Source organism: Oncorhynchus gorbuscha, linkage group LG22 (assembly GCF_021184085.1).
Source record: "Oncorhynchus gorbuscha isolate QuinsamMale2020 ecotype Even-year linkage group LG22, OgorEven_v1.0, whole genome shotgun sequence".
Taxonomy (NCBI): domain Eukaryota; kingdom Metazoa; phylum Chordata; class Actinopteri; order Salmoniformes; family Salmonidae; genus Oncorhynchus; species Oncorhynchus gorbuscha.
The window spans coordinates 1,530,883-1,602,971 of NC_060194.1; the positions used below are offsets into that span (position 1 = coordinate 1,530,883).

At 43.3% G+C, this 72,089-nt stretch overlaps 3 protein-coding genes across 4 annotated transcripts; 2 read left to right on the top strand and 1 right to left on the bottom strand.

The window, feature by feature from the left end:
- The first annotated feature begins 8,821 nt into the window (after positions 1 to 8,821).
- On the top strand, positions 8,822 to 9,884 carry sft2d3 (SFT2 domain containing 3). Of its 2 annotated transcripts, XM_046322067.1 has the most exons (2): positions 8,822 to 9,608; positions 9,773 to 9,884. In XM_046322067.1, exons 1-2 carry the CDS (start codon positions 8,954 to 8,956, stop codon positions 9,805 to 9,807), a joined length of 690 nt encoding a protein of 229 aa, XP_046178023.1. In that variant the 5' UTR covers positions 8,822 to 8,953; the 3' UTR covers positions 9,808 to 9,884. The 2 variants fall into 2 exon arrangements, with proteins under 2 accessions (XP_046178023.1, XP_046178024.1); XM_046322068.1 differs by having other exon boundaries at positions 8,837 to 9,884.
- Positions 9,885 to 10,371: 487 nt separating this feature from the next.
- Positions 10,372 to 50,737, bottom strand: wdr33 (WD repeat domain 33). The gene is made up of 23 exons (XM_046322629.1): positions 50,544 to 50,737; positions 46,903 to 47,127; positions 44,968 to 45,036; positions 44,640 to 44,744; positions 40,974 to 41,069; positions 40,609 to 40,760; positions 36,661 to 36,758; positions 30,383 to 30,509; positions 29,856 to 30,010; positions 29,450 to 29,518; positions 28,943 to 29,063; positions 25,686 to 25,780; positions 23,833 to 23,919; positions 23,479 to 23,618; positions 23,229 to 23,339; positions 20,836 to 21,585; positions 20,467 to 20,527; positions 16,688 to 17,012; positions 16,005 to 16,097; positions 15,190 to 15,350; positions 14,930 to 15,034; positions 14,378 to 14,578; positions 10,372 to 11,953 (listed from the first exon to the last, which is right to left on the bottom strand). Exons 2-23 carry the CDS (start codon positions 47,104 to 47,106, stop codon positions 11,841 to 11,843), a joined length of 3,438 nt encoding a protein of 1,145 aa, XP_046178585.1. The 5' UTR covers positions 47,107 to 47,127; positions 50,544 to 50,737; the 3' UTR covers positions 10,372 to 11,840.
- Positions 50,738 to 56,791: 6,054 nt separating this feature from the next.
- On the top strand, positions 56,792 to 68,011 carry dusp28 (dual specificity phosphatase 28). The gene is made up of 2 exons (XM_046322144.1): positions 56,792 to 57,674; positions 67,010 to 68,011. Exons 1-2 carry the CDS (start codon positions 57,315 to 57,317, stop codon positions 67,124 to 67,126), a joined length of 477 nt encoding a protein of 158 aa, XP_046178100.1. The 5' UTR covers positions 56,792 to 57,314; the 3' UTR covers positions 67,127 to 68,011.
- The last annotated feature ends 4,078 nt before the right edge of the window (positions 68,012 to 72,089 follow it).

The following is a 72,089-nucleotide window of genomic DNA, read 5'->3' on the forward strand; positions in this document are numbered from 1 at the left end:
GGTACATCCCGCACCATGGGGTTTATCACCCACAAAAGCCTGGGAAGATACGCGTCGTCTTTGACTGCTCAGCTAAGTTTCGAGAGACGTCCTTGAATGACCATCTCCTTACCGGGCCAGAGTTGACAAATACATTGCTGGGTGTCCTTTGTCGTTTTGTAAGGGTCCAGTTGCAATCATGTGTGACGTAGAGCGCATGTTCCACCAGTTTCATGGGAAAGCAGAAGACCAAGATTATCTACAGTTCCTTTGGTGGGAGAACAGAGGTCTAGAGTCTCAACCCTCAGTGTATCGTATGAAGGTCCACATGTTCGGCACAGCTTCATTTCCTGGTTGCGCCAACTATGGTCTCAAACATCTTGCTGCCGAAGGACGAGGAGGCTTCAGCGAGAAGTCTATCCAGCTCATAGAAAGGAACTTTTATGTTGATGATGGGTTGACGAGCGTATCGTCTGAAGCTGAAGCGGCCCAGCTGGTGAAAGAAGCAAGAGAGCTTTGCAGCATCGGCAAACTTCGGTTGCACAAGTTTATCTCTAACAGCAAGGAAGTTATAGCCACAATTCCCAAGGAAGAATGTGCCGAGGGTGCCAAAGACCTGGACATGGCTCTGGGTGAACCACACATGGAGAGAGCGCTTGGTGTACTGTGGTGTGTCGCATCAGACGAGTTTCAGTTTAGAGTAGTTGTCAAGGAACGCCCACTCACAAGAAGAGGAGTGTTGTCTACAGTAGCCTCTGTATATGATCCGCTTGGGTTTGTGGCACCCTTTGTCCTGGCAGGGAAGCAGATCTTGCAGTGGATGTGTCGTGACAAAATTGACTGGGATGACCCCCTTCCAGATGACCTACGCTCCCAGTGGGAATTCTGGCTCCAAGGTCTACAAAACTTGTCTGAAGTAAGGATCCAACGAGGCTACTTGCCATCAAGTTTCAAGGAGGTGCAGAGTTATGAGCTCCATTACTTCTCCGACGCTAGTACCTCATGTTATTGAGAGTGCTCATACCTCAGAACAATCAACACGGACAGAAATGGAATAAAGACAGAAGAAACGCAAGGATTAATGAAATTGTCATCTTGCAAGATGATACTGCATCCCGCAACCAGTGGAAATTGGCAAAGGTTACAGAAGTGTACCTGGGACAGGATGAGAGAGGTAAACGCATCACCAAACCCACCTATCTGGAGAGGCCCATCCATAAGACAGTCACCCTCCTGGAAGCCGATCAAGAAACCTGCAGACCCCTTTTACAGAAATCACCGGTGATTGGTGGGAGTGTAACTGACAATTAGACTTACAGGTTATGTCGTTGTCTTTTGTTTGAATTGTTTATGTGTCCGCTGTGCGGGGGAAATGATAATACAAGCGGAACTACGTAGCTAATACTGTTGTAACGGGGATCCTTATTGTAGCAACACACCTTTGGAGGGAAGGCAATCCTGCGCTGCGTTAGCTAAGTTTTCATGTCATCGGGTGTAGTTCATAAAGGTTGAAGGGTGTATGTTAGGAAGTGTGAATTCATGCCAGGAATAATAAGTGTGAAGTTTGATTTCCTCCCTTCTGTAATAAGCAGCCAATGAGGAATTTTTTCCTTTATTCATGTGTTTAATCTGAACCCATTATAACGCCGGTTAAACTGTTATGTATGTAAGCACTTCAGAGTTATACCAAGCTAATAAGTTACTCGTAAGATAAGGTTGTAAGAGTGTGCTTAACTGTATTTTTCATTTACTTTATAGTTCTCACGGAAGGTGATAATTCTGACTAAAACTACAGAATAAAACCACCAGTTAAAAAAAATCAAGGAACGGTTGCGCTCGTTGTTACTGAAGGGAGCTACATCTTGATGTATTTATCATTGTAAAAAACAAACTCCAAATGCATTTGTAGGTAGCAATGATAGGAGCCCCAACTGTCAAAGGGTAGCCTATTCTGGTAGTTTTGTGTAATATCAGTCCCTAGAAGTGATAATAGTAACATAATTCCCAATGCTGTCTAATTTAAATATAATGTTTTCTGTCCTCAGATACCAAGAGCTGTGAAAGCCTGTCTGCACATGAAGAGGTCCCAATGAAGAGTGATGGTTCTCAGTCCTGGTCCTGGGGACTCAAAGGGGTGCACATTTTTATTTTTGCCTTAGCACTACAAATCAAATTGTATTTGTCACATGCGCCGAATCCAACAGTTGTAGATCTTACAGTGAAATGATTACTTACAAGCCCTTAAGCAATAATGCTTTAAGAAGTTTTAAGAAAGAAAATGTAAATGTGTTAGAACTTCTTCACAATCGGTGGGTCCCCCACGGAACGGTTGAGCTAACGTAGGCAAATGCGATTAACATGAGGTTGTAAGTAACAAGAACATTTCCCAGGACATAGACATGTCTGTAATGGGCAGAAAGCTTAAATTCTTGTTAATCTAACTGCACTGTCCAATTTACAGTAGTTATTACAGTGAAATAATACCATGCTATTGTTTGAAAAGAGTCCACAGTTATGAACTTGAAAAGTTATTAATAAACCAATTAGGCACATTTGGGCAGTCCTGAAACAACATTTTGAACAGAAATGCAATGGTTCATTGGATCAGTCTAAAACGTTGCGCATACACTGCTGCCACACTGCTGCCATCTAGTGGCCAAAATCTAAATAGCAACTGGGCTGGAATAATACATTATGGCCTTTCGCTTGCATTTCAAAGATGATGGTACGATTTTTTATTTTTAAAAAGGTTGTTTTTTTCTCTCTATTTTTTTTTAAATACCAGATCTAAAGTGTTATATTCTCCTACATTAATTTCACATTTCCACAAACTTCAAACTGTTTCCTTTCAAATGGTATCAAGAGTATGCATATCCTTGCTCAATTCCTGAGCTACTGGCAGTGAGATTTGGGTATTTCATTCGAGGGAAAATTGAAAAAAAAGGGTGGATCTTTTTAAGTAAAAAATAGGATTTATTTTTATTTTTAAAGTAACAAATAATTAAACAGCAGCAGTAAAACAACAAGCGAGGCTATATTCTGGGGGTACCAGTACAGAGTCAATATGCGGAGGTACCGGTTAGTCGAGGTAATTGAGGTAATATGTACATGTAGGTAGAGTTAAAGTGACTATGCATAAATTATAAACAGAGAGTAGCAGCAGCGTAAAATAGGTGTCTGAGTGGCTATTTGATTAGTTGTTCAGGAGTCTTATGACTTGGGGGTAGAAGCTGTTAAGAAGCCTTTTGGACCTAGACTTAGCGCTCCGGTACCGCTTGCCGTGTGGTAGCAGAGAGAACAGTCTATGACTAGGGTGGCTGGGGTCTTTGACAATTTTTAGGGTCTTCCTCTGACACTCCCTGGAGGTCCTGGATGGCAGGACGTACTGGGCCATACGCACTACTGGGCCGTACAATGTACTGGGCCGTATGCACTACCCTCTGTAGTGCCTTGTGGTCGGAGGCCGAGCAGTTGCCATACCAGGCAGTGATGCAACAAGTCAGGATGCTCTCGATAGGGCAGCTGAAAATCCTTTTGAGGATCTGAGGACCCATGCCAAATCATTTCAGTCTCCTGAGGGTGAATAGGCTTTGTCGTGCACTCTTCATGACTGTCTTAGTGTGTTTGAACCATGATAGTTTGTTGGTGATGTGGACACCAAGGAACTTGAAGCTGTCAACCTGTTCCACTACAGCCCCGTCGATGAGAATGGGGGCGTGCTCGGTCCTCCTTTTCTACAATCATCTCCTTTGTCTTGATCACGTTGAGGGAGAGGTTGTTGTCCTTAAACCACACGGTCAGTTCAGCAAGCTGTACTGGACCATCAAGTCTACGTCCAAGAGGCTTCTAAACGGCTTCTACCCCCAAGCCATAAGACTCCTGAACAACGAATCAAATGGCTACTCAGACTATTTGCATTGAACCCCCCCTTTTACACCACTGCTGCTGTCTGTTGTTATCATCTATGCATAGTCACTTTATTAACTCTACCTACATATTACCTCAACTAACCGGTGTCCCCGCACATTGATCCTGTACCGGTACCCCCCTATATATAGTCTCGCTATTGTTATTTTACTGCTGCTCTTCAATTACTTGTTATTATTTCTTATCCATATATTTTTTTAACTGCATTGTTGGTTAGGGGCTCATAAGTAAACATTTCACTGTAAGATGTACAACTGTTGTATTCGGCGCATGTGACTAATACAATTTGATTTGATTTAAATGTGACCAATAAAAATTGATTTGAGAGAATTCCAAGAGTGTGCAAAGCTGTCATCAAGGCAAAGGGTGGCTACTTTCAAGAATCTCAAATACAAAAATATATATTTGATTTGTTAAACACTATATTGGTTACTAAATGATTCAATTTGTGTAATTTCATAGTTTTGATATCTTCACTATTATTCAACAATGTATAAAATTGTGAAGATAAAGAAAAACCCTGGAATGAGTATGTGTGTCTAAACCTTGGTACTGTTTATGTTTCAGAAATTGCCACGGCGGTGCAAAAAACCCGCAACTAGCGACCAATACATTTTCACCCCGACATCGTTTTCAAAGTTGCCCAATTTCAGGAAAGCTGCAGACAAGACAACCCTGAGTGTGGATTGAATTGGGACAATTGCGTAATATGTACCATACGGCAACGTGATTACGCAAAATGTGTGCACGCTGGGTCTCTCTGAGGGAAATTAATGGCGTTTTTGTATGTGTTTTGGATAAACACCGAAAATAAGTTGTGGTAATAACATGCTTAGAATATCTTACACGTTTTGTTCTATGACATCATATTCATCAGCTAACGTCACTTATTGTGAATATTTGACGTATGTATGTAATAATAAAATAAAACTAATCACAAAGGCTTCATAATTCATTAAGGTCATGTTAACTGACTTATGTCAGAAAATACGCATAGGATGTCCTAAGCCTGTGTTAACCTCAAACCTTATTTTCAGTGTGTATTGCAAAACCCTATTATTTCCCAAAGGGGATGATTGATGTATCACTAAAAAAATACTAAAATGTATCACTAAAACAATACAGAAATACACTACGGAAAAAGAAGGAACAGCATGTCAGAAATCAGCTCAATGCAATTGAAGAATCCATAGACTCTAACCACTTCTGGGAAAATTGGAAAACACTAAACAAACAACAACACGAAGAATTATCTATCCAAAATGGAGATGTATGGGTAAACCACTTCTCCAATCTTTTTGGTTCTATAACAAAGAACAAAGAGCAAAAACATATACATGATCAAATACAGATCTTAGAATCAACTATTAAAGACTACCAGAACCCACTGGATTCTGCAATTACATTGAATGAGTTACAGGACAAAATAAAAACCCTTCAACCCAAAAAGGCCTGTGGTGTCGATGGTATCCTCAATGAAATGATCAAATATACAGACAACAAATTCCAATTGGCTATACTAAAACTCTTTAACGTCATACTTAGCTCTGGCATCTTCCCCAATATTTGGAACCAAGGACTGATCACCCCAATCCACAAAAGTGGAGACAAATTTGACCCCAATAACTACCGTGGAATATGTGTCAACAGTAACCTTGGGAAAATCCTCTGCATTATTATTAACAGCAGACTCGTACATTTCCTCAATGAAAACAATGTACTGAGCAAATGTCAAATTGGCTTTTTACCAAATTACCGTACAACAGACCATGTATTCACCCTGCACACCCTAATTGACAACCAAACAAACCAAAACAAAGACAAAGTCTTCTCATGCTTTGTTGATTTCAAAAAAGCCTTCGACTCAATCTGGCATGAGGGTCTGCTATACAAACTGATGGAAAGTGGTGTTGGGGGTAAAACATACGACATTATAAAATCCATGTACACAAACAACAAGTGTGCGGTTAAAATTGGCAAAAAACACACACATTTCTTCACACAGGGTCGTGGGGTTAGACAGGGATGCAGCTTAAGCCCCACCCTCTTCAACATATATATCAACGAATTGGCGCGGGCACTAGAAAAGTCTGCAGCACCCGGCCTCCCCCTACTAGAATCCGAAGTCAAATGTCTGCTGTTTGCTGATGATCTGGTGCTTCTGTCACCAACCAAGGAGGGCCTACAGCAGCACCTAGATCTTATGCACAGATTCTGTCAGACCTGGGCCCTGACAGTAAATCTCAGTAAGACCAAAATAATGGTGTTCCAAAAAAGGTCCAGTCACCAGGACCACAAATACAAATTCCATCTAGACACTGTTGCCCTAGAGCACACAAAAAACTATACATACCTTGGCCTAAACATCAGCGCCACAGGTAACTTCCACAAAGCTGTGAACGATCTGAGAGACAAGGCAAGAAGGGCATTCTATGCCATCAAAAGAAACATAAATTTCAACATACCAATTAGGATTTGGCTAAAAATACTTGAATCAGTCATAGAGCCCATTGCCCTTTATGGTTGTGAGGTCTGGGGTCCGCTCACCAACCAAGACTTCACAAAATGGGACAAACACCAAATTGAGACTCTGCACGCAGAATTCTGCAAAAATATCCTCCGTGTACAAAGTAAAACACCAAATAATGCATGCAGAGCAGAATTAGGCCGATACCCACTAATGATCAAAATCCAGAAAAGAGCCGTTAAATTCTACAACCACCTAAAAGGAAGCGATTCCCAAACCTTCCATAACAAAGCCATCACCTACAGAGAGATGAACCTGGAGAAGAGTCCACAAAGCAAGCTGGTCCTGGGGCTCTGTTCACAAACACAAATGTTTTGTTATGGTCTAATGTATGTTGTTATGGTCTAATGTTCTAATGGTCTAATGTTGTTATGGTCTAATGTTCTAATGGTCTAATGTTGTTATGGTCTAATGGTCTAATGTTGTTATGGTCTAATGTTGTTATGGTCTAATGTTGTTATGGTCTTATGGTCTAATGCTGTTATGGTCTAATGGTCTAATGTTGTTATGGTCTAATGGTCTAATGCTGTTATGGTCTATGGTCTAATGTTCTAATGGATTAATGGTCTAATGTTCTAATGGATTATGGTCTAATGTTGTTAATGGATCTAATGCTGTTATGGTCTAACTGGTCTAATGTTCTAATGGATTAATGGTCTAATGTTCTAATGGATTAATGGTCTAATGTTCTAATGGATTAATGGTCTAATGTTCTAATGTTGTTATGCTCTAATGTTGTTATGGTCTAATGTTGTTATGTCTGTTATGATCTAATGTTGTTATGTCTAATGTTGTTATGGTCTAATGTTGTTATGATCTAATGTTGTTATGATCTAATGTTGTTATGATCTAATGTTGTTATGATCTAATGTTGTTATGATCTAATGTTGTTATGGTCTAATGTTGTTATGGTCTAATGTTGTTATGGTCTAATGTTGTTATGGTCTAATGTTGTTATGATCTAATGTTGTTATGGTCTAATGGTCTAATGTTGTTATGGTCTAATGTTGTTATGGTCTAATGTTGTTATGATCTAATGTTGTTATGGTCTAATGTTGTTATGGTCTAATGTTGTTATGATCTAATGTTGTTATGATCTAATGTTGTTATGATCTAATGTTGTTATGATCTAATGTTGTTATGATCTAATGGTCTAATGCTGTTATGATCTAATGTTGTTATGGTCTAATGTTGTTATGGTCTAATGGTCTAATGTTGTTATGGTCTAATGTTGTTATGGTCTAATGTTGTTATGATCTAATGTTGTTATGATCTAATGGTCTAATGTTGTTATGATCTAATGGTCTAATGTTGTTATGGTCTAATGTTGTTATGGTCTAATGGTCTAATGTTGTTATCGTAGAATGTATGCACACATGACTGTAAGTCGCTTTGGATAAAAGCGTCTGCTAAATGGCATATATTATTATTATATTACAAACACACCCTACAGAGCCCCAGGACAACAGCACAATTAGACCCAACCAAATCATGAGAAAACAAAAAGAAAATTACTTAACACATTGGAAAGAATTAACAAAAAAACAGAGCAAAATAGAATGCTATTTGGCCCTACACAGAGAGTACACAGCGGCAGAATACCTGACTACTGTGACTGACCCAAAATTAAGGAAAGCTTTGACTATGTACAGACTCAGTGAGCATAGCCTTGCTATTGAGAGAGGCCGCCGTAGGCAGACATGGCTCTCAAGAGAAGACAGGCTATGTGCTCACTGCCCACAAAATGAGGTGGAAACTGAGCTGCACTTCCTAACCTCCTGCCCAATGTATGACCATATTAGAGAGACATATTTCCCCCAGATTACACAGATCCACAAAGAATTCGAAAACAAATCCAATTTTGAAAAACTCCCATATCTTTTGGGTGAAATTCCAGTGTGCCATCACAGCAGCAAGATTTGTGACCTGTTGCCACGAGAAAAGGGCAACCAGTGAAGAACAAACACCATTGTAAATACAACCCATATTTATGCTTATTCATTTTATCTTGTGTCCTTTAACTATTTGTACATTGTATATATATATATAATATGACATTTGTAATGTCTTTACTGTTTTTAAACTTCTGTATGTGTAATGTTTACTGTTAATTTTGTTATTTTTCACTTTATATATTCACTTTGTATGTTGTCAACCTCACTTGCTTTGGCAATGTTAACACATGTTTCCCATGCCAATAAAGCCCTTGAATTGAATTGAATTGGTTGAACGAACCAGAGTGAACTCATTTCCGGGATTTAGGACTACAACTATATAGTGAAAAAAAATATATAGCGGTGAGTGGTTTCTGAAGCATAATTCTAATTGTTTCGTAAATTCCTTCTTGTGTTTGAATATAAGCACAATACAAATAGAAATGGATTAAAATGTAATAGTTATCCACAATGTAAACGTAAGGTCTCCTCGTCATACTAACGTGACGTCATCATTTGTGCTGCAGGCAGAATACTCAGTCGCGCATAAAGGAAATTTGTCAACATACAAAGTCGACGAGAAGTTATGGCGGAATTAAATCGAAGTCTTCAAGAATATCTGGCCCAGTCTAAAGGTGGTGCCAAGACGATATCTCAGTCCAGCTCAAGTACGACCATAGATATCGAATCCAGTTCGGTAGCTGGGAGCTGGTTCGGTAGCTGGTCGAGCCCGTTCTCTGGCTCCAGGAGTGGCGGCGGAGGTTCGACAGGCCAAGGGTTAGGCAGCGGCTATTCCTGGCCGTGGTCTACGGAGCCAGACCCATGTCTTCCGGGAATGAGTCGCTCGCAACGACTGGTCGCTTTCGGAGTGTGTATTGCGTTCTCGGCGTTGTGCTTTGGACTGTCCGCCCTGTACGCACCCTTGTTGCTGTTGTATGCGCGCAAATTTGCCCTTCTCTGGTCTCTCGGCTCTCTTTTCGCGATTCTGGGAGCAGCGATACTGCGGGGACCCAGCAAGCTTATAGCGAGGCCGACTCCCAGCGCGTTGGTGTATCTGTGCTCTATTGGAGGTACACTGTATGCAGCGCTCAGCCTTCACAGCACCATACTCACCGCCGTCGGAGCCATTGTCCAGGTTGCGGTAATCGTTGGGTACATCGTCTCTTTGCTGCCGGGCGGTAGCGCAGGAATTCGATTCATGGGAGGGATGGCAGTGTCTGCTATCAAAAGGACTGTCACGGGTAAAACGATGCCAATTTAACCACCACTTCCATTTAATCCGAACGGACTTTTGCCCTCTTGTGAATAGGACTGAATGACTAGTTTAGAGTGCACTAGCAAAACAATGTCATAATGTGGCCCATGACAATGCTGTTAATTCCTTTTCTCTTGTAATTTACTTCTGATGGACCAACATGCCCAGTAATATATCAGAATTAAGAGTCAAATGGAAACAGACCAGCAGAGAACTATGAAGCCTCATGTCTTTTTTTCAACTAATAAAATGTACAATCTTACCATGGAATGTATTTTCTATCCTGAACCAAGGGATAGAATATTGGCCTAGAGTGGATGAAATACTTGGTGCAGGACCAAGGGAATAGCACCAAAAGTACCAATTCTGCATGCCAGGCAAGCTAATAAATCAAGCGTATTTCTAAAACCGTAGGCTATTTGAAAGTCTGTATTCAGGTCTGGCTAGTTTCAAATGCATATTTCCTGTCTTTCCTTGAGGTTTTACTTATCCTAACTTCCTCCTTTAGGTAATCACTTATTTAGAGTATCCAAAAAGGCTATGTATGGTCTTAGGTTCTGATTCAATATAACCCTTCCTTTAGATTGGCAATATGCTTACCAGTCATGATAATGGTGTCTCAATTAACAGTTAATGTGATGACGTGGGCTCTACTAGCCTGGTTCCATATATTTATGGTCATTGTCACTCCACTCTCTCCACCCCCCCCCCCCCCCCATGTACAAAGAATGAAAGACCAGAAACCAGGGTGACATTTTGCACACATTTCTATTAGTCTCATACAAAAAAATGGACAAAAGCAATATGACAATCTCATGACAAACTGTACATTTAGAAAGAGAGGAAGGCCGCCTCGATATTCAGGGGAGCCCGGCGATGAGACAGTGATTCTTCTTCTCTCCATTATTGGACATTTAAAAATGAACTTAAATAAATGGAGCCGAGGACTTGGGGGGGGGGGGGGGGGGAATAACATATTCAACGCCCTGTTCTGTTTGTTAACTACCAGTGACAAACAGGACTTCTGAGCATCCCAGATAGCACCCTATTCCCTATATAGTGCGTTACTTTTGACTATACCCCTATGGGCCATGTTAAAAAGTAGTGCTCCATATAGAGAATAGGGTGCCATTTGGGATTCACCCATATAGCCAAGGACCAAATCCTCTCCTGGAATAATGAATCTTGAAACGTGGGCATTTTCAGTGTGGTGCCATATAGAGAATAGGGTGCCATTTGGGATGCACCCATATAGCCAAGGACCAAATCCTCTCCTGGAATAATGAATCTTGAAACGTGGGCATTTTCAGTGTGGCGCCATATAGAGAATAGGGTGCCATTTGGGATGCACCCTCTGAACATTTTCAGATATAAATGTAATGTACAAAGTGGACATGGTTCTCTATTCTTTCCAAAACAAACACAAGTTGTCTGATCTGTACATTGTATTCCTATCTGCAAAGTTCAAGATCCTGGACTCTTTCTATTATGTGTGATTGGTACAGTACATGTAGAAAAGATAAACTATGGGCAGTTCACATTATCACATGAAGTGTGTCCAGGGGTTTATTCAGGAGGGTGCAGCGTTACAAAACATTCAGACAATTCTTTCTAATGCAGAATGAGGAATCCTACCAATGCCTGTCTGCAATGTTGCACCCTCCTGAATAAATCCCAGGTTTCTTGCCTGTTACAATACTTTGTTCAAACCACACTGACAAAAAAACATTCTGGTATGTGGCCCATGTCTGAACTTGGAATAGAAACCTTGACCAATCAGTGATTGCTTCAGCTTGCAATATCCACCCTGCGACCAATCAGGATGAGTATGGCAAAGAGCCATAGGGCGGAATCTGTCGTCTAAAGGATCCAAATGTAAAGACAGCAACTCGTCCATCTCGTAGTGAGAGACCTGAGGCTTTCGACACATACAGCAATAAAGGCCCTTTCCCACTCCACGAGGCCCCTATACACACAGTAAACAATCCATCCTCCAGCCTTACAATCAGGCCTGAAGAGGTGTAGTCTGAGCCCAGAGATGATCCACTGATCTGGGGGACAGGAGGTGGCGGTAGTGGTTGTGTATCTCTTTTTGGTCCCTGTCCTCTTTGCGGGGAGGGGGGGGGTGAATAGGAGAGAAAAGGGGATGGGGAGGTAAGAGAATGGAGGTTTGGTGGGGAGCAGGTAGGTCGATTTGTAGCGAGTTGTTCCTTCAGTCCTACCGGCCACGCCCTCCTCCCCTGGGGGCCCCGCGGGGCGCCCCTCTCCAGCCCCCTCTGCCACCGCGGGTCGAGGGGCCGTAGCCGCCTTCCTCTCTCTGGGGCGGTCGGCCTGGAGAGAGCAGAGGGAGAAGAGACTGGGGTTGGACTCCGTTCCATTTCAAAATAGGACATAAAACCACTTAACCCTAATACCAACAAAGAATGACCTGCAAAGACAGATTATAAAAGTCTCAATACAGTGCCTTAGGAAAGTAATTCAGACACCTGGACCTTTACCACATTAGTCTTATTCTAAAATATATTTAAATAATAAAAACAATCTACACCCAATACACCATAATGATAAAGCAAAAACAGGTTATACATTTTTATAAAAACAAGTTCTCATTTACAACTGCGACCTGGCCAAGATAAAGCAAAGCAGTTTGACATGATTCAACAACACAGAGTTACACATGGAATAAACAAACATACAGCCAATAACACAATAGAAAAGTCTATATACAGTGTGTGCAAATTAAGTAAGATTAGGGAGGTAAAGGCGATAAATAGGCCACAGTGGTGAAATAATTACAATTTAGCAATTAAACACTGAAATTAATGTGCAGAAGATGAATGTGCAGAAGATGCATGTGCGTAACAACATGTGGAAAATGTCAGGGGGTCTGAATACTTTCCGAGAAATAAAGGCATGGTGGGCACTGTATACTGTCAGAGAAATAAAGGTATGGTGGGCACTGTATACTGTCAGAGAAATAAAGGTGGGCACTGTATACTGTCAGAGAGATGGTGGGCACTGTATACTGTCAGAGAAATAAAGGCATGGTGGGCACTGTATACTGTAGGGCATAAAGGCATGGTGGGCACTGTATACTGTCAGAGAGATAAAGGCATGGTGGGCACTGTATACTGTCAGAGAAATAAAGGCATGGTGGGCACTGTATACTGTCAGAGAAATAAAGGCATGGTGGGCACTGTATACTGTGGGCATGGTGGGCACTGTATACTGTCAGAGAAATAAAGGCATGGTGGGCACTGTATACTGTCAGAGAGATAAAGGCATGGTGGGCACTGTATACTGTCAGAGAGATAAAGGCATGGTGGGCACTGTATACTGTCAGAGAGATAAAGGCATGGTGGGCTGTATACTGTCAGAGAGATAAAGGCATGGTGGGCACTGTACTGTCAGAGAGATAAAGGCATGGTGGGCACTGTATACTGTCAGAGAAATAAAGGCATGGTGGGCACTGTATACTGTCAGAGAAATAAAGGCACTGTATACTGTCAGAGAGATAAAGGCATGGTGGGCACTGTATACTGTCAGAGAAATAAAGGCTGTCAGAGAAGATAAAGGCATGGTGGGCACTGTATACTGTCAGAGAAATAAAGGCATGGTGGGCACTGTATACTGTCAGAGAGATAAAGGCATGGTGGGCACTGTATACTGTCAGAGAAATAAAGGCATGGTGGGCACTGTATACTGTAAGAGAAATAAAGGCATGGTAAAGGGGCACTGTACTGTCAGAGAAATACATGGTCACTGAGAGATAAAGGCATGGTGGGCACTGTATACTGTCAGAGAAATAAAGGCATGGTGGGCACTGTATACTGTCAGAGAGATAAAGGCATGGTGGGCACTGTATACTGTCAGAGAAATAAAGGCATGGTGGGCACTGTATACTGTCAGAGAAATAAAGGCATGGTGGGCACTGTATACTGTCAGAGAAATAAAGGCATGGTGGGCACTGTATACTGTCAGAGAGATAAAGGCATGGTGGGCACTGTATACTGTCAGAGAAGATAAAGGCATGGATGGGCACTGAGTCAGAATAAAGGCATGGTGGGCACTGTATACTGTCAGAGAAATAAAGGCATGGTGGGCACTGTATGTCAGAGAGATAAACTGTCAGTCAGAGATAAAGGCATAAAGGGTGGGCACTGTATACTGTCAGAGAGATAAAGGCATGGTGGGCACTGTATACTGTCAGAGAGATAAAGGCATGGTGGGCACTGTATACTGTCAGAGAGATAAAGGCATGGTGGGCACTGTATACTGTCAGAGAGATAAAGGCATGGTGGGCACTGTATACTGTCAGAGAGATAAAGGCATGGTGGGCACTGTATACTGTCAGAGAAATAAAGGCATGGTGGGCACTGTATACTGTCAGAGAGATAAAGGCATGGTGAGCACTGTATACTGTCAGAGAAATAAAGGCATGGTGGGCACTGTATACTGTCAGAGAAATAAAGGCATGGTGGGCACTGTATACTGTCAGAGAAATAAAGGCATGGTGAGCACTGTATACTCTAAGAGAAATAAAGGCATGGTGAGCACTGTATACTCTAAGAGAAATAAAGGCATGGTGGGCACTGTATACTGTCAGAGAAATAAAGGCATGGTGGGCTAGGCTAGTAGTTGAAAGTCTCCATGACATGACAAGTAATGGATACATGAATCACAGCCTTAGCATCAGTCATTGTCACACAAACACGCACACACAAATACCCCCCCTAACCCCTCTCCCCTGTATACCTGTTGTCCTGTCCTCTACCCCTGCTCCCGGGGAGTCTTGGTCTCCGGTGCCCGGGCCGTCGTGCCACGGGCGTTTGCGTGGGGGCAGCGAGGCCATGTCCATGCCCTGCAGGGAGGAGGATCGCTCACGGCTGGCAGGGGACGGGCTGTCATGCAGCGGGCCGTGCTCGGAGCGCTGGCCTTCTCTGTATGCCTCGTGACCTGGGAGCACACAGGCAATTACATGAACACAGTCATTTCCCAACAGGGTCAAAATGGGGGAGATGTGGATAAAACGAACGTGTGGCACTATTTATTTCATAACCTGGCGCTGAGCTGTAAAAATGAACCCCTAAAAAATGAATTCCTTAGTAGTGTCGCACTAAAAATCCTCTGGGGCTGCCATTTACATTGATTAGTCCTTTCACTACCTTGAACGTTACGTGGAGTGAGACTGGCTGCTAGCCATGATTCCTGTAAGGGTTAGCCTACTATGCGATTATTTCCTTATGGCTAGCGTTGGGAGCTGTTGGCCTGCCACGCAACCCTGGTTCGATAAGACAGCCCCTTTACCTTGATCTTGCCCGCCCTCCCAGGCCTCCTGACCTCTGCCTCCCTCATAGTGTGGGGGGAACTCATCAGGGGTGGGGAGCAGGCCCTGGCGTCCACCACCACCTCCTGAGGTAACAACCGAGGGATGAATGAAAGATAGGACCCATAGATTGATGGACAGATACAGACAGACGAGAAAGAGGTAGAGAGAGAACTAGATAAGGACAGAGACAGATAGATCATAAAAGAGGGACAGACAACACAAACTCAGCTGGTCTCACCTCCTCCTCTGGGTGGGCCCCCTCCTCGTGGGGGTCTCCCCCTCCCTCCGTTGTCCCAACCGCCGGCCATCTCATTTGAGGTGTCAAAGTTCTCTTCCTGCCCACCAAACTCATCAGGGAACCCCCTCCCCCCAGGGCGACCCTGTCCACCCCCTCTGTACCTGCACAGAAAAGAGACGCCGTTTGAGTGGAGATACAGAAGGCCCGTTGAAACATCCATGCTCCACTGTCCATGCTTTACCCTTTCCTTCGACAAAGGAGAGGTTCACACTTCAGGACACTAAAGGCTATAAAACAAATCACATATGATTGTGCTTACTCTCAGCGGTGTGATATGTGATACTGCAACTGCTAGTCAAAATACATGATTCAAAACAGAACCTCAGCTGCTGTTTTTTTTAGAGGAAACATCCACTAAGATAACTTGGGCAAATAAAAAGCAGTGCAACTAGACAGCTGACAACGCACCTTTTAAATTCATTTTCCCATTCAGGGTGAACTATGCACATGTCGGCTCAAGAGTAAATGACCTTTAAACGTCTGTTATAATGCACTGCTCTATAATGCGAATTGGATTGAATCCTGGCCTTGGTATGCATAATGTCTGTGTTCTAGTTTATACAGTCTATTTTGACAGTACGTAGTTAGTAGGAAAGTTGGTCTGCGGGTTAGTCGACGAGTTTGTAGGAAGGCTAGGTTGCCAGTTAGGACAGTTTGTGAGTTAGAAGAAAAGCTGGTTGGCGAGTTAGTAGGAAAGCTAGGTGGTGAGTTGGTAGGTAAATTAGTCAGTGAGTTAGTAGGAAAGTTAGACCCACGTGTCGTCTGAGTCCTGGCCATGCCTTGGTGGAGGCAGTCTGTCTCTCTGCCTCTGGTCAAACTCCTCTCCTGGACTCCCATAACCACCAAACCTGACATGCACACACGCACATAAGCCCATAGTTTGAGCAACCCGAGGCAGAAGCAACCCATAGATCCACTAATATAGTAAGTTAAGGGTCAGAGCAAAGGTAGGTTTGAAAGAGGGGGTTCCCTGATGACGAAGGTTTGGGTTAAGATGAGAAAGATGAAAAAGTAGGTGAGAGGTGAGATTTAAGGTGTAGAGGTACAGGTAAACACTATGAGAGCTTAGGTGAGATTTAAGGTGTAGAGGTACAGGTAAACACTATGAGAGCTTAGGTGAGATTTAAGGTGTAGAAGTACATGTAAACACTATGAGAGCTTAGGTGAGATTTAAGGTGTAGAGGTACAGGTAAACACTATGAGAGCTTAGGTGAGATTTAAGGTGTAGAGGTACAGGTAAACACTATGAGAGCTTAGGTGAGATTTAAGGTGTAGAGGTACAGGTAAACACTGAGAGCTTAGGTGAGATTTAAGGTGTAGAGGTACAGGTAAACACTGAGCGCTTAGGTGAGATTTAACGTGTAGAGGTGGCGGCACGGACGTAAGTAAAGACAGACGCGAGGTTAAAGGTCACAACCGAAAAGCAAGGTCGGCTCACCTGTCGTCCCTGCGGCCTCGGAACTCTCCCCCATCACGGGGGAATCTTTCCTCAGAAGAGCCCCAGTTTCCCCCATTCCCCCCCCCTCCCCCTTGCCCCCCTCCTCTGTGGCCTCCCTGGTATTCCTGGCTGGACCCTCTCCTCCAGCTCTCCTCTCCCCGTCCGTGGAAGTCCTGGCCACCTTCATTGAAGTCGTTGGATCGGCGCCCCTGCTGAGAGTCTCCCCAGTAAGAACCAGAGCCCTGGTCAGGGCCCCCAGGGCCGCCCTGCCCCTGACCCCCAGGTGGAGGACCCATGTGGTGGTTGGGGGGCCCTCGGGTATCTCCTTGGGAGAATCGGAGACATCAAAATAGAGGGCATATACTGAAATATAAGTCAGACAAAACATATGGCTCTTTCAATGGAGAAACGCCATTGAGAATGCTTTTTAGTCCAGGACTAGGCTTAATCTGTGTCTGGGAAACCGTCCAAGTGTTTATGCCAGTAAGTACCAACTGTATTTTTTACTACCGCGTATGTTTTTGAAAAGTAATCTTCCTTGGTCACTTCAGTAATGTTTACATACCGTTTTACCCACTTTACATGTGCATACAGTATTCTAGTCATGCCTCATCCTCTATAACTACTGCTGTACACACCTTTACTATTCATATTACTGTCTTTACGCACCATTATATGTAAACTCTGCAAAAAAAAAAGAAACGTCCTCTCACTGTTATTTTCAGCAAACTTAACATGTGTAAATATGTGTATGAACATAACAAGATTCAACAACTGAGACATAAACTGAACAAGTTCCACAGACATGTGACTAACAGAAATGGAATAATGTGTCCCTGAACAAAGGGGGGGTTAAAATCAAATGTAACAGTCAGTATCTGGTGTGGCCAACAGCTGCATTAAGTACGGCAGTGCATCTCCTCCTCATGGACTGCACCAGATTAGACAGTTCTGGCTGTTAGATTAGACGGTGAGTTTGTCTGGCGGTGAGTTTGTGTTAGACGGTGAGTTTGTGCCCCGGTGAGTTTGTGCCCATAGGCGACGGTGAGTTTGTGCCCATAGGCGACGGTGAGTTTGTGCCCAGGCGACGGTGAGTTTGTGCCCATAGGCGACGGTGAGTTTGTGCCCATAGGCGACGGTGAGTTTGTGCCCCCATGAGTTTGTGCCCATAGGCGACGGTGAGTTTTGTAGGCCGGTGAGTTTGTGCCCATAGGCGACGGTGAGTTTGTGCCCATAGGCGACGGTGAGTTTGTGCCCATAGGCGACGGTGAGTTTGTGCCCATAGGCGACGGTGAGTTTGTGCCCATAGGCGACGGTGAGTTTGTGCCCATAGGCGACGGTGAGTTTGTGCCCATAGGCGACGGTGAGTTTGTGCCCATAGGCGACGGTGAGTTTGTGCCCATAGGCGACGGTGAGTTTGTGCCCATAGGCGACAGTGAGTTTGTGCCCATAGGCAACGGTGAGTTTGTGCCCATAGGCAACGGTGAGTTTGTGCCCATAGGCAACGGTGAGTTTGTGCCCATAGGCGACGGTGAGTTTGTGCCCATAGGCGACGGTGAGTTTGTGCCCATAGGCGACGGTGAGTTTGTGCCCATAGGCAACGGTGAGTTTGTGCCCATAGGCGACGTTGTTGCCGGTGATGGCTGGTGAGGACCCACCTTACAACAGGCCTACAAGCCCTCAGTCCAGCCTCTCTCAGCCTATTGCGGACAGTCTGAGCACTGATAGAGGGATTGTGTGTTCCTGGTGTAACTCGGGCAGTTGTTGTTGCCATCCTGTACCTGTCCCGCAGGTGTGATGTTCGGATGTACCGATCCTGTGCAGGTGTTGTTACACGTGGTCTGCCACTGCGAGGACGATCAGCTGTCCGTCCTGTCTCCCTGTAGCGCTGTCTTAGGCGTCTCACAGTACTGACATTGCAATTTATTGCCCTGGCCACATCTGCAGTCCTCATGCCTTCACACAGATGAGTAGGGACTCTGGGCATCTTTCTTTTGGTGTTTTTCAGAGTCAGTAGAAAGGCCTTTTTAGTGTCCTATGTTTTCATAACTGTGACCTTAATTGCATACCGTCTGTAAGCTGTTATTGTCTTAACGACCGTTCCACAGGTGCATGTTCATTAATTATTTATGGTTCATTGAACAAGCATGGGAAACCTGCCTAGAAGGCCAGTATCCTGGAGTTGCCTCTTCACTGTTGACATTGAGACTGGTGTTTTGCGGGTACTATTTAATGAAGCTGCCAGTTGAGGACTTGAGGTGTTTCTCAAACTAGACACTCCAATGTACTTGTCCTCTTGCTCTGTTGTGGACCGGGGCCTCCCACTCTTTCTATTCTGGTTAGAGCCAGTTTGCGCTGTTCTGTGAAGGGAGTAGTACACAGCGTTGTTTCCAGCTACAATAGTCATTTACAACATTAACAATGTCTACACTGTGTTTCTGATCAATTTGATGTTATTTTAAATGGACAAAAAAATATAAAATTACATTTCTAAGTGACCCCAAACTTTTGAACGGTGGTGTGTATATATACACACACACGCCACATACTTCTGCCTCTACTCTTCTGTGAAAGCTTTCCACTAGTTGTTGGAACATTGCTGCGGGGACGTGCTTCCATTCAAGACCATTAGACCATAAGTGAGGTTGGGCACTGATGTTGGGCGATTAGGCCTGGCTCGCAGTCAGCATTCCAATTCATCCCCAAAGGTGTTTGATGGAGTTGAGGTCAGGGCTCTGGTGCAGGCCATTCAAGTTCTTCCACACAGATCTCAACAAACCATTTCTGTATGGACCTCACTTTTTTCAATGGGGCATTGTCATGCTGAAACAGGAAAGGGCCTTCCCCAAACTGTCATTGCATGCTAATTTCCCTTCACTGGAACTAAGGGGCCGAGCTCGAACCATGAAAAAACACCCCCAGAACATTATTCCTCCTCCACCAAACTTTACAGTTGGAACTATGCATTGGGACAGGTAGCGTTCTCCTGATATCTGACAAACCCAGATTTGTCCGTGGGACCGCCAGATGGTGAAGCGTGATTTATCACTCCAGAGAATGCATTTCCACTGCTCCAGAGCCGACGCTTGTCATTGTGATCTTAGGCTTGGCCATGGAAACCCATTTCATGAAGCTCACAAAGAACAGTTCTTGTGCTGATGTTGCTTCCAGAGGCAGTTTGGAAATTGGTGTTGCAACTGAGGAGAGTCGATTTTTACACGCTACAGCACACAGTGTTCCTGTTTTGTCAGCTTGTGTGACTAGACCACTTCACGGCTGAGCCATTGTTGCGCCTAAACGTTTCCACTTCACAATAACAGCACTTACAGTTGACCCGGGCAGCTCTAGCAGGGCAGAAATTTGACAAACTGACTGGTGGCAAACTGGCGCTGCCCCGGTGAATGTCACTGAGCTCTTCGGTACGGGCCATTCTACTGCCAATGTTTGTCTATGGAGATTGCATGGCTGTGAACTCTATTTTATAAACCTGCCAGCAACGGGTGTGGCTGAAATAGCCGAATCCATTCATTTCAAGGGTTGTCCAAATACCTTTGGCCATGTAGTGTATTTTGTTCCGGTCTCTGACATTGCACGTTCTGATATTTCTTCATTTCAGATGTTTTTTCTGGATTATGTGTATATAGTTTATTTATTTTTTACTGCTAGGTATTACTACACTGTTGAAGATAGAAACACAAGACTGCGATAACATCTGCAAATCTGTGTAAGCGACCAAAAAAACGTTATCTTAAGACTCGTGGGAATTTGTGTTCACCTACCTTTGCCATTGGGTCCTTGCTGTCCCATCCCATGCATCATGGGGCCAGTGTTTTGTCCCACCTGTGTGAAGGGGTGTTTTTAGGAGTTGAGACTTTTTGTAAACAACACAGAGGCGTTTCAGAACCATCTTGGATCAATTCATGTTGCACACAAACAGCCCTACTGCTTAAATATTGAATTTGAACTCAATGTAGCTAGCAAGTTGGCTAACCAACAAGACAATGTTGCTACGATTTCCACCACTGAACTACCCAACCCAGATTAACCTCTTTAGATTCAACAAAAGCTCTTGCCACATTCTTATAAAATGAGCCTACCTTCATATTTCTGACATTTATTTTGTTTTACAGCTAGTTTGACAATCTCACCTGGTGCTGCATGTAGGATGGAGGCCCCTGCATGTTGCCCGGTGGGCCCTGCATGTTCCCTGGGGGTCCTTGCATGTTCCCGGGGGGTCCTTGCATGTTACCTGGTGGGGGCCCGTGCATCCCACCTGGGGGTGGCCCCTGCATGTTGCCCATCCCATGCATGCCCCCCATGCCTGGCATGTTGCCGTGTGTCCTGGGAGGGTTCTGCATGGGAGGCCCCATTCCCACCCCGCCCTGCATGGGTCCCTGTGGGCCCATCATATTCCCCTGAGGGGGCATCATGCCCCCCTGTGGTGGAGGCCCCTGGCCTCGAGGAGGGGGCCCCATCATTCCTCCCGGTGGGGGGCCCTGCATGTTTCCGGGGGGGCCCTGCATCCCTCTGGGTCCGGGAGGCATGCCGTGAGGCCCCTGGGGGCCCATGTTTCTGTGGGGGCCAGGGTGCCTCTGCATGCCTTGGGGCCCATGGAGGTCAGGGGGACCCATCATGCCCTGAGGAGGCCCCTGGTGGTGCTGGGACCCTGGAGGGGGTCCCATCTGTCCCGGACGCATGAACGGAGCCTGCATGACGCCAGGGCCCATGGGGGGCCCCATGTTGTGGGGCATCTGCTGAGGGGGCATGGACTGGGGGAAGCCCTGAGGAGGTGGGGGCATGGTTCCTCCCTGGCCAGGGAAAGGTGGCATGGGTCCTTGTGGACCTCCTGGGGGAGGCATGTTCCCGTCCATCTGATTCATACGGTCCATCTTCATTTGCTGGGGAAAATTATTCAGCCTATCATACCTGATTCAGCCTATCATACCTGATTCAGCCTATCATACCTGATTCAGCCTATCATACCTGATTCAGCCTATCATACCTGATTCAGCCTATCATACCTGATTCAGCCTATATACCTGATTCAGCCTATCATACCTGATTCAGCCTATCATACCTGATTCAGCCTATTATACCTGATTCAGCCTATTATACCCTATTATACCTGATTCAGCCTATTATACCTGATTCAGCCTATTATACCTGATTCAGCCTATTATACCTGATTCAGCCTATTATACCTGATTCAGCCTATCATACCTGATTCAGCCTATCATACCTGATTCAGCCTATCATACCTGATTCAGCCTATTATACCTGATTCAGCCTATTATACCTGATTCATACCTGATTCAGCCTATCATACCTGATTCAGCCTATTATACCTGATTCAGCCTATTATACCTGATTCAGCCTATTATACCTGATTCAGCCTATTATACCTGATTCAGCCTATTATACCTGATTCAGCCTATTATACCTGATTCAGCCTATTATACCTGATTCAGCCTATTATACCTGATTCATACCTGATTCAGCCTATACCTGATTCAGCCTATCATACCTGATTCAGCCTATCATACCTGATTCAGCCTATCATACCTGATTCAGCCTATCATACCTGATTCAGCCTATTATACCTGATTCAGCCTTTAACCTGATTCAGCCTATCATACCTGATTCAGCCTATCATACCTGATTCTATATCTGATTCAGTAAACCTGATTCACACTTACCTGATTCAGTTGTGTCTATACCTGATTCAGCCTATTATTGAAATAATACCTTAATAATCTGATTCTATTATTATTTCTAATATTATATTATTTTAGACCATGTTGAAATAATCCTTAATAATCTATTCTATTATTATTTCTAATAATATATTATTTTCGGTCAGATTTCATGAATGTAAACAGCCGAGCTGGAACGTCCTCAAAAACACTAGCGTCGATACTCGCAAGAACCTGTCCATGTTTTCTTTCCCACGAGAATGTTATTTTTGCAACGAAATTTTAAAAAATGTAATGCTCTGATACTTCCTATGTTTGCGGGTCAGTTTTGTTCACATCTGAAAAGCAATACGGGTCTAAGAGCCTGTCACAGAGGGATGACGTCATCCGTGGAAGATGCATACAGATGCTCTGTGCTGTGGCTACGTGAGGCCATAGTTCCAGTTCTGAGTAACCAAATTCCAGCAATTAATTCAGCAGTATGCACGTTTAAAAAAATCCCAGCCACCTCCAACTATCAGACTTAGTTTGAAGTATTTTTTGAGGGAGTTTCGGTTTGTAGTGCAGCTCTGCTAACATCGGTCCGGCCGTTTTCCGTTCATGAAATCTGACAATGGTAGCCTGAAGTAAATAATGGATTATTGTGGATTTTGTCACCATGGCCCTTCAGACACAACACAAGTTAAAGGCCCAAATATAGACTTTGCATGAACTATCCTTTTAATCCGAAACAAATGCCTGTAGCTGCACTGCAGGGCTAGGTTTGTTGACCTTTGACCTAAAATGCACATTTTTGTCACTGACACTTTTGTCACATTTTTTGTTGTTTGTTTCAGATGACCTCTCACCTCTAGCATCATCGGGTTGGTGTTTGTCTTCCCATCCATTTTCTTCTCATCCATCCTTTCTTTCTTCTCTCCTCCCGGTGGCACGAGAGGCACCTTATTGTCCGCCCAGGCCTTTAAGGAAGGAGGAGACAAAGGAAGGGAGAAAGAGTGAGAAATGTCACAGAGCAAATACTCAAATATACTGACAACAGACCCGCCTTGATTCTTTTTCTTGCTTCTTGCATACAAAAGTGAATCAAGACTAAGTTACCTGTTGGAATTGGGCAGGGATGGGTTTGGCGTAGGGGACCTTCTTCTGTGGCACCTTCTTCTGGTCTTTCTGTAAAATCTCCTCAATCCCCCAATCCAGACCTGGGATGCTCATCTCCTCCTCGGCTGCAGTCTCTTTATCTTGAGAAAACAACATTACCCATAGTCCACCAATCTACCACGCCAACCTTGCTGGAAATGTATAGACTGTGGAAATCACAGCCCATTGCTGCAACCTTATTAGAGCTAATTCCACTGCAAAAGTAAACCTTAACCCCCCCCAACCATCTCTTTGACTTAGATGAGACATAGATTTGTTTGAGAAGTGTTAATGTGTGTATGTGTGTGTCCTCACCGCTTGCCTCTTGTTCCATGGCAGCTTTGAGCTGATCGGGGATCCCCATGCCAGGAATGGCAGCTAAGCTGTTTGGCTCCATGTCATCTGGAAAACAAACAGACCCAGAACCACAAGTTCATATGAGCATTTTCACATATAGTGGGGCAAAAAAGTATTTAGTCAGACACCAACAAAAATCCAGGAAATCACATTGTAGAATGAATTTATTTGCAGGTATTTGCAATGTCATTTTCTGGATTTTTTTTCTCATTTTGTCTGTCATAGTTGAAGTGTACCTATGATGAAAATTACAGGCCTCTCTCATCTTTTTAAGTGGGAGAACTTGCACAATTGGTGGCTGACTAAATACTTTTTTGCCCCACTGTATCTGTGACCAATGGTTCTCCTCAGTTTCCCATTTTGTCCTTCTAGGTTCTGAACCATCAGGTAGAGTTTCATAACTTGGCAATCAACTTCTTTGGCGTAGCAGCTTCTTTCAGGATTGTTTCTATGCTAGATGCCTTCAGTTCATCCAGACTCTGTTGAAGCGATTGTACTTAAAGAAATCGGCCTTGGATAAGCCAACTCTTTCTTTCTTGTAATTGATTGAATGACAGTAGAGATCCATCATAGTATGTTGAAAAGTCATGATGCTACTTTGGTGCCAGGACTTAAAGGTGTTGTCATTAAACACTAGAGGTAAGGTCGGGTCATTCCAAATAGGGTTGCCTGGCGATATTGGTTCTTTTCACCTCATTAACTCTCCCAAACACAAATGGAATTGAATTGGATTGTCTGTTTCTTTCTTCCACGCCTTGGACCCGAAGTCGTGAATCTATTTTAGATCATAAGGTATAACATTTATGGCTTAGATAATCCTCCATGCACAAGGATAATCTGCTGTCCATTGCCTAGTGAACACAGTTGTGCAGCCCAGTAAATCGAGTACCACAGTTTGAGTCATAATACCCATAAAACCTAGCGGTCAAACAAGGAAATTGTTCCAATAATTTTTCTACCATACATTTTTCCATAGGGGATTTTAGAAACACTTAAAAACAAGGGCTGTGTTTCCTGTAGGCTTACCCTGGCGTGATGTTTTGATAACCAAGGGCTGTGTTTCCTGTAGGCTTACCCTGGCGTGATGTTTTGATAACCATGGGCTGTGTTTCTGTAGGCTTACCCTGGCGTGACGTTTTGATAACCGTGTAAATCTCTCTTGGACAAGGTGACTTTTATCAATATATTCGCCTGTATTTACCCCCAAAAAACAAACGCTAATTAGCTGCTAATGTGGCCATCAAAGAACTACAAATGCCATGATGATCTGGCATTTGACTGCCGAATCGAGACAAAGGTAAAAATGTCTGGATTAACTATCTAATGTTAGCGAAATTGTAATAAATAAACTGGTGAAATTTAATTAAATTGACAATTCTGTGAACGGTCTTATGCAAGTTTTAAATTGACACAACGGTTAGCAAAGATGTCTGCTAGAGATGACGGGCAGGAGCTTGCAGGGATTTGTAGTCTTGCATGTTGTCTACTTTGATGCTAATTAGCATTTTGGAATCAGAGTAAATAGAGCCGAACATATTGATAAAAGTCACCTTGTCCTATAGAGATTTACATGGTTATCAAAACATTATGCCAGGGCAAGCCTACACTAAACACATTCCTTATTTTAAGTGATTCTAACATCCCCTACAGGCAAAATTAAATTGTGGAAAAAAGATTGGAACCATTTCCCTGTTTGACCGCTAGGTTTTCTGGGTATTATAACACCTCCACTGTGGGGCTCTATACACAGACAAATTCAAACACACACACACACACTTACACCTCACACAAAATATTCCTACACATCATACCGTATTCCACTCCATCCTCTGACATCCCAGGTAACAAATTCAGATTGTATCTGTCCCTCATCTTGTCCCCTGGCCGATTCCTCGTCCAGAATTTACTGAAAGGGATATAAATCACGCAGGAAACACTTCAAAGCCACACCAGAACAGACATCCAAAATAACAATAATTTGTTCTATTTCACAGGTGTATATTATATACTCATGTGTGACTTGGAATTTTTTTTTTTTTTTTTTGCATATCCCAACTACCCTGAGACACCCTTGGAGAGTGGGGTCCGAGCAGGGTCTGCCATTACCAACGGTGACCCTGGAGCAATTAGGATTAAGTGCCTTGCACAAGGGCACAGACAATTTTTCACCTGGTCGGCTCGTGATTTCGAACTAGAGGCCTTTAGGTTAATGGCCCCACGCTATCTGCCCGCACCTCGCGACACATTCAGTATGCGGCCAATGTGGAAACCCAAAACCTACCAACAGAGCCATAAGCAAACACATGGGACAATGGAAATATGGGAGAAAGGTCTATCAATAGGGGTGTGCGAGACAAGATAATTCAAGAGCCATGCAGGCTCCGATATGATACAGGAACGATACGTTTTAGTTCAAAATTATTCGTTGAGATTCGATGCACTAACATTTGTTGCATTTAGACATGAGTTTTCCATTCTAAACGAAGGCCTCTCGCTGGACAGCGCGGGAAGCTGTGCACCGTGCGTAGAAATGTTACAACGGATAATGACAGCTATTGGGGTGGCTCGGCATGTGAGATGACTTGTAGATCCATTACTGTCATACACAGTTACACATGGGAGAGGGCGCCCCAGTTCAGTCAGAAAATACTTCAATCATTTTTGGAAGGGAAAAGGGAAGTAACGCGAGTAAAAAACATTAGTGAACCGGTGGTTCGTAAAGTTAATTGGTTTCCTGACCGGTACATGCCACATTCGGCATCCATTAGTGAACCGGTGGTTCGTAGTGTTAATTGGTTTCCTGACCGGTACATGCCACATTCGGCATCCATTAGTGAACCGGTGGTTCGTAGTGTTAATTGGTTTCCTGACCGGTACATGCCACATTCGGCATACATTAGTGAACCGGTGGTTCGTAGTGTTAATTGGTTTCCTGACCGGTACATGCCACATTCAGATCAGTTAAGAGTCCCACGGACCAACGTGCTCGTATCTTAAACCTTTGAACCGGATTCCGATTTAGATCAGTGAATTGTTACACCCCTCATCTTTCAACCTGATGAACAATTCCATTTATTTAGTCTTGCTTCCCTGTCTACACGGAACAAAAATATAAAACGCAACATAAGTGTTAGTCCCATGTTTCATGAGCTGAAAATTCCAGGGAAATGTTTCATAATTCACAAAAAGTTTATTTCTCTAACATGTTGTGCACAAATGTTTACATTCCTGTTAGTGAGCATTTCTCCTTAACAAGGATAATCCATCCACCTTACAGGTGTGGCATATCAAGAAGCTGATTAAACAGCATGATCATTACACAAGATAAACCATCCACCTGGACAGGTGTGGTATATCAAGAAGCTGATTAAACAGCATGATCATTACACAGGGGCACCTTGTGCTGGGGACAATAAAAGGCCACTAAAATGTGCAGTTTTGTCACAACACAATGCCACAGATGTCTCAAGTTTTGAGGGAGCGTTGCAATTGGCCTGCTGACTGTAGGAATGTCCACCGGAGCTGTTGCCAGATAATCGAATGTTCATTTCTCGACTATAAGCCACCTCCAATGTCGTTTTGAGAATTCTGCAGTATGTCCAACCAGAATCACAACCGCAGACCAAGTGTATGGCGTCATGTGGGTGAGTGGTTTTCTGATGTCAACGTTGTGGTGGCGGTGGGGTTACGGTATGGGCAGACATAAGCTACAGACAACGAAGAAAATTGCATTTTATCAATGGCAATTTGGACGCACAAAAATAACGTGACGAGATCCCGAGGCCATTGTAATGCCATTCATTTGCCGGCCTCACCTAATTTTTCAGCATGATAATGTACGATCCCATGATGCAAAGATCTGTACACAATTCCTGGAAGCTGAACATTTCCTAGTTACTCCATGGCTTCCAGACTCAGACATGTCAACCATTGAGAATGTTCTGGATCGACATGTACCACAGTGTGTTCCAGTTCTCGCCAATATCCAGCAACTTCGCACAGCCATTGAAGTAGAGTTGGACAACATTCCAAAAATCAACAGCCTGATCAACTGTACGCCAAGGCGATGTGTCGCGCCTCATGAGGCAAATGGTGGTCACACCATTTGTTGCGTTGATATTTTTGTTCCATATACACTGGTATGGGTGGAGATTGTGTACAACCATTGTTGTGATTCTCTATGTCTTGTGTATACAGTGCATTCGGAAAGTATTCAGACCCCTTGAGTTTTCCATACATTATTATGTTACAGCCTTACTCAAAAATGTATTACATTGCCCCCCCCCCAAAAAAAATAAGTTTAGAAATTTTATCAAATGTATTAAAAATAAAAAGCTGAAATATCACTTTAACGTAAGTATTCAGACCCTTTACTCAGTAATTTGTTGAAGCACCTTTGGCAACGATTACATGCTTGAATCTTCTTGGGTATGACACTACAAGCTTGGCACACCTGTATTTGGGGAGAATCTCCCATTTCTTCTCTGCAGATCCTATCAAACTTTGTCAGGTTGGATGGGGAGCATCGCTGCACAGATATTTTCAGGTCTCTCCAGAGATGTTCGATCGGGTTCAAGTCCGGGGTCTGGCCATTGTGTTCTTGGGGACCTTCAATGCTGCAGACATTTTTTGGTACCCTTCCTCAGATCTGTGCCTCGACACAATCCTGTCTCGGAGCTCTATGGACAATTCCTTCGACCTCATGGCTTGGTTTTTGTTCAGACATGCACTGTCAACTGTGGGACCGTATATAGACAGGTGTGTGCCTTTGCAAATCATATCCAATCAAACATCTCAAGGATGATTAATAGAAACAGGATGCATCTGAGCTCAAATTTCAAGAGACTGAATACTTATGTAAATAAGGTATCTATTTACTAATTTTAATACATTTGCAGAAATGTATAAAAAACTGCTTTCGCTTTGTCATTATGGGGTATTGAGTGCAGATTGAGGAAAATGTTGTATTTAATCAATTTTATAATAAGGCTCTAATGTAACAAAATGTGGAAAACGTCAACAGGACTGAATACTTTCCGAATGCACTGTATGCAACTTGTAAGCTTACCTGGTGTGGTCGTTGGATCCCGAGCAGAGGATGTGCCCGAGCGGGTGCCACGCCAGGCTCCAGATCATGCCCTCATGGGCCATCTCCATTCCGCCCACCTCCTTCTCCACACTGACAGAAAGTAGGTGATAATGATAAGAGCAGGAGGTCCTTTGTAACAAGTCTAATGTCATGACTATAGGTTGTGTAGGAATGATTCACTTTGGTAATGAACCCAGTCCTTTGTAACAAGTCTAATGTCATGACTATAGGTTGTGTAGGAATGATTCACTTTGGTAATGAACCCAGTCCTTTGTAACAAGTCTAATGTCATGACTATAGGTTGTGTAGGAATGATTCACTTTGGTATTGGTATCTAATGTCAGACTACATTTATGAGCATTGTGATTGGTCAGAGGTTGGAAATGAGATCCTTTGTGTCATGACTATAGGTTTGAGGCTTGAGCTAACAAGTCTAATGTCATGACTTGATTCACTTTGAGGTATCCAGACTACATTTATGAGCAGAAAAGAGGAGGGATCCATCCGAGCCTCCGCTGGCGAACAGGCCTTCGTGGACAGGGTGCCACGCTACAGCTGGAGACAGGAGACAAAGGGTTAACACACATATTTCACTAACATAAGTTTAATGTCTCAAACTCAGGATCACCACAAAAATAGTCTGGAGTCTGTCAACTCAAGGAGTTTCTCCTGCACCAGTAAAAACGATAGAGGACGTATTCACACCCTTGACAGAGCACAGCAGAAACAATCCATAGAGACACTCATGATATTCATCCACATACACACACATGCATACACAGGAGGGTAAATAAACTAAGCAACATTTGGCATAACATTCCTCTAACTACAGCAGAGGCCATTTGCTGAACTAGGTGCTAAATGGAATAGGCCAAGTCAAGCCAAAACATACCTGTGGCCTCTTTCTTGTGGCCTCGGAACACCTGCAGCTCCTCCTTGAGGTTGCGGATGTCAAAGAGCTTACACAGGTGGTCGCGGGACGCTGTCAGCAGCCAGTTACCGTTCAGGTTCCATTTCACCTCCATCACCGTGTTCTTATGGGCGTGACTGACGGAGAGAGGTAGGGTGAAAGATGAGAGTAAGGTACTGACACTTTTTACACACTACTAAGCAGAGCCGAGCTGTGCAGGCTTGGTTGTGCATCAGGTTGCTGCCTGAACCGTGTGGAAAGGACGAATATCAGAGCCAGCACATATCAGCTTGGCACGGTAGTGTAAAAAGGGTATAAGTTTCTATCCTCCAATTTTACAGCTGCTTTTACCAACAGTCATCTACTGAGAAACTACACAGTAACAACAATTTGAACAAGAAAGCACAAATTGTTACGGAGAAGTAACACATTTTGTTAGATAATTTCTCAGGCGGCTCTGGGTTTTGGGTGCTTCATGCCGCTTTCCGATGCCTTTGGGTAAAACTCACAGTGTGGCCAAACTCTGTCCGGTCTTGGGATCCCAGAATTTTATTGGCTGCTGGCTATCTTTGCTCCCTGAAACCACCAGACCTTTAGTGGGATGCCAGTCCACACACTTCACGTCAGCTCCATGACCTGTTGAGGAAGAACACCTTTAGTATCTGTAGGTGTGTGTCAGAGGCAAAAGGACAAGACAAATATACAATCGTTGACTTGTATGTAAGAGGTGATGCGGTCTACGGGTGTGTGTGACAAAGACGGTGTGTTTAGGGGGGGGCACTCAATTCCACCCTCACTCACTGTGGGGTGAGAAAACATAAAACTTGGGCAATATACTTGTACCACATACATTATTATAAAAATAGTAGATGTGGAGGCAGAGCAAATCCAAAGTAATTACACATACCGGAAGATTGCAAAGTGTGTGTGTGTGTGTGTGTGTGTGTGTGTGTGTGTGTGTGTGTGTGTGTGTGTGTGTGTGTGTGTGTGTGTGTGTGTGTGTGTGTGTGTGTGTGTGTGTGTGTGTGTGTGTGTGTGTGTGTGTGTGTGTGCCAAGAGAGAGCAAAAGAGGTGAACAAACGTAATTGAGACACCAACAAGGTTTAACAATGTGTACATGTGTGTGATAGGAGATACATGAGTGTACAAACCATTAGTGATAACATGACTGGTTGACCTTGTAATAATTTGGAACAAATTAACTAAGCCAATTCCTCTGGGTGTTAGGCACTCAACAATTTGACCTTTTAATTCTACAAGGAGTAAGTAAGTCCTTCTTCAGGTCTACATAAGCACTACATGACACCACATAAACGTTGCCTTTGTTTTACCTGACATTGCTATAAGCAGTTTAACATTCTACAAACAAATATGTTGGGATTTATGACAGTTCACATCAAGTGATTGTGAGCAGTGCATTCTTGCGTGTAACCCCATCGGCCTAAATATATTTACATGAAAGCACACACAGGGGTTCCATTTGAAGAATATGTGCACAGGTAGATATATGCTTGTGATAATGTACTTCCATGTAAAAACAAAACATGGTGTAGGAGAAGACATTCACTTTGTCTGGCTTTAAATGGGTGCAGATTGACTGTGTGTGTGTGTAAATCATCTACACACCAGAGATTGGATACCCTGCGATTCAGCATCCTCACAGTCTAAGACACATCTTAGATAATCATGGCTTGACACATTCCAACTAGCTTAGATCGATAGCTTTTAAAAACATGTTCAACTTAACTCAAAATTATACAAATACAAGGTACATTGAAAATAATGTCCTCAGTCTGCTGGGTCCTTCATACCGGTGTTAATGTTTGAATCAACTCCATCTCACATAACACAAATGCCTTGTGGTTCCCTTACTAAACCAGACAAGACCAGGGGGAGGGGAGGGGGGTACTTACTACATTAACTTAGTTAAAAGCTGATAATTTTGCCCTTTGACTATATAGTAAAATAGTACTAAATTCATTTTTACCTAGAAGTGGAGCAAGGCATTTCCGCTGTAAAAGCACATTATTTGAATATGAACACAAGACAAAATGGGTCAATTGATAGCTACATCACTAATCAATTTATTAAGTGGAAACAAAACTAAGGGAGTAGTGAAATAAACTCAGCAAAAAAAGAAACGTCCCCTTTTCAGAACCCTGTCTTTCGAAGATAATTCGTAAAATCCACATGACTTCACAGATCTTCATTGTAAAGGGTTTAAACACTGTTTCACAATGCTTGTTCAATGAACCGTAAACAATTAATGAACATACACCTGTGGAACGGTCATTAAGACACTTACAGCTTACAGACGGTATGCAATTAAGGTCACAGTTATGAAAACTTAGGACACTAAAGAGGCCTTTCTACTGACACTGAAAAATACCAAAAGAATACCAAAAGAAAGATGCCCAGGGCCCCTGCTCATCTGCGTGAACGTGCCTTAGGCATGCTGCAAGGAGACACGAGGACTGCAGATGTGGCCAGGGCAAAAAATTGCAATGTCTGTACTGTGAGACGCCTAAGACAGCGCTACAGGGAGACAGGATGGACAGCTGATCGTCCTTGCAGTGGCAGACCACGTGTAACAACACCTGCACAGGTTTGGTACATCTGAACATCACACCTGTGGGACAGGTACAGGATGGCGGCAACAACTGCCCGAGTTACACCAGGAACGCATAATCCCTCCATTTCAGTGTTCAGACTGTCCGCAATAGGCTGAGAGAGGCTGGACTGAGGGCTTGTAGGCCTGTTGTAAGGCAGGTCCTCACCAGACATCACGGGCAACAACGTCGCCTATGGGCACAAACCCACCCTCGCTGGACCAGACAGGACTGGTAAAAAGTGCTCTTCACTGTCGAGTTGTGGTTGTCTCATTAGGGGTGATGGTCGGATTCAAGTTTATCGTCTAAGGAATGAGCTGTACTTTGGAGCAGGATCAATATCGAGGTGGCGAGTCAGTCATGGTCTGGGGCGGTGTGACACAGCATCATCGGACTTGTCATTGCAGACAATCTCAACGCTGTGCATTACAGAGAAGACTTCCTCCTCCCTCAAGTGGCACCCTTCCTGCAGGCTCATCCTGACATGACCCTCCAGCATGACAATGCCACCAGCCATACTGCTCGTTCTGTGTGCGATTTCTGGCAAGACAGGAATGTCAGTGTTCTGCCATGGCCAGCGAAGAGCCCGGATCTCAATCCCAATGCGCACGTCTGGGACCTGTTGGATCGGAGGATGAGGGCTAGGGCCATTCCCCCCAGAAATGTCCGGGAACTTGCAGGTGCCTTGGTGGAAGAGTGGGGTAACATCTCACAGCAATAACTGGCAAATCTGGTGCAGTCCATGAGGAGGAGATGCACTGCAGTACTTAATGCAGCTGGTGGCCACACCAGATACTGACTGTTACTTTTGATTTTGACCACCCCTTTGTTCAGGGACACATTATTCCATTTCTGATAGTCACATGTCTGTGGAACTTGTTCAGTTTGTGTCTCAGTTGTTGAATCTTATGTTCATACAAATATTTACACATTTTAAGTTTGATGAAAATAAACGCAGTTGACAGAGAGGACGTTTCTTTTTTTGCTTAGTGTATATAAACTAAAAGTCAATTCACTCAAAATTTGCACAAATCTTTGAGTGTATCTCTGGATATGGTACACAAGGCTTCTCAATACCCACAAATCAAAACAACCGTTGTCAACCAACGGTAATGCATTAGGTTATATTAAACATTTCAGGGTGTCTAGAGGAAAAAGAAACGGCAAACTTGTTAAAAGTAAAACTCTGCATTTGCATTTATTCTTCAATGAGCACAGAAAAGTTTAGTTTATTGAAAGGCTAAAAAAAAATAAGCAAGACAAACTGTTTTCAAGTAGGCTAAGTGATCATTTATGCATTATTCTTCAATGAGCACAGTAAAAATGATTTTGTTACAAAATAAATAAAGCAAGCAGAAGGGCCTTAACCGAAGTCGGACGACAAGTAAACTTGCACACACGGTACAGAATCTGTGAATAAGCCAATTGCAGATTAGGCCTAAACTTTCTGCATGGCCTGTGAATAGTTAACGTACACAAATTGTCAGACCGCAACTGTGAACATATTAGCATAATACTAAAACAAGAGGTTTGCTTTATTCATACTTGGCTGAAAGCATTTTATTCAATTCGCACAAGGATGCAAACATGCACTACAATGAATTACCCCCAATCCCTTCGCTAGTCTGAGTATCTAACATTCCACTCACACCTTGTAGTCCGTGTCATGTGCCAAAGACAAACTACAGAGTGGAATGTAATAACTGAACAGAGACCGGCAACAAGGCCCTTCCCTTCCCAGCAATTATTCAAAGAAAGCAAAGCATGTTATCAAGGAGCAATGTTTTTTCCTGACTAGGGTGTTTATGCAACAAAGACTTGATGTGACTGTGAATCATGCTGAACCATCCTGATCCTGACACACGACAGAAAACACACCAAACCACGTACTCTTATGATGTACTACTAAGGAGGTGGGGCACTGAAACCAGTTCCTGTGGACATAGTATGCCATCACTAATGAATCCTGCTCAGCCTACAGTGCATCCGGAAAGTATTTTCCACGTTGTTATGATATTATATTATATTACATATATAATATTATATTATTATATTACATTAAATGTTTGTTTTTTTCCCCGCTCATCAATCTACACACAATAATGACGATGCAAAACACAGGCCTCAAGAAATGTTTGCAAATTTATACAAAATAAAAAACGGAAATATCACATTTACATAAGTATTCAGACGTTTTACTCAGTACTTTGTTGAATCACCTTTTGGCAGCGATTACAGCCTTGAATCTTCTGGGGCATGACTATACAAGCTTCTCCCATTTTTCTCTGCAGATCAGGTTGGATCGGGAGCGTCGCTGCACAGCTATATTTAGATCTCTCCAGAGATGTTCGATTGGGTTCAAGTCCGGGCCACTCAAGGACATTAAGACTCGTCCCGGAAGCCACTCCTGCGTTGTCTTGGCTGTGTGCTTACGGTCATTGTATAGTTAGAAGGTGAACCTTTGCCCCAGTCCGAGGTCCTGGGTGCTCTGGAGCAGGTTTTCATTAAGGATCTCTCTGTAGTTTGCTCTGTTCCACTTTCCCTCGATCCTGACTAGTCTCCCAGTCCATGCTGCTGAAAAACATCCCCACAACATGATACTGCCACCACCATGCTTCACCTTGGGGATAATGCCAGGTCTCCTCCAGAAGTGATGTTTGGCATTGATGCCAAAGAGTTCAATCTTGGTTTCATCAAACCAGAGAATCTTGTTTGGCAAACTCCAAGCCGGCTGTCATGTGCCTTTTACTGAGGAGTGGCTTCTGTCTAGCTACGCTACCATAAAGGACTAATTGTTGGAGTGCTGCAGAGATGGTTGTCCTTCTAGAAGTTTCTCCCAATCTCCACAGAGGAACTCAAGAGCTCTGTCGGAGTGACCATCGGGTTCTTGGTCACCTCCCTGACCAAGGAAGGTCATTCTCCCCAGATTGCGCAGTTTGGCCGGGCAGCCAGCTCTTGGAAGTCTTGGTGGTTCCAAACTTCTTCCATTTAATGAATGATGAAGGCCACTGTGTTCTTAGGGAACTTCAATGCTGGAGACATTTTTTGGTATCCTTCCACAGACCTGTGCCTCGACACAATCCTGTCTTGGATACATATGCGGTTCCCGGGTTTTTTTTCTTCAAATCACCTTAAAGTAACATCAAATTATTTGGCAATTCCATTTTTAACGGGTGTGACTTGCCCCATTACTCCCATTGATTTTTAGATGGCTGTGGCAAAGGTTAGCTCAAGTTTGTGGTAGCTGTTAAAAAATATATATAAATAAATGAACCATGGATTACGGTTTCTCCTGGCCCATAGACTACTTCAGGGGAAGAACCATTAAACAAAGAAATATTAAGGAAAACATTAAGAAACCATCATTAAACATTAAAGGTGCAAAATATGAACTTCCATTTTAAAACAGTGAATAATTTTGTCATTCTGATATTAAAAGGAGATGACCGCCCAACACAAGCAGTATTGAAAAGATGACCAGTTATGCTTTTCCCTAGATGACCACTACTGTACAACAAAATAAAAACAAAATCACTTTTTACGTAATATAGACATTAAGTCAGTAGTACGCTGCTTAAAACTGATCCGTGGCAAACTCAGGCATCCGTCTAACACTTCTAGCTAGCTAGATAAAAAGAAGCAGCTGTTATTTACTGCAGATAGTGGTGTGAACGGCAACTGCAGCTTCAAAAACCTAGCTATGGGTTATCTAACGTCATACGAATGGTGTACCAAAAATAATAAACAGGAAATAAACATGCTAATGATAGCATGCTGAGCGTCAATGCTTCTGTACTGCAGAGCCCAAAGTATTTCACTCATCCAATAACTATTGGAATAAGTGTTACTAACCAACTTCACCACGTAAAATACATTACGTACATCATATATGTTTGGAAATTGAACTAGCTTTAGCCTTTATAGCTATATTATATAAAATGCAAGTAATGCAATTAAAAAGTCAATGCTCATGCAACGTGCCTAGTTGGTGTTGGTCTAGGCCTACCTATACAATCACCAATGTTTGTGTTCATGGATGGTTCAGACTTATGATTACAGTAAAGGTACAAAAACACAGAAAAGTGTATGCAGGAGTATCTTTTTCGGAGGGGGGTGTCAGTGTTCAGTGACGTGTATCAATTAGGTACAGCTGTATGTGTATTCAACAGAAAACATACCTCTGAGAATTCTCTCCTCGTGACAGCGTAGAAAGTCCCAGATGCGTACGGTTCCGTCATCAGAGCAAGTGGCAAATTTATTATCCGTAGGTGAGAAACTGAAGACAGAGTGAGGCAGGAAGAGAATCAACAATGCAGGAAGACACAGTTGGGCTCCCAGGGTTTACAACAGGGTCAAATCCTAGTACAACTTAGTACAGTACAACCACTTAGGGGGGCATCTCCTGGGCACAACAGCAACCTCTCCCATCAAGCTGTGCAGTGGCATTTATCAAAATTCACAAAAGACAAATACTATTTCATTCAACAGTCTTTCCCCACAACTAACACGCTGAGTCAATGACACTAGAACGTATCTATCCAAAATGAAACACCTACACTATATATATATACACAAAAGTATGTGGACACCCCTTCAAAAGAGTGGATTTGGCTATTTCAGCCATTCCCGTGGCTGACCGGTGTATAAAATAGAGCACACAGCCATGCAATCTCCATAGACAAACATTGACAGTAGAATGGCCTTAATGAAGAGCTCAGTGACTCAACGTGGCACCGTCATAAGATTCCACCTTTCCAACAAGTCAGTTCATCAGATTTCTGCCCCACTAGAGCTGCCCTGGTCAACTGTAAGTGCTGTTATTGTGAAGTGGAAACGTCTAGGAGCAACAACGGATCAGCCGCGAAGTGGTAGACCACACAAGCTCACAGAACAGGAAAGCCAAGTGCTGAAGCGCGTAAAAATCTTCTGTCCTAGGTTGCAACACTCACTACAGACTTCCAAACGGCCTCTGGAACCAACGTATGCACAAGAACTGCTCGACGGGAACTTCATGAAACGGGTTTCCATGGCAGAGCAGCCGCACACAAGCCTAAGAGCACCATGTGCAATGCCAAGCTTTGGCTGGAGAGGTGTAAAACTAGCCGCTAATAGACTCTGGAGCAGTGGAAACGCCTTCTCTGGAGTGATGATCACGCTTCGCCATCTGGCAGTCCGACGGACGAATTTGGGTTTGGCAGATGCCAGGAGAACACTACCTTCCCCAATGCATAGTTGCAACTGTAAAGTTTGTTGGATGAAGAATAATGGTCTGGTGCTGTTTTTCATGGTTCAGGTTAGGCCACTTAGTTCCAGTGAAGGGAAATCTTAAAGCTACAGCATACAATGACATTCTAGACAATTCTGTGCTTCAAACTTTGTGGCAATAGTTTGGGGGATGGCCCTTTCCCGCTTCAGCATGACAATGCCCTCATGCACAAAGCAAGATCCATACAGAAATGGTTTGTTGAGATCGGTGTGGAAGAACTTGACTGGCCTGCACAGAGCCCTGACCTCAACCCCATTGAACACCTTTGGGATGAATTGGAACGCCGACTGAGAGCCAGTCCTAATCGCCCAACATCAGTGTCCGACCTCGCTAATGCTCTTGTGGCTGAATGGAAGCAAGTCCCCGCAGCAATGTTCCAACATCTCGTGGAAAGCCTTCCCAGAAGAGTGGAGGCTGTTACAGCAGCAAAGGGGGAACTCCATATTAATGCTGGATTTTGGAATGAGATGTTCGATGAGCAGGTGTCCACATACATATGTATAACAATAAAAATGAAAAAGCATAATCAGGTCTAAACTGTAACCCAAAAGCTTCACACTAGACGTAAACCCAAGTTCAATGAATCTTTCTCAGTTTGCACAAGCATTTCCATCTATACTCCACCACAAATTACCAATACCTACAATAAGTGCATTTTCTTGACCTTACACTAAAGCAACAGTAAGCAAGCCAGCTAAAAATCAAAGTTCTGTTGAAATTCAAAATTAAATCTAAACCTGCCCTTATCAACATGCACAATATCTGCAAGTGATTCATGATCTTCAACAACTCTTAGTCAGTCCCATTGCGGTCTTACCCACATCTATTCCTATTCCCTTCAGTGTTTACAGACAGAGGATAGCCAATATGGGGAAAGCTCCGCCTTGCCCTCCACTAGACCTTGTGAAAAGGCCATAATGCATGAACTAAATCAGATGTGTGCACACAAACGAGTAGAAGCTAGGGGAAAATGTAACTCGGATGTCTAGTGTGAGATTATAGAGCAGCAGTCTTTGACCAACTGAACTTCTGTAGAGATATGTCCCAGGTGGTCTGTTTTGTGGATCAAGCAATATACACTTTACAAAATGATGGAAATGATAAGCAGTGGCACCATATTATTTCCAGATTTGCTTAGGCCTAGGTCTGAAAACAGACAAACTGATTTATTTTTTACAGCGTCATGAGGTAGTGCATTCCTGTTAGTCAATCAGATAATATGGCTCCATCTGTAGCTGGAGCAACAGTTGTAACATGGTGATGAACTAACATACTAGAGCCCCCCTGACCACCCAGCCTATAGGCCCGAACTTGACTCATACCAACAGCAAAGACAGCCTACACCTGACATAACAGACACCTGAGGAACTTCTTGACTAGTTCCCTAATTGCAATCTTCAGTTTGAGCATAGCCATCAATGCTTGTATGATGGCAGTGCCCTTATCCTCCTGTTACAATGGCCACGGCCCCGAGACGCTTTATTTTCAATTGGTCCTGGAGATTCAATGCACGTTAAAAACATTAACAACAAGACAGTAAAAAGTGTCTCACAAACATTAACAGTCAAAGAAAATAAGTTGTGGCATTGAGAAATGATGTATTCAAAAAGGTGAATCTTTAAGTTGTTTTAGGTCAGAGATAAACCCAGCATAAAACCCTATTCATGATCTTTATTGAATATTTTCGTAAAGCTCCATGAAGGCAACCACCACCAAAGGTAGAAATATACACATTGGCAACCTTTTATTCAATAAATCCCTCTAACTCCACCGCCCCATTCAATGTAGATCTTAGAGCTGCAGTATGTAACTTTTTGGCTGACCCAACCAAATGCACAAAGAAAAGTGTGTCATAGATCAATCACTCATTGAAAGCAAGTCTAAGAAGCTGTAGATTTGTTCTATGGGCACTATTTCTATACTTCCCGGTCTTAAGTTTTGTTTTTGCATCTTTTACTTTCGGTTCTGTACACAAGCTTCAAACAGCTGAAAATACTATATTTCACAGCGGTTTACATGGTACAATGATTCTCTACACTATACTAGCTTGTTTTGTCACAACCTGACAATTAGGCGAACTGTTAGATTTTTAGCAACGAAAGAGCGATTTCTGCATAGTGCATCTTTAACTTTGAATATACCAGGGTTATTGGGGTGGTGGGAAGGCGGGTGGTCGAAGCGACCTTGTGGGTAGCATAGGAATTATAAGTGAAGGGTGATGGACAACTGCTTTAACCTCAGAGGAAATTTGGTTGTGTGTTCAACAGAAATAAAGTCTTTATTCAAGAAGCTATGGGGTCACTTGTGGATGTGGGTTTTGTTACTGGGATAAATTAAAATGGTTAACAACATGGGAGTGGCAATATTGGTGGATTCAAACGGTGGGAATTGTAGACATGCATTTGCCTACATCTCAAAACACTTCAAACCAACCATGGGACTGCGGTAAAGTGTGTGTAATGGAGAGACCCTATGTGTGTCCATAAGAGGGATAATACTGTCCCCTTGTGGAAGTGCGCCACATTCAAAACTACCTATGCAGCAACGTCAAGTGCAACCTCTCCACTTTATTCGGTATTAGTCTGTCCCCCCTGGGCTCATCTATGCCAATACCTTTTGAATATAGATCAACACTTTATTTAACAACACCGTGAAAATCAACCTTTTCTGTACATAGTAGTTATGTATAGAAAAAATCAAGATACACAACTCATCATGAGCCACAGGCAATGATGATGGCAATAAGAAAAGATCAGTGTTGCGACAGCACAGACGTACATTTATCATTTTCAGGGGAAACAGCAATAACAACAGTAATAGGCTGGGGTTAACTACAGAAAATGGTAGATTGTGTATAGACCTGGCCTCTCTAATCGCCTCCTTGTGAGCCTGGAACATCTTGACGTTGTTCATGTTGGACTGCCAGTACTTGACGTAGCCGCCGTGGTCAGCCGTCAGCATCCACATGTCGTTGTGAGACCAGGTCATGGCCCGCACAGGGCTGTCATGGGCCTGAGGGGAGTAGAGAGAGACGTAGTCAGAGAGAGCACTAGGACCAAAAACACAGGGCTGGAGACACATTTCTAGAAGACAGTGGATATACAGCTGACATTTCTTGTGTTTCGCTAACCTTAAACTTTGTTTTTTAAGAAAGTGTATTCAGCCAGTGGAGCCAAAGGTTAAATTAATTGTCAAGTGTTGTAGGAGGGAGGATTCAATGTTCACCTGTAAGATGGTCTCAAAGTTGAAGGTGAGTCCGTTCCACAAGGTGAACTCCCCACTGGAGGCTCCTGTGACAAGACGCCTCCCCTCAGGAGTCCACTATGAACGAGGGAGAGGGATGGAGGAATAGTCTGATCAATTAAACGGGTAATGAAGAAGGGAACAAAAAAAATAGGCAAGAAGAGTGAGACTGAACTTAGTAATCACATTCTGAAGTGCCCATTTATATTCTGCAGAAAACTCATTTCCTGGTGGGCCATGTGTGTGGCTTTTGGCTTATCCCTTGTACTTGATTGATCAATTAAGTGCAAGAGCTATGTTTCCATGAACTTATCCAATGATTTTCGTCGACATTTAAAAAGTTTGCATAGAAAATAGATGCAACAAATGGCTGCTACGTTGCATTTCCATTGAACTGTTGTGTTGATAAAAACAGCTAGACGTAATGACAAAAAAAGTCAGCTAAAACCTTGTGTCGCACAAAAATGTAGTGGTTGAAGTGTTTCCAAAATTGCACATTAGTGACTGCCCTCCCACCTAACTGTTTCATGTCTCAGGTAGCCCACAAAAGTCAGCAAGGATACAATGCAAGAATTGACTAAAATTTGCAATATTCTAATAATTCTCATGTGTCAATGTATCGCCATGGTCCGTGCCATGGTGTAACTTTGCCCTCCCCTGGGCACAACTGAGACAGACGACAAGTACATTACAGTGTCTAGTTTGAGAAACAAGACGCCTCACAAGTCCTCAACTAGCAGCTTCATTAAATAGTATCCGCAAAACACCAGGATCAATGTCAACAGTGAAGAGGCGACTCCGGGATGCTGACCTTCTAGGCAGAGTTTCTCTGTCCAGTCTCAATGTCAACAGTGAAGAGGCGACTCCGGGATGCTCACCTTCTAGGCAGAGTTTCTCTGTCCAGTCTCAACGTCAACAGTGAAGAGGGGACTCCGGGATGCTGACCTTCTAGGCAGAGTTTCTCTGTCCAGTCTCAACGTCAACAGTGAAGAGAGGACTCCAGGATGCTGACCTTCTAGGCAGAGTTTCTCTGTCCAGTCTCAACGTCAACAGTGAAGAGGGGACTCCGGGATGCTGACCTTCTAGGCAGAGTTTCTCTGTCCAGTGTCTGTGTTCTTTTGCCCATCTTTTTCTTTTCTTTTTATAGGCCAGTCTGAGATACGCCTCTTCACTGTTGACGTTCAGACTGGTGTTTTGCGGGTACTATTTAATGAAGCTTCCAGTTGATGACTTGTGAGGAGTCTGTTTCTAAAACTAGACATTCTAATGTACTTGTCCTCTTGCTTAGTTGTGCACCGGGGCCTCCCACTCCTCTTTCTATTCTGGTTAGAGACCGTTTGCTCAGTTCTGTGAAGGGAGTAGTACACAGCGTTGTACAAGATCCTCAGTTTCTTGGCAATTTCTCGCATGCAATATCCTTAATTTCTCAGAACAACAATAGACTGATGAGTTTCAGAAGAAAGATCCTTTGTTTCTGGCCATTTTGAGCCTGTAATCGAACCCACAAAATCTGATGCTCTGGATACTCAACTAGTCTAAAGAAGGACAGTTTTATTGCTTCTTTAATCAGAACAGTTTTCAGCTGTGCTAACACATTTGCAAAAGGTTTTTCTAATGATCAATCAGCCTTTCAAAATGATAAACTTGGATTAGCTAAAACAACGTGCCGTTGTAACACAGGAGTGATGGTTACTGATAATGGGCCTCTGTACGCCTATGTTGATATTCCATTAAAACACCTGCAGTTTCCAGCTACAAAAATAATTTACAACATTAACAATGTGCACATTGTATTTCTGAGCAATTTAATGTTATTTTAAATGGAAAAATGTTGCTTTTCTTGCAAAAACAAGGACATTTCTCAGTGACCCCCAACTTTGAACGGTGGTGTACGTTTAAGCACGATGTTCCAAATGCTTGTATCGCAAGAATCAAGGTTTAAGCACGATGTTCCAAATGCTTGTATCGCAAGAATCAAGGTATTTTTCTTCTCTCTTTTTAGTCTCGTATCCTTCGATCCACCTGTGCTGTGTGCACCTTCCCCCTCGCACAGACACCAAGCCCCTCCCCTGACACTCACAAAAAAAGGGAGGAAAGATCACTTCTTCCTCTCTGACAACAAGCCGTTTCAACTCGCTATTTGCATTTAAGGTATGTCCCAACATGTAATAAGAGGAGAACTTAACCTTTGTAACAATACCCTTAAACATAAAGGATTAGCTGGCTACTCACTAGCGGAAAGGCACACCTGTCTATATAAGATCCCACAGTTTTGACAGTGAATGTCAGAGTAAAAACCAGGTCAGGAGGAGGTCGGAGGAATTGTCCATAGCGCTCCGAGACAGGATTGTGTCGAGGCACAGATCTGGGGAAGGGTATCAAAAAATGTCTGCAGCATTGAAGGTCCCCAAGAACAAAGTGGCCTCAAATGGTGTTTCTCTGTGGAGATGGGAGAACCTTCCAGAAGGACCACCATCTCTGCAGCACTCCACCAATCAGGCCTTTATGGGAGAGTGGCCAGACAGAAGCCACTTCTCAGTGAAAGGCACATGGCAGCCTGCTTGGAGTTTGCCGAAAGGCAACAGAAGGACTCTCAGACCATGAAAAACAAGATTCTCTGGTCTGATGAAACCAAGATTGGTCTGAATGCCAAGTGTCGCGCCTGGAAGAAACCTAGCACCATCGCTACGGTGAAGCATGAAGCATTTTTTTAATTGGCAGGGACTGGGAGACTAGTCAAGATCGAGGAAAAGATGAACAGAGTGAAAACCTTCTGACTGGAGTGAAGGTTGACCTTCCCACAGGAAAATGACCCTACACAGGAGTGGCTTCGGCACAAGTCTTTGAATGTTCTTGAGTGGCCCAGCCAGAGCATGAACCCGATCGAACATCTCTGGAGAGACCTGAAAATAGCTGTGCAGAGACACTTCCCATCCAACCGGACAAAGCTTGAGAGGATCTGCAGAGAAGAGTTGGGAGAATCTCCCCAAATACAAGTGTGACAAGCTCTTAGCGTCATACCCAAGAAGATTCGAGGCTATAGTCATTGCCAAAGGTGCTTCAACACAGTACTGAGTAAAGAGTCTGAATACTTATGTAAACATGATATAATTTCTTTCTTTCTAAAAACCTGTTCTTGCTTAGTCATTATGGGTATTGTGTGTAGATAGAAAATTTATTTAGCAAGCAGTAGGCATTTAATTTAAAATGTGGACTGGAGCTATATAGGATACGCCTACCTTCAAATACCTTCAAAACTATTCCGACAATCATTGATTTTTTAAAACACATTTTCCATCATTTGTCGCAGTAAAAAAAGTTTAACAAAACAAAATCAAATCCATCCAGCAGAACTTTGTCCATCTTAGGTACATTTCTGCTATAGCTGCCTTTTCCATTACACACGTCACAATGTTTTTTGCGTCATTGCCGTCTATGGAAACCTGCCTAATGATTAGTTAGTAACTCCCTTCACCTGGTTGTCTCGGTCTTAATTGGACATAAAACGAACAGCAATAAAAACCAGATGACACACAGCCCTCCAGGAATTGAGTGACACCCCTGTAATATGGGCTTCACATGGTCTCAGAATAATACGAGTAGTCTGCCCTGAACAAGGGCGGAAAGTGTGAGGGAAAAGAAACTTACCCTTATGACAAAGACAGGGCACTTCACTTTGTTCGTGGAAGTTCGGACAAACTTTGTGGTAACTGCATTCATGGGGTTACTCAAGATGCCCACAGGAGGAACCAGCTACAAGAGCCAGAGGAATAAAGGGAGATGACTGAGAAAAACACACACATTTCAGCCTATTGTCTACAAATGGGTACAACATTTATCAGATCTAGCCAGGAACACGGACTTGCTAACACCCTGACACATTCATTGATAGCATATTTTCTTCTTAGATTACCAGAATGTCAAAATCACAGTTTTAACTGTAAATCATATAAGCCTAGTATCTGTCCATACTTACATCATTGTAGCATCCTGCATCTGGTTGGATGGCACGGAAATCTCTGTGGTCTCGCTGCCACAAACGATTCTGCAGTCAAGAAAAAGAGAGCATTTAAGGAACCATGAAAAAGAAAATGGACAAAGGTCTTTGCATTTAAACACATTTTAGCCAAATACATTCAGTTCAATCGGAAAGTATTCAGTCCCCTTTACTTATGTTATAGCCTTATTCTACAATGGATTAACTAAAACATTTTCCTCAATCTACACACCATAATGACAAAGCGAAAACAGGTTTAGACATTTTTGCAAATGCTTTAAAAATAGCAGAAATACTTTCCATAAGTATTCAGACCCTTTGCTATGAGACTGGAAATTGAGCTCAGGTGCATCCTGTTTCCATTGGTCGTCCTTGAGCTGTTTCTACAACTTGGAGTCCACCTGTGGTCAATTCAATTGATTGGACATGATTTGAGTGGTGCAAGCGGTTGACAGCAGTCTAAGGCACTGCATCTCAGTGCAAGAAGCTTCAGTACAATCCCTGGTTCGAATCCAGGCTGTATCGCAACTGGCCGTGATTGGGAGTCCCATAGGGCGGCGCACAATTGGCTCAGCATCGTCCGGATTTGGCCAGGGTAGGCCGTCATTGAAAATAAGACTTTGTTCCCATCTGACTTGCCTAGTTAAATAAAGGTTACATTTAAAACAGAGCCATGATGTCGAAGGTAGATCTCCGTGATATGATTGTGTCTAGGCACAGATCTGTAGAAGGAAAATGTCTGCAGCATTAATGATCCCCAAGAACACAGGGGCATCTACCATTCTTAAAAAGAAGAGGTTTGTAACCACCAAGACTGTAACCACCAAGACTGTCAGTGACCATCCGCCAGAGTTTCTCTGTGGAGATGGGAGAACCTTCCATAAGTTTTCCAAAAGGCACCTATAGGACTCTCGGATCATGAGAAATAAGATTCTCTGGTCTGATGAGACCAAGATTGAACACTTTGGCCTGAATGCCAAGCGACACGTCTAGAGGAAACCATGGCACCATCCCTACAGTGAAGCATGGTGGTGGCAGCATCATGCTGTGGGGATGTTTTTCAGTGGCAGAGACTGGGAGACTAGTCAGGTTTGAGGGAAAGATGAACAAAGCAAAGTACAGAGAGATCCTTGATGAAAACCTGCTGCAGAGCACTCAGGACAGCCTGGGGCGAAGGTTCACTATGCTAGGCTATGGACAGCGTGATCACTTAGTCCCCTGGAACAGGTGGTGCTCTCATGCATGGTTTCATGTTTGCCTCGAAGCGAGCATAGAAAGAATTCAGCTCGTCTGGTAGGGTCGCGTCACTGGGCAGCTTCTGGCTGGGTGTTTCCCTTTGTCATTTTTGATGGATGTGGCAGGGCTGGCACACTAACGAGCCAAAGAGCGTCAGAGACGTTGTAGGATTCGATCTTTCATAATATTGGTCAAACATCACCAGCGTTTAGCCTATATTTATGTAATTAAAAGTCTTATTAAAGTTAGGCTACATTTTCTGTCACCTCCCTCGCGTCAGCATCGGTTTGAACATGACGCTGTAAGCCAATATCACCTGCATATTACCTACTCTTTGACATGCAGGCTTTTTTTTATGTACGTAAAGGCCTACATGAAAAACAGATTTGAATATTATTCCAATGTTGGCCTTTGATCAGAATAAATAGTTTGATTTGTGTATTTATTTTATTTTTTGGATGATTTTTATTTTACTTGTCTTGGAAAATAGGACAAGTGTTAATGTTGAGCCCTGAGCTGCTATCCAATGCAGCGCCGTTACTCTGTGCACAAAGTCCAGTTTCTCTAGAAACACGCCTGTGCTTTGGTAGCTGAAAAAATGTTGTTCATCGAGTGGGTCACAAGAGAACTCAAAAGTTTGGTCACAAAATAACTGATGCTTCAGGTCACATCCATTACCTCCAGGTGTCTAATGACAGAGGGGTTGTAGTCGATGGTCTTGCGGTTGACAGCCTTACGCATGCGCTTGCCGTCGAAGGTGAGCTGCTGCATGGCCTGCTGCTGGGCGAAGTCGGGGCGCTTGTAGAAGAGCTGCCGTGGTGCCTGGTGCTGGAACCGCGGCATGTGGAAGAACCGTGGCGGGGAGCTGGTGTCCGTCGCCATGGTCAATCTGCTCCTTTAAACCTGGGAAGAGATGGAAGATTTTATTTTATTTATTTTACCTTTATTTAACCAGGCAAGTCAGTTAAGAACAAATTCTTATTTTCATTGACGGCCTAGGAACAGCGGGTTAACTGCCTGTTCAGGGGCAGAACGACAGATTTTGTACCTTGTCAGCTCGGGGATTTGAACTTGCAACCTTTCGGTTACTAGTCCAATGCTCTAACCACTAGGCTACCCTGCCGCCCCAAGATGGGGGCGGAGGGGAGAGGCATTTGATCGGTTGGTTGAAAGGTAATGCGTCATGAGTACAGAGAAAACGCTAAACAACACAATATTCTCACAAAACACTTAGGCAGTGCTTCTTCAAAATATAGCGTACTAAATCCATTTTGAAAGGGCATCAAAGCCATCTGATTGGGTCTAACAGGTTTGTGCAGCCTTTATTTAGGAGATTAATTATACTGTAACTACAGATGCCAAATTCGGCTTCAGCCCATGTAACTGATTGGGCATGGAATTTGCAACATTCCTCTACCAAGAAGCTTTATCACCACCAACATCCACAATTTTCAGAACAGTCAACTTATAAGTAGACGCTGTCTAATTGCAGAGTTCTGTCTTTTCAAGAAACAAGACATGACACCTCCCCTGACTGGACAGGCACAGCTGAAACTGCGAACATATACCACAGGTGGGAAGTGAGAGTTTTAGACCCATCTAGGATCAGCCGATCCAACCCCAAATTCTAACAACTTTAAAGTAGGCATATTTATTAGGGCCGGGATGATACCAATTAGTATCGTGGCAAGAAAACAAAGCACATATGAACTTATTTAGGAAATCAGGCCTGGAAACAAACATTATGTTGTCATCCAGTCACATTTATTTAATTTTCCAAGCTATAGCACAATATTTCACATACAGCAGGTTCTTAATTAAAGAATCAAAGAGTTTGGGTGTGCTTCGTGTTTTCACTTTTGTCATGGAAAAAAACAATGTTGCGATACTGGTACCTTCACAGGCGTACTATTCAGGTCAATAAAAACATCTGACCCTGGACTAGCAGTGACTGTACCTTCACAGGCCTACTATTCAGGTCAATAAAAACATCCAATCCTGGACTAGCAGTGACTGTACCTTCACAGGCCTACTATTCAGGTCAATAAAAACATCTGACCCTGGACTAGCAGTGACTGTACCTTCACAGGCCTACTATTCAGGTCAATAAAAACATCTGACCCAGACTAGCAGTGACTGTACCTTCACAGGCCTACTATTCAGGTCAATAAAAACATCTGACCCTGGACTAGCAGTGACTGTACCTTCACAGGCCTACTATTCAGGTCAATAATAACATCTGACCCTGGACTAAGTTGACTGTAAATCAGTTCAGATGAGTTCTAGTTTGGTGAGCTTGCAAATACGGGCAAGTCTAAATAAATGAGTGTCAAAAGGGGTGATGTTGCAACAGGTTTCCAGACTTTGTTGCCCGTTTCATAACAAGAGGGATTGGAAACAAACAAAAAAACATGGCTTCAGTCATACCATCTTGCAAGCATCAATTATAGGTTACATTTCAACGTTGTTCTGTCATACTATTGTAAACAAGCTTATTAATCTGTACATTGAACCTATGGTGAACCTGTGTACAGCAAGCCTGACATGGACACAATTCAAACTAAGAATGCAACAGTCAGTCTACGCTACTTCACTGTGACATTCATGTATGCCGCATGTAAGCAGTACCTAAGTGAGCATTGAGCACCCCACTGTCCACACAAACTCAATTTAGCCTATGTATAGGCCTACTAGAGCAACAACATTCAGTACTGTACACACATTTGCAGAAAACATCTCAATGACACCATAGAAAACACTCCCGACTGCCTTCTGCCTTTTATCCACAGCATAGGCATAAGGCTGGGTTTACATAAAGGAAAATGACCAGAAACATCTAAACACAAACATATCCTACAACTAGGAGCGATACTAACATGTTTATGATCTGAGTGGGACCACTTATAATAATTGGGCAATATTCCAACATGCTCTGGTCCCACTGTAGCCAACTCCTTTATCAATGTCATACCTGTTTAGCATGAAACGTGTTTGGCATGACAATGACTGAACACAGTTGCCTAAAGAACAAACAGAATGTATCACAAGGCTAATCAAAGTGCATTTCATTACACGTTCACATGTAAATAACTAAATGAACAGACATTTTACATAATGTGGTAATAAAAACAGAACCCACTGGCAGTAATACCCCCTTTTATCAAACGTTAAGCTCAGAAACTTCACAAAATGACTCATATCAAATAGGCGAGTTGACAAAATTGTCTCATGTCATTCTTTTCAATACATCAACATTTTCCCAACATGTGTCCATAATAAAATCCACTTTATTTTGTGCTTAAGGACAGTCCATTATAACCAGGACACTAGTGAGGAAATATGCAGTGATTCGGTGTGCATTTGTTCCTTGTTGGATTTGCATAATTGACAACTTCCACGTATGTCCAAAAGTAAGCGATAAAGCGGTTTAATTGACAAACATAAACTACTTTGTGAGGGCAACATATCCAACTATTCAAACAACTTTATTTGTACCCCTAGGTCCAAAATATAGCTTACTGCGATGTGTCCAAAGCCAGCATGGTTGGGAGGTAGCTAGCTAGCTAACGTCAACTGGAATCTGCTTCTAGGCTAATTGATTAGCTAACTAAAAATGACCCGAAAAGTTATTACGTCCAGAGTCAGATATGTAGCTAACTACCAGTAGTTAACTAAGGTTAGTTAGCTATCGGTTACTAAGACAGCTAGCTAAATGTATAAGCTAGCTGGCTACTGTTTCAGTTCTAAGAGTCTGAATTTCTTGCCGCGGTAACGTTGTCTAGCTAGCAGCACACGAGGTTTCTATGCTAGTTAGCTAACCAGCTAATGCTAGCAAGCGCACAGTAGATCCTTGGCAACCAGTGATCAGCTGAGTTAACGTGAAGTTACACTGGCTGGGTCGGTTGTTATCCCAAGTTGTTGACCAACTGCAACAGTCAAGACCCCAAATAGTATTTTTGGGGGGAACTAAGCCTAAAGTTAGCCAACTAGTTAAAATTGATGTCAATAACGTTACTAGTCTTGGAAATGGACGAGGTGGTGGCTAGCCAGCTAACGTTAACGCTTGCTAGCTAACACGCTAACGTAGGTCAATACGAATAACAAAGAAAAACGTTAGTTAGCTGCCAAACTATTAAGGGATTAGTTTACGATGTATGGATGTATAGTAAGCCATGTCAATGTTTGTGTCTAACACGAAAATAGACATCACAATCCGTTCCTCTTCAAATTGATGTTTTGTTCCTGACTTGACAACGTAATTAAATGGCGCCCGGTGGAAGTCGTCTTTTACAACAACAACGCGATGCTTAGAAACTCACCAACAATATCCAATGCCGAGTTATCTAGCTACGGATAACTAGATTCTTCTCAGATATATATATATACTCTTTTTGAGAATCATAAGCGCCTCAAAGTTTATTGAAAATGTATCGGTTTGTCACTTCTCGTGTTTAGCCACCTACGCCGGCCTCCATTTCGGCGCTTTCTCCTCGTTCAGCTTCTATTTTTTTTTTCAACGCGACTTGACGACATTACGCTTGCGGTGGGAGTTTCAAACGTCATCACGTAATCCTGCGGTGGGAGTTTCATACGTCGTCACGTAATCCTGCGGTGGGAGTTTCAAACGTCGTCACGTAATCCTGCGGTGGGAGTTTCAAACGTCATCACGTAATTAGGGTACTGGTACTACTACTACTAATACTACTACTAATAACAATAAGAGGATTCGATCATCTGGACCAGGCGCCCGGGTAGGCGTTTATTGCACCTTTACAAAAAAATTATTGCAGTTTTAAAATCTGCAGTAACTGCAGTCAACTGTGATATTTTGGACGCATTAATCGTAGAATGCAGTTGAACCGCAGTTATACTGCAAAATTACTGAAGTAGAGAAAATGTTATTTTGGACGCAGCACACTACAGTTATAATGCACTCTAACTGCAGTTATACTGCACTCTAACTGCAGTTATAATGCACTCTAACTGCAGTTATAATGCACTCTAACTGCAGTTATAATGCACTCTAACTGCAGTTATACTGCACTCTAACTGCAGTTATACTGCACTCTAACTGCAGTTATAATGCACTCTAACTGCAGTTATAATGCACTCTTAACTGCAGTTATACTGCACTCTAACTGCAGTTATACTGCACTCTAACTGCAGTTATAATGCACTCTAACTGCAGTTATACTGCACTTTAACTGCAGTTATACTGCACACTAACTGGAGTTATACTGCACTCTAACTGCAGTTATACTGCACACTAACTGCAGTTATACTGCACACTAACTGGAGTTATACTGCACTCTAACTGCAGTTATACTGCACACTAACTGGAGTTATACTGCACTCTAACTGCAGTTATAATGCACTCTAACTGCAGTTATAATGCACTTTAACTGGAGTTATACTGCACTCTAACTGCAGTTATAATGCACTCTAACTGCAGTTATAATGCACTCTAACTGCAGTTATACTGCACACTAACTGGAGTTATAATGCACTCTAACTGCAGTTATACTGCACACTAACTGGAGTTATAATGCACCCTAACTGGAGTTATACTGCACTCTAACTGCAGTTATAATGCACTCTAACTGCAGTTATACTGCACTCTAACTGCAGTTATACTGCACTCTAACTGCAGTTATAATGTAGAATCTCAATTCAACGGCTCAGACACAAGAGGCATGTGGCAGGGTCTACAGTCAATCACGGACTACAAGAAGAAATCCAGCCCAGTCACGGACCAGGATGTCTTGCTCCCAGGCAGACTAAATAACTTTTTTGCCCGCTTTGAGGACAATACAGTGCCACTGACACGGCCTGCAACGAAAACATGCGGTCTCTCCTTCACTGCAGCCGAGGTGAGTAAAGTCATTTAAACGTGTTAACCCTCGCAAGGCTGCAGGCCCAGACGACATCCCCAGCCGCGCCCTCAGAGCATGCGCAGACCAGCTGGCCGGTGTGTTTACGGACATATTCAATCAATCCCTATACCAGTCTGCTGTTCCCACATGCTTCAAGAGGGCCACCATTGTTCCTGTTCCCAAGAAAGCTAAGGTAACTGAGCTAAACGACTACCGCCCCGTAGCACTCACTTCCGTCATCATGAAGTGCTTTGAGAGACTAGTCAAGGACCATATCACCTCCACCCTACCTGACACCCTAGACCCACCTCAATTTGCTTACCGCCCAAATAGGTCCACAGACGATGCAATCTCAACCACACTGCACACTGCCCTAACCCATCTGGACAAGAGGAATACCTATGAGAGAATGCTGTTCATCGACTACAGCTCGGCATTCAACACCATAGGACCCTCCAAGCTCGTCATCAAGCTCGAGACCCTGGGTCTCGACCCCGCCCTGTGCAACTGGGTACTGGACTTCCTGACGGGCTGCCCCCAGGTGGTGAGGGTAGGCAACAACATCTCCTCCCCGCTGATCCTCAACACTGGGGCCCCACAAGGGTGCGTTCTGAGCCCTCTCCTGTACTCCCTGTTCACCCACGACTGCGTGGCCACGCACGCCTCCAACTCAATCATCAAGTTTGCGGACGACACAACAGTGGTAGGCTTGATTACCAACAACGACGAGATGGACTACAGGGAGGAGGTGAGGGCCCTCGGAGTGTGGTGTCAGGAAAATAACCTCACACTCAACATCAACAAAACTAAGGAGATGATCGTGGACTTCAGGAAACAGCAGAGGGAACACCCCCCTATCCACATTGATGGAACAGTAGTGGAGAGGGTAACAAGTTTTAAGTTCCTCGGCATACACATCACAGACAAACTGAATTGGTCCACTCACACAGACAGCATCGTGAAGAAGGCGCAGCAGCGCCTCTTCAACCTCAGGAGGCTGAAGAAATTTGGCTTGTCACCAAAAGCACTCACAAACTTCTACAGATGCACAATCGAGAGCATCCTGGCGGGCTGTATCACCGCCTGGTACGGCAACTGCTCCGCCCTCAACCGTAAGGCTCTCCAGAGGGTAGTGAGGTCTGCACAACGCATCACCGGGGGCAAACTACCTGCCCTCCAGGACACCTACACCACCCAATGTTACAGGAAGGCCATAAAGATCATCAAGGACATCAACCACCCGAGCCACTGCCTGTTCACCCCGCTATCATCCAAAAGGCGAGGTCAGTACAGGTGCATCAAAGCTGGGACCGAGAGACTGAAAAACAGCTTCTATCTCAAGGCCATCAGACTGTTAAACAGCCACCACTAACATTGAGTGGCTGCTGCCAACACACTGTCATTGACACTGACTCAACTCCAGCCACTTTAATAATGGGAATTGATGGGAAATTATGTAAATATATCTCTAGCCACTTTAAACAATGCTACCTTATATAATGTTACTTACCCTACATTATTCACCTCATTTGCATACGTATATACTGTACTCTATATCATCGACTGCATCCTTATGTAATACATGTATCACTAGCCACTTTAACTATGCCACTTTGTTTACATACTCATCTCATATGTATATACTGTACTCGATACCATCTACTGTATCTTGCCTATGCTACTCTGTACCATCACTCATTCATATATCCTTATGTACATATTCTTTATCCCCTTACACTGTGTATAAGACAGTAGTTTTGGAATTGTTAGTTAGGTTACTTGTTGGTTATTACTGCATTGTCGGAACTAGAAGCACAAGCATTTCGCTACACTCGCATTAACATCTGCTAACCATGTGTATGTGACAAATAAAATTTGATTTGATTTGATTAATATCTAACAATTCCACAACAAATACCTAATACTTAATACACACAAATCTAAGTAAAGGAATGGAATAAGAATATATACATATAAATATATGGATGAACAATGACAGAGCGGCATAGGCTAAGGTGCAATAGATTGTATGGAATACAGTATATACATATGAGTTGAGTAATGCAAGATAAACTCAGCAAAAAAGAAACGTCCTCTCACTGTCAAGTGCGTTTATTTTCAGCAGAATTAACATGTGTAAATATTTGTATGAACATAACAAGATTCAACCTCCAAATCGATCTCGCTCCAAAGTACAGGCATCGGTGTAACGCTCATTCCTTAGACGATAAAGGCGAATCCGACCATCACCCCTGGTGAGACAAAACCACGACTCGTCAGTGAAGAGCACTTTTTACCAGTCCTGTCTGGTCCAGCGAGGGTGGGTTTGTGCCCATAGGCGACGTAGTTGCCGGTAATGTCTGGTGAGGACCTGCCTTACAACAGGCCTACAAGCCCTCAGTCCAGCCTCTCTCAGCCTATTGCGGATAGTCTGAGCACTGATGGAGGGATTGTGCGTTCCTGGTGTAACTCGGGCAGTTGTTGTTGCCGTCCTGTATCTGTCCCACAGGTGTGATGTTCGGATGTACCGATCCTGTGCAGGTGTTGTTACACGTGGACTGCCACTGCGAGGACAATCAGCTGTCCGTCCTGTCTCCCTTTAGCGCTGTCTTAGGCGTATCACAGTACAGACATTGCAATTTATTGCCCTGGCCACATCTGCGGTCCTCATGCCTCCTTGCAGCATGCCTTTGGCACGTTCACGCAGATGAGCAGGGACCCTGAGCATCTTTCTTTTGGTGTTTTTCAGTCTTTAGTGTCCTAGGTTTTCATAACTGTGACCTTAATTCCCTACCTTCTGTAAGCTGTTAGTATCTTAACGATCGTTCCACAGGTGCATGTTCATTAATTGTTTACAGTTCATTGAACAAGCATGGGAAACAGTGTTTAAACCCTTTACAATGAAGGATACCTAGGATAGGATAAGTAATCCTTCTCACCCCCCCCCCTTTAAGATTTAGATGCACTATTGTAAAGTGACTGTTCCACTGGATGTCATAAGGTGAATGCACCAATTTGTAAGTCGCTCTGGATAAGAGTGTCTGCTAAATGACTTAAATGTAAATGTAAATGTAATGAAGATCTGTGAAGTTATTTGGATTTTTACTAATTATCTTTGAAAGGCAGGGTCCTGAAAAAGAGACGTTTCTTTTTTTTCTGAGTTTTATGTATGCGTTATTAAAGTGACTGGTGTTCCATTTATTAAAGTGGCCAGTGATTTGAGTCTGTATGTAGGCAGCAGCCTCTTTGTGCTAGTGATGGCTGTTTAACAGTCTGATGGCCTTGAAATAGAAGCTGTTTTCCAGTCTCTCTGTCCCAGCTTTGATGCACCTGTACTGTCTTCGCCTTCTGGATGATAGCGGGGTGAACAGGCAGTGGCTCGGGTGGTTGATGTCCTTGATGGTCTTTTTGGCATTCCTGTGACATCGGGTGCTGTAGGTGTCCTGGAGGGCAGGTAGTTTGTTCCCGATTAAGCGTTGGCAAGCCAAATCTCTTCAGCCTCATGAGGTTGAAGAGGCGCTGTTGCGCCTTCTTCACCACACTGTCACCACACTGTCTCTTTGAAGATAGAATTTTACAGTGCTTGGTTACTAGCCTCTTCATTCATCTCTTTCTCTCTCTCTCGCTCCCTCGCTCTCAGCTAAATATACCTACAGACAACTGAGATCAGTGCTTCTATTTTCCTCTCTCTCTCTCGCCACATGTGTTGTCCCATCAGACTCTTCGCGCATTTGGGTGGAAGTGTCTGGGAACTAAATTAAATCAAACACAACTGAGAACAAACATTAACTTCATAGAACAGTGAAAACACTTGTCTCTCACAGGAAACAGTTTTATGTGAAACTAAAACAACTGACGCACATACAGATATATAGAGGTTGAGATGTGTGTCCTAGTGAAAGGAGAGGAAGGTTATGTTTTTACGTGTAGGGCAGACTAAAACAACTGACGCACATACAGATATATAGAGGTTGAGATGTGCATGTCCGAGTGAAAGGAGAGGAAGGATATGTTTTTCGGGACGTTCTTCCTCAGAAGGAGCAGCAGGCTAGAGCCCTCACACACTAACCCCTTCAGAGAGGACAGAGGATACAACACAGTCCGCCTTCTCACTTCAGACAGACAGACAGAGAGAGAGAGAGAAAGAGAGAGAGAGAGAAAGAAAGAAAGAAAGCTATGGATGGGCTGGAGTAGGCATCAGGCAATTGCTGAGTCAGTCAGAGTTTCACCTCCAAAGTCTAGTGATGATGAAGCAGGAGGATAGGATGGTGGTGACACAGCAAACAGGACAGCTGCACATACTGGCACCAAGTCTGTGTGTGTCCATGTCTCTGAATCAATGTGATTCTGATTAGTTCATAGGATATCAGGGAATTTATGATTGTGGAATACTGGTGTGTTTATGGTCATAATGAATTGTATTACTCATGTGTTTTCCATCACACATAACCAGCTTCAAATGTGTGCTTTTTTTGTATAGTTCATATCCCCCACTGTGAATTTATACTCTTTTAATATATATAATTCGATCTCCTCTCTGATCTACTCTTCAGATGTGTGTGTGTTGTGCATATGTGTGGGTGCACACTGCATGACCACTACACTAAAAAAAAAGTGATCACCTACTCTATTAAATCTACCCCCAGCTCATTACATAGAATATGAATCACTGTGGATCCTTTGAACGTGAACTAAACTGGTGTTAGGACCCAGGGAGTGCCTGACCGTGGACCTGCCTACCCCCTACAATAAATATAGCTTGCTATTAGGACAGAGTCAGATGGCCAGAGCTGACCGACATGACAACCCCCCACATGCCATAGCCTGAAGGAGAGACAGTTTCCCTATGAAGAGTGTGTGTTGCAGTGAGAGAGCAAGTACGTAGACGGTTTTAGTGAGTGTATGTTTGTGGAATTGATGAATGTCACTGGAAGTGTGATTGGATGTGTTTCTATTGTCATTGGGGGGGTGCACGAGAAAAGTGTGAATCTACTTGTGTGTAGGCTACTGTTATTTATCTGTGTGTGTAGTGTGAGAATGTCACTGTGAAGTGTTTGTGAGAAAGATACAAGTCAAAAGTGTTGTACACAAGTGCATGTATGTACGTGAAATAGGAGAAAGGAAAGTTGACATTGGGGCGAGTGAGTGAGTGAGCGCAGCGCAGGCTTAGTTAGCAAAGGTCGACGTGTCACCAGGGTCAAAGGTCATCCGTCGGAGATGCTCCAGCCGCAGCTCCAGCTGTGCAAGGTCACCAACGCGCTGTTCATCAGCAACGCACGCTCGGCCTGCACTGACGACCTCATCCAGCAGGAGGCAGTGACGCTGTGCATCAACGTGTCCAAGCAGCAGCCCTTCCCCGAGTCGTCACGCATCGCTGCGCTGCGTGTGCCCGTCTACGACGACCCCACTGAGGACCTGTACCGCTACTTCGATAGCTGTGCAGACGCTATCCGGGACGAGGCATCCAAGGGAGGCCACACCGTCGTCTATTGCAAGAACGGCCGCAGCCGCTCGGCCACCATCTGTGTGGCGTACCTCATGAAGTACCGCAAGCTCTCATTGGCTGAGGCGTTTACGGTAGGTGACAAAAAGAGGGAGGGAGGAGTGGATGGGAGTGATGGGTTAAAGATGGCTTTTGGTCTAATTGTCATTTTAATGTAATTGTGCTTCTTTCCAGGGCTAGATGGTTACTAGCTCTGTCAATTCACAAAGTGAATCCTCAAAATCCTCATTGACAATAACTGGGACTTTTCCATTGACCTCCTGAATAGACTGAATTGAAATTGAATTCACCCAAACTCAGCCTCTAATGCAAAGTAGAATAATCAACTGATTATCTATCTATCTTTGTTTTTCTGGTTGTAAAAGTATGAGTGCATCTCACACTCAAAGGTCTCAGCATTCTTCAGTTCGCCTGGCACCTAGTTGAACTCTGCTAGGCGAACCGAACCGAAGTGTGCTGGCATGCTCCCCTAAAAGACTTTCACATGAACAACGAGAAAAAAAGGGTCAATGGTACTGTTTGTCCATTTTGAGATGCCGTAGCCAGTATACGCTTCCTCAAAATAGTCAGAATTCATATACATACATTTGTTTTGTTTTTTTGCTGAGGAGATCTTAGTTGCACAATTTTAAATGTTTGGTGCAATATTTGTCAATGAAAAATGTGCATGAAAATGAGTCGTCTCTCATTGAATGACAACAAATACTTTATTGAAGAATCCCTACTGTTGACCAATCACAGATGAAAGGGGATAGACTTGGGCTACAGACTTTGGCTTGCCCAGAGAAAAAATGAGTGCCCAAACAGCTGAAAAAGTCCAAAACGAAAAATATACCGTACCATTCAAAAGTTTGGACACACCTACTCATTCCAAGGTATTTTCTTTATTTGTACTATTTCCTAAATTGTAAAATAATAGTGAAGACATCAAATCTATAAAATAACACATATGGAATCATGTAGTAGTTGATGACAGCTTTGCACACTCTTGGCATTCTCTCAACCAGCTTCATGAGGTAGTCACCTGGAATGCATTTCAATTAACAGGTGTGCCTTGTTAAAAGTTAATTTGTGGAATTTCTTTCCTTAATGCGTTTGAGCACATCAGTTGTGTTATGACAAGGTAGGGGTAGTATACAGAATATAGCCTTATTTGGTAAAAGACCAAGTCCATATTATGGCAAGAACAGCTCAAATAGTGTCTTGCATTACCCATCTCATATGTATATACTGTATCCTATACAGTAGGTATATTATTCTACGACATCGCTCGTCCATATATTTGTATATTCTTAATTCCATTCCTTTACTAGATTTGTGTGTATTGAGTATATGTTGTGTAATTATTAGATATTACTTGTTAGACATTACTGCACTGTCGAAGCTAGAAGCACAAGCATTTCGCCAAACCGGCAATAACATCTGCTAAACACGTGTATGTGACCAATAAAATTTGATTTGATTACAGACAGGGTTGGGGAGTAACAGATTACATCTAAAATATTGTAATCAGATTACAGATACTTTTGAAAAACTAGATGATTACTTTGAGGATTACTTTTCAATTCAGAAAGGATGTTTGCAAAAAAAAAATCTTTGACAGTTCTCTGTTTTCTCAATGACATTCACATCAGTATTTTTTTTAAAGACACATAAAGAAAAGTTTAAGTTTGTTCCACCTGAGCGAGTCTGACCACAAGCCAGAGACCACTATGATGACACACCAAATGGATTTTATGGATCGTGGGAAAAGAGTAGGAACAGGTTTTTGTAGGCTACAGTCCAAGCTATGTCTTCCAATGGTGTGACTACTGTCGGCATCCAAAGATTATCCAATTTAAATATACGTTTGGAGGTAAGGATGACAAGTGAGGTCTACATACGGATATCACAAATGATTCAAATCTACATAGCGCATTGATGTGAATCACACTGCTGCCTTCTCATTTAGCTATTTGCGCATTATGGATTGTGGTTGTTGTGGATGGCTGTTCACAAATCTAAATGTGTATTTGATAATAATAATGGTTAATAATCAATAATGGTTGAATTCAAGAAGTGTTAACTGCCTATCGATCGTTGCTTTTTAAAATCAGTGGACAGCCGGTGAAAAATGCGCTCTTGCAACGGATCCCAGTCTATGGAATAAAAGTGGGTCTTTTATTGATCAATCTAATTCCTGCTGATAAAAACAATCCATAGGCCTAATGGACACATGCTCAAACTCACACACTTTTGATAGACTTAAAGGGGCAATCTGTAGTTGCTACATCCATTTTTGGATTTATGTAGAAAATAGTAAAAATATATAGAGAAAAATATATATTTTTACAGTACCGGTCAAAAGTTTGGACACACCTACTCATTCAAAGGTTTTTCTTTATTTTTACTATTTTCTACATTGTAGAATAATAGTGAAGACATCAACACTTTGAAATAACCCATATGGAATCATGTAGTAACCAACAAAGTGTTAAACAAATCAAAATATATATATTTTTATATTCTTCAAAGTAGCCACCCTTTTCCTTGATGCACACTCTTAGCATTCTCTGAACCAGCTTCACCTGGAATGCTTTTCCAACCATCTTGAAGGAGTTCCCACATATGCTGAGCACTTGTTGGCTGCTTTCCCTTCACTCTGCAGTTCAACTCATCCCAAACCATCTCAGTTGGGTTGAGGTCGGGTGATTATGGAGGCCAGGTCATCTGATGCAGCACTCCATCACTCCCCTTCTTGATCAGATAGGCCTTACACAGCCTGGAGGTTATGTAATAATGAAACCGCCGACTCAAGTCTTGACTCTTGGGTCGAGAGCCTACCCTTTACAGACCATGCTGTTGCTTAAATACCTGATACCAACATTGCTCAGTCATAGCTGGTTCAACCCCCCATATAGATCGGGGGCATCATAAGCCACTTTAGGTTCATCCTCTGGTCATCTGCCTCTGGTGTTGTCTCCCAGATGCCAGGATAATCAGGAATACTGAGGCCTTTGTTCTGTTCCTCCAGGCTCTCTCAGTGACACCTACCACATCTGATCTATGGAATGCCAGCTGTAGGTTTTTTATCACCAAGCCATCACTGAATCAGTTGCCAAGCCCAAGCTCCATGAAAAACTCCACTCAGTTAACTCAGAGAGAGTCCTAAGAACCTTACTCTATTAAATAAAACAGCCATTTCCAGCGCCGACAGAGATGGCCGCCTCGCTTTGCGTTCCTAGGAAACTATGCAGTTTTTTGTTTTTTTTACGTGTTATTTCTTACATTGGTACCCCAGGTCATCTTAGGTTTCATTACATACAGTCGAGAAGAACTACTGAATATAAGAGCAGCGTCGCAGTCGGTGCAGCCAGCTGGTTTCTCCACGCATCGCGCCGACAGAAACAAACATCTTTCTGGTAAGAAGAGGGGCAGGGGCGTATGCTTCATGGTTAACGAGACGTGGTGTGGACACAACAACATACAGGAACTCAAGTCCTTCTGTTCACCTGATTTAGAATTCCTCACAATCAAATGTCGACCGCATTATCTACCAAGGGAATTCTCTTCGATTATAATCACAGCCGTATATATTCCCCCCCAAGCAGACACATCGATGGCTCTGAACTAACTTTATTTGACTCTTTGCAAACTGGAATCCATATATCCTGAGGCTGCATTCATTGTAGCTGGGGATTTTAACAAGGCTAATCTGAAAACAAGACTCCCTAAATTGTATCAGCATATCGATTGCGCAACCAGGGCTGGAAAAACCTTGGATCATTGCTATTCTAACTTCCGCGACGCATATAAGGCCCTGCCCCGCTCTCCTTTCGGAAAAGCTGACCACGACTCCATTTTGTTGATCCCTGCCTACAGACAGAAACTAAAACAAGAAGCTCAAGCGCTGAGGTCTGTTCAACGCTGGTCCGACCAATCTGATTCCACACTTCAAGACTGCTTCCATCACGTGGACTGGGATATGTTTCGTATTGCATCAAACAACAACATTGACGAATATGCTGATTCGGTGAGCGAGTTCATTAGAACGTGTGTTGAAGATGTCGTTCCCATAGCAACAATTAAAACATTCCCAAACCAGAAACCGTGGATTGATGGCAGCATTTGCGTGAAACTGAAAGTGCGAACCACTGCTTTTAATCAGGGCAAGGTGACCGGAAATATGACCGAATACAAACAGTGTAGCTATTCCCTCCGCAAGGCAATCAAACAAGCTAAGCGTCAGTATAGAGACAAAGTAGAATCTCAATTCAACGGCTCAGACACAAGAGGTATGTGGCAGGGTCTACAGTCAATCACGGATTACAAAAAGAAAACCAGCCCCGTCACGGACCAGGATGTCTTGCTCCCAGGCAGACTAAATAACTTTTTTGCCCGCTTTGAGGACAATACAGTGCCACTGACACGGCCCGCAACCAAAACATGCGGACTCTACTTCACTGCAGCCGACGTGAGGAAACCTGTCATATTTCTCCGGGAGGGCATTGCTGACCTGAGCGGGTTGCTGGATGGGCTGGTGTGCTGACTCATTGGGTAGACTATCTCTAGAATATTATTTGCTGTTGAGACGTTGTAGACTACGGGGAACATCTTCCATGGCTATCCCCAGTTGAGCCAGCTGATCATGGTGTTGACGAAGAAGGTAACCTTGTTCATCAATCGTCTGTCCTGCTGCTTCCATATTTTGAGTTGGTATTCTGTAATGATGGGGCGGTGAGTCGGAAGCATGTGCAGATGAAATGTTTTAATAAAACAACAAAATCAAGAACACAACACTAAGGCAGAACGCTGATACACAAGAACAGCACCAACTGGGAGAGTGACATATAAAGAAGAGGAGATGATGAAGGTAATGGAGTTCAGGTGTGAATCATAATGATTAACAAGTACACGTAATGATGAGTCCCAGGTGTGCGTAATGATGAATCCCAGGATCGGTGGTTAGTGGCGACGTCGTAGGCCGGAGGGGAGGAGCAGCAGCAGACGTGACACATAAAGAAACACTTGGACTTGATTAACAAGTACACGTAATGATGAGTCCCAGGTGTGCGTAATGATGAGTCCCAGGTGTGCGTAATGATGAATCCCAGGATCGGTGGTTAGTGGCGACGTCGTAGGCCGGAGGGAAGGAGCAGCAGCAGACGTGACACATAAAGAAAAACCCATAACACGTAATGATGAGTCCCAGGTGTGCGTAATGATGAGTCGGTGGTTAGTGGCGACGTCGTAGGGCGGAGGGGAGGAGTCCCAGGTGTGCGTAATGATGAATCCCAGGATCGGTGGTTAGTGGCGAAGTCGTAGGCCGGAGGGGAGGAGCAGGAGCAGACGTGACACATAAAGAAACACTTGGACTTGATTAACAAGTACACGTAATGATGAGTCCCAGGTGTGCGTAATGATGAGTCGGTGGTTAGTACTCTGGCGACGTCGTAGGCCGGAGGGGAGGAGCAGGAGCAGACGTGACACATAAAGAAACACTTGGACTTGATTAACAAGTACACGTAATGATGTGTCCCAGGTGTGCGTAATGATGAATCCCAGGATCGGTGGTTAGTGGCGACGTCGTAGGCCGGAGGGGAGGAGCAGCAGCAGACGTGACACATAAAGGAAAACCCATAACACGTAATGATGAGTCCCAGGTGTGCGTAATGATGAGTCCCAGGTGTGCGTAATGATGAATCCCAGGAACGGTGGTTAGTGGCGACGTCGTAGGCCGGAGGGGAGGAGCAGGAGCAGACGTGACACATAAAGAAACACTTGGACTTGATTAACAAGTACACGTAATGATGAGTCCCAGGTGTGCGTAATGATGAGTCCCAGGTGTGCGTAATGATGAATCCCAGGATCGGTGGTTAGTGGCGACATCGTAGGCCGGACGGGAGGAGCAGGAGCAGACGTGACACATAAAGAAACACTTGGACTTGATTAACAAGTACACATAATGATTAGTCGGTGGTTAGTACTCTGGCGACGTCGTAGGCCGGAGGGGAGGAGCAACAGCAGACGTGACACATAAAGAAACACTTGGACTTGATTAACAAGTACACGTAATGATGAGTCCCAGGTGTGCATAATGATGAGTCCCAGGTGTGCGTAATGATGAATCCCAGGATCGGTGGTTAGTGGCGACATCGTAGGCCGGACGGGAGGAGCAGGAGCAGACGTGACACATAAAGAAACACTTGGACTTGATTAACAAGTACACGTAATGATTAGTCGGTGGTTAGTACTCTGGCGACGTCGTAGGCCGGAGGGGAGGAGCAGGAGCAGACGTGACACATAAAGAAACACTTGGACTTGATTAACAAGTACACGTAATGATGAGTCCCAGGTGTGCGTATTGATGAGTCGGTGGTTAGTGGCGACGTCGTAGGCCGGAGGGGAGGAGCAGCAGCAGACGTGACACATAAAGAAGCACTTGGACCCGTAACTTGATTCAAGGAATTGGAAAATAGACTAGAGACATGGTCCGAATTACATATAGAACAATTAATTATAACTTCCTTCGTAATTATCATCAATACAAATTACCTTAAATTAATCTTCCAACATCTTTTGGCATTCCAGTGAGGATGATCAAACCACACTAGAAAGTCAGGACAGAGGTCATTCAAACCATTTAAATAAGTGTTTCTTATTACATTAGACTAATTCATGAAAAACAATAAATTATTTCATTATTACAGTAAGTTTACAGTACATTTCTTATCAAAAGAATTCACATGCGGTCAATTAAAACTCTAAAAAAAACTTCAGCAAATTCCATTTGTCTGTCCTTTTAAGATAACTTGGCACTATCCCATATTTATAACCAGTAAGTTGTGTGCCTGCTGGTGTGTGTGTGGTAAAACATATGGCAAAAAAAATGGCCAGGCCTTATTTAATTTGGTAATTTACAGCCTAATCCAGATACCTTTATACTAACGACACTGCAGAATTTAACTCACTGCTCTCTCCCAGAAACCATAGCCTTGGGAAACGTTTCAAAGAGAGAGAAAAAAACATGACTGCCCCCATTCTCCTGGAAAAAGGTGTCAATTTATTTAGCATAAGGAATCAGGGATATTTGATCCCAGGCTCTATTAAAAAGTTTTTTGAGACGTGGTCTCCTACTGTCAGGGATCTCGTCCTCCTCTTCTGAGGAGGAGTAGCGAGAAGGATCGGAGAACCAAAACGCAGCGTGGTAAGTGTCCATAATTTAATGAAGCAAAATGAACACTGAACAAAACCAATAAACAAAAACAAACAAACAGTCCCGTAAGGTGAATGACAAAACACTAAACAGGAAATAAACACCCACCAAACCCAGGTGGGAAAAGGCTACCTAAGTATGATTCTCAATCAGAGACAACTAACGACACATGCCTCTGATTGAGAACCATACTAGGCTGAACACAAAAACCAACATAGAAAAACAAACAGACTGCCCACCCCAACTCATGCCCTGACCATACTAAAACAAAGACAAAACAAAGGAACTAAGGTCAGAACATGACACCTACGTCTCCCTTAACATAAAGACCATAATCTCTATGAACCACTATTGATCTAACTGAGGCCATACACCGCTATGTACCATTTCCCTGTCCTGCTGCTTTCAAGAGGATTTGTTGCTGCTTTTTAAAAAGATGCTAGGCTTGTATCGCAGCATCCCCCCCAAAATGCAGCGGGCGCAGTAGTCTCCATTACCACTCTACTCATTATTTAACCCTGTACCTTGTTTTACTCAAATATTATAATATCATTGGAGTGCTATCAAAAAACTCACAAATAACATATTATATATATGTATATATATATATATATTATATATAAATTACCATTCAACACTCATTACGTGTACATCAACACTCTTTAATGTTTTTGTTCACTGTCATACATCGTAAGGTTTAGAAAATAAAATAAACCAAACCATGATTATTCTCTCCTTACTAGAAGAAGACAATGCGCTATTATCAGAATTCATTAGATTTAGGCAACTGTCTCTCCTGAGTCGGCTACAAGTAAGAAAACAAACACTTGCAATTGTTTACAAGCATGATTCAGTGATTCAAATACGACTCCATTCTCACAAGGTTATTCCCGCAGACCATTTAGACCACACAACGTATTACATCAAAATCACCTCGCTATTAAATGAGCCTTTCAATTATAGTCAAAACAAACATAACGTCTGGCCACTTTAATATGTCTAATATGTTTAATATATCTCTTATCCACTGTTCTTGATTCTCACGAGGATGATTCAACCCCAAAATCTGCTAAGGAGCAAAGATGATCTTGATCCAACTCTCATAATACTTTTATATAATATAATATATATATATAATATAATACTTTTCTTGCCCTCACACCAAAGCTAACTGGCGAAAGTTGGCTATCTTGCTAGCTAACGCTACTTCCAGACACAAACAAGAGAATACGTCTTCACTCTCCATTCTACTCATCTAGCAGAGCTGGCTAGTCTTTTTTCATGTCTTCGCTATTTTTAATTGATGTCAAATCAAATCAAATGTATTTATATAGCCCTTTGTACATCAGCTGATATCTCAAAGTGCTGTACAGAAACCCAGCCTAAAACCCCAAACAGCAAGCAATGCAGGTGTAGAAGCACGGTGGCTAGGAAAAACTCCCTAGAAAGGCCAAAACCTAGGAAGAAACCTAGAGAGGAACCAGGCTATGTGGGGTGGCCAGTCCTCTTCTGGCTGTGCCGGGTGGAGATTATAACAGAACATGGCCAAGATGTTCAAATGTTCATAAATGACCAGCATGGTCGAATAATAATAAGGCAGAACAGTTGAAACTGGAGCAGCAGCACGGCCAGGTGGACTGGGGACAGCAAGGAGTCATCATGTCAGGTAGTCCTGGGGCATGGTCCTAGGGCTCAGGTCCTCCGGGAGAGAGAAAGAAAGAGAGAAGGAGAGAGTTAGAGAACGCACACTTAGATTCACACAGGACACCGAATAGGACAGGAGAAGTACTCCAGATATAACAAACTGATGTCTTCACTATTATTTCACATTGTAGAAAATAGTAAAGATAAAGAAAAATCCTTGAATGAGTAGGTGTGTCCAAACTTTTGACTGGTACTGTATGCACAAACTCTTCTGAACTGTTTCAGCTGGGAAGCATGCAGAAGCCTCTAGTCTCCTGCCTTTCATCTTCAATAATCTCTTAATGAACCACAGCTGAGTAAAAGCTATATCAAGGATGCCTACCAAGACTTTGCTTGCTTGAAATACCTGTCCAGTTCTTTAATGTCATTGCATCAGGAGGAGAGGAAGTCATATTAGAGTATTGAGATGCACCCAATGTGTTGCGTGATTCAGGTACAGTATGTGTCTACCAGGGCTGATCAGGTAACTGATTACCATTATACACTCCTTTTATTCGTCTTCTTCTCCAGAAAGTGAGGACTTCACGCTCAGTGGTGGACCCCAACTCGGGATTCTGGGCCCAGCTGGAAAGATATGAGCAAGAGCTGAAAAAGAGGCGGGGGGAGGTGGACAACGCCCCAACCTAATGTTGTGCCAAATTCCTCGCCCTCTAGAACCCTGCAGCTCTCCACCGTAAACCGACCGTCCTGAAACTCTTTGGGCCAGTTTCCCGGACACAGATTAAGCCTAGATTAAAAACCATGGTCAATGGAACATCTCCATTTTAAATTCAGGTCTAGGTTTAATCATACATGAGTTTTACATAGCATTTCTAAAGGACATCTGTGTCTGGGAAACTAGCATTATATCTAAAGAGGTGGACCAGCCTCCGGTCTAGAGGAGCCCCCACCTCTGGAGTTGGTAGAAGTTGCCCCTATAATCGCTGGGCCAGGGTACGATATTTTCCATCCTCCTAATGGTTAAGGTTATGATTGTGGGTTGGGTAATCTGATCCTAGATCTGTGGTAGGCTAGGGGCTACTTCTACATCGAGCTCCACCCTGTGGGACCCTGGCCCCCTCTAACCCTTAGAGAAACAAAGAGAAGTGTTACTTTTTACCCTCAAAATGACGCTCCATTAGTTCATTACAAAGCCACATGCATTACAAAGCCAATGCATTACAAAGCCAATGCATTACAAAGCCAATGCATTACAAAGCCACATGCATTACAAAGCCAATGCATTACAAAGACACATGCTTTGTAATGCATTCTAGATACATTACAAGTATGAATTTATATAACTTCTTATGTGCAAAAATATGTCTATGTAGATGTATTATTAATATATGTGTAGCCTTTAGGGATTTAAAAAGCCTGCTGAAAGGAGCAATGCACTGCTATGAATGCTTATAGCAAGTCATATAATGAAAAAAAGGTTCTATAATGCACGAGTGGGTGATAATAGAGAATGTAAGTGCCATCATAATGCATTATGTACAGTTGGTTCATAAATCAACCCAATCTCTTAAATGATGTGTCACCGTAATGTATATTTCCATGGGGTTGCATAGAGAGTGTTACTCTGGCTCTATAGTTAGTCATTGACAGCACTTATGTACCCTGGTACAAACACTGAAGAGGCTGTTGCAGTGCCACCTTTAACCTCTAGAGGGAGGTATTACAATGGAATAGAGTCAAAAACATGACAAACCACAGATGGGATGCTTTGTGGAGATGTACTACCACAGACTTTTTGCGTAGAAATCTCTACAGCTCAGAAACGTTTCTCCTCTGCACATTAAATGTTTATCTGAGCAATACTGAATCTTAACTCTGCAGGGATTTAACGAGTCTTAGCCATTAAATGTTCGTTATAGCAGCTAATGTAGAGCAGGTGCAATGACCTGTGCTCAGGTAATATAACACGTTACAATAGAGGGCTGCTCTTGACTAGATAAAGCATCAAATCAAATCAAATTTTATTGGTCGCGTACACATATTTGGCAGATGTTATCGCGGGTGTAGCGAAATGCTTATGTTCCTATCTCCAACAGTGCAGTAATACCCAACAATACAAAACAATACACGCAAATCCCCAAAATAAAAAGAAAGGAATATAGAAATATTAGAACAAGCGATGTCAGAGTCTTGAATATAAATATATATATATGTATATGTATATGAATAGAATAGGTGTGTTCAGCGGTAGGTATATAAGATGAGCCTTGCCTAGAATAAAGTATATACATATGAAGTGGGTAAGACAGTATGTAAACATTATTAGAGTGACCAGTGTTCAACTGCACATAGGGAAGTGTTCTTTAAGGTGCGGGGTTGAGTACTGGTTGGCAGCTGGCTAGTAGCAGTGACAAAAACTCAAGCCAGGATACTGGGTGGAAGCCAGCTAGTAGTGACGATTTAACAGTCTGATGGCCTGGAAAGAAAAGCAATTTTTCAGTATGATGCACATGTACTGTCTAAGCCTTCTAGATGGTAGTGGGTTGATTGGGTGGCTGAGGTCCTTGATGACCTTTTTGGCGCCTCCCTGTGACACAGGGTGCTGCAGATGTCCTGAATGACAGGCGGTGTCCCCCCCCAGTGATGTGTTTGGATGACTGCACCACCCTCTGGAGAGCCCTGTGGTTGTGGACGGTGCAGGTGCCGTTCTGTACCAAGCGGTATACATTTGGACAGGATGCTCTCAATGGTGCAGCTGTAGAAATTTGTGAGGGTTTTAGGGGCCAAGCCAAACTTTTTCAGCCTCTTGAGGTTGAAGAGGCGCTCTTGCACCTTCTTCACCACACTGTCTGTGTGGGTGGACCATTTCAGGTTGTCAGTGATGTGCACGCCAAGGAACTTGAGGCTTTTCACCCTCTCTGGTCGATGGATATGGATGGGGGCTTGCTCACTCTGCTGTCTCCTGAAGTCCACGATCGTCTCCTTCTCTTTGTTGACATTGAGGGAGAGGTTTCCTGGCACCACTCCGCCAAGGACCTCATCTCCTCCCTCTAAGCTGTTTAGTAATTGTTGGTAATCAGGCCTACCACTGTTGTGTCGTCTGCAAACTTGATGATTGAGTTGGAGACGTGCGTGGCCACGCAGTCATGGGTGAACAGGGAGTACAGGAGGAGGCTGAGCACGCACCCTTGTGGAGCTCCCGTCTTGAGGATCAACTTAGCGAAGGTGTTGTTGACTACCTTCACCCCCTCCTACCTGGGGTTGACCCGTCAGGAACTTCAGGACCCAGTTACACAGGGCGGGGTTCAGACCCAGGGCTCTGACCTTAGTGATGAGCTTGGAGGGCTCTATGGTGCTGAAGGCCGAGCCATAGTCAATATACAGCATTCTTACATATGTATTCCTCTTGTCCAGATGGGGTGCAGTGCGCCAACCATAGATCTGCTGAAGCGGTATGCAAATTGTAGTGGGTCTTCGGCGTTGGGTAAGTTGGAGGTGATCCTTAACTAGCCTCTCAAAGCACTTCATGCGATAGAAGTCAAATCAAAATCAAATCAAATCAAATTTTATTTGTCACATACACATGGTTAGCAGATGTTAATGCGAGTGTAGCGAAATGCTTGTGCTTCTAGTTCCGACAATGCAGTGATAACCAACAAGTAATCTAACTAACAATTCCAAAACTACTGTCTTATACACAGTGTAAGGGGATAAGGAACATGTACATAAGGATATATGAATGAGTGATGGTACAGAACAGCATACAGTAGATGGTATCGAGTACAGTATATACATATGAGATGAGTGTGTAGACAAAGTAAACAAAGTGGCATAGTTAAAGTGGCTAGTGATACATGTGTTACATAAGGATGCAGTCGATGTTGTAGAGTACAGTATATACATATGCATATGAGATGAATAATGTAGGGTAAGTAACATTATATAAGGTAGCATTGTTTAAAGTGGCTAGTGATATATTTACATCATTTCCATCAATTCCCATTATTAAAATGGCTGGAGTTGGGTCAGTGTCAATGACAGTGTGTTGGCAGCAGCCACTCAATGTTAGTGGTGGCTATTTAACAGTCTGATGGCCTTGAGATAGAAGCTGTTTTTCAGTCTCTCGGTCCCAGCTTTGATGCACCTGTACTGACCTCGCCTTCTGGATGATAGCGGGGTGAACAGGCAGTGGTTCGGGTGGTTGATGTCCTTGATGATCTTTATGGCCTTCCTGTGAGTGCTACATGGCGATAGTCATTTTGTTTAGTTACCTTTGCTTTCTCGGGTACAGGAACAATGGTGGACATAAAGAAGCAAGTGGGGAAGACAGATTGTCCTGAGGACATGGCTATGATCATTTGTAGCTTTGAAGATGCATTAAGTGTTGTTTTACTATATAAACAGCCAACAGTTTGGACACAACAACTGGGGGCTCCCAAGTGGAGCAACAGTCTGACCCTGCTACCATCTAGAAGGAGGGGACAGTACAGGTGCATCAAAACTGGGATGGAGAGGTTGAAAGACAGCTGTTATCTCCAGGCCATCAGACAGTTAAATAGTTATCACTTGCCGGCCTCTACCCAGTAACCTGAATTGAACTTAGTCACTATTACTAGCCGGCTACCACCAGGTACTCTACCCTGTACCTTAGAGACTGCTGCCCTATGTACATAGTCATTGGTCACCTCCCTGACCAAGCCCCTTCTCCCCGATTGCTCAGTTTGGCCGGACTACCAGCTCTAGGAAGGGTCTTGGTGGTTCTAAACTTCTTCCATTTAAGAATAATGGAGGCCACTGTGTTCTTGGGGACCTTTAATGCTGCACATTTTTTGGTACCCTTCCAGAGATCTGTGCCTCGACACATTCCTGTCTCGGAGCTCTAAAAAAATGTCTAAAAACCTGTTTTCGCTTTGTCATTATGGGGTATTGTGTGTAGATTGCTGCTGATTAAATTTTTTAAAATAAATTTTAGAATAAGGCTGTAACATAACAAGATGTGAAATAAGTCAAGGGGACTGAATACTTCCTGAAGACACTGTGTATATATATATATATATATTCTGGACTCTGACATTGCTTGTTCTGATATTTCTTCATTTTTTCATTTGTGTGTATGGTTTTGTATTGTTCGGTGTACTATACTGTTGGAGCTAGAAACATAAGCATTTAGCTGCACCTGCGATAAAATCGTCACAGTACGTGTACGTGACCAATAAAGTTTGATTTGATTTGGCTGTTGGGGTTCTTAAATGGGTGCCCATCCTGGCGCCAGGGTGCCCTGATTTGTTATTGGGAGTGCGTCCCAGCACCCATTTTATGTAAACCTGTCTGCAACCATGATCAGATGTTCCCCTTCCATGTGGTAGCAAAGCTGTTAGAGCATAGAGCCAGTAACTGAAAGGTCACTGGTTCAAATCCCCAACTATGTGAACCATCTGTCGACGTATCCTTAAGGAAGGTACTAAACTGCTTCTGAATAAGACTGTCTGCTGAATGTATACATGGGGGGCATCTTGGGGTGCTTTCAGACATTTTCAACACTCTGTTCCCTTTGTCAGTGTTTGGTTAATGTTGTTCATAGGTTCATCTATGACCTGTCTTTGGTATTACATGATTTATGTTTACATGCGCTGCTTGTGTAGCCTAAAAT

Bases quoted from the DNA above. Each gene is read 5' to 3' on its own strand.
- wdr33 (XM_046322629.1), bottom strand. From the start codon at position 47,106: ATGGCGACGGACACCAGCTCCCCGCCACGGTTCTTCCACATGCCGCGG. The intron at 40,761-40,973 runs GTGAACATTGAA...TACTCCCCTCAG, and splicing joins ACTTTGAGACCATCTTACAG to GCCCATGACAGCCCTGTGCG. The intron at 23,920-25,685 runs GTATGATGTGTA...TTTGTTTTCCAG, and splicing joins AGAGGATGGAGTGGAATACG to ATGACATGGAGCCAAACAGC.
- dusp28 (XM_046322144.1), top strand. From the start codon at position 57,315: ATGCTCCAGCCGCAGCTCCAGCTGTGCAAGGTCACCAACGCGCTGTTC. The intron at 57,675-67,009 runs GTAGGTGACAAA...CTTCTTCTCCAG, and splicing joins CATTGGCTGAGGCGTTTACG to AAAGTGAGGACTTCACGCTC.
- sft2d3 (XM_046322067.1), top strand. From the start codon at position 8,954: ATGGCGGAATTAAATCGAAGTCTTCAAGAATATCTGGCCCAGTCTAAA. The intron at 9,609-9,772 runs GTAAAACGATGC...AATTTACTTCTG, and splicing joins TATCAAAAGGACTGTCACGG to ATGGACCAACATGCCCAGTA.